This window comes from Populus trichocarpa, chromosome 6, assembly GCF_000002775.5.
Source record: "Populus trichocarpa isolate Nisqually-1 chromosome 6, P.trichocarpa_v4.1, whole genome shotgun sequence".
In the NCBI taxonomy this organism is placed as follows: Eukaryota; Viridiplantae; Streptophyta; class Magnoliopsida; order Malpighiales; family Salicaceae; genus Populus; species Populus trichocarpa.
In genome coordinates, this window is record NC_037290.2 from 5,193,629 (window position 1) to 5,254,576 (window position 60,948).

At 33.0% G+C, this 60,948-nt stretch overlaps 8 protein-coding genes and 2 long non-coding RNA genes across 15 annotated transcripts; 5 read left to right on the plus strand and 5 right to left on the minus strand.

The window, feature by feature from the left end:
- The first annotated feature begins 7,589 nt into the window (after nucleotides 1-7,589).
- Nucleotides 7,590-9,008, plus strand: LOC7485485 (probable xyloglucan endotransglucosylase/hydrolase protein 23). Its single transcript, XM_002308056.4, has 3 exons — nucleotides 7,590-7,988; nucleotides 8,138-8,331; nucleotides 8,446-9,008. Exons 1-3 carry the CDS (start codon nucleotides 7,716-7,718, stop codon nucleotides 8,834-8,836), a joined length of 858 nt encoding a protein of 285 aa, XP_002308092.2. The 5' UTR covers nucleotides 7,590-7,715; the 3' UTR covers nucleotides 8,837-9,008.
- LOC127905511 (uncharacterized) lies at nucleotides 8,499-9,802 on the minus strand. The gene is made up of 2 exons (XR_008059638.1): nucleotides 9,271-9,802; nucleotides 8,499-9,181 (listed from the first exon to the last, which is right to left on the minus strand). It is a non-coding gene; the product is annotated as an uncharacterized LOC127905511 (long non-coding RNA).
- Nucleotides 9,803-13,603: 3,801 nt separating this feature from the next.
- Nucleotides 13,604-15,934, plus strand: LOC7474708 (putative serine/threonine-protein kinase). Its single transcript, XM_024602724.2, has 7 exons — nucleotides 13,604-13,625; nucleotides 13,981-14,202; nucleotides 14,283-14,413; nucleotides 14,538-14,751; nucleotides 14,857-15,088; nucleotides 15,196-15,346; nucleotides 15,449-15,934. The coding sequence occupies exons 1-7, from the start codon at nucleotides 13,604-13,606 to the stop codon at nucleotides 15,770-15,772; spliced, it is 1,296 nt and encodes a 431-aa protein (XP_024458492.2). The 3' UTR covers nucleotides 15,773-15,934.
- Nucleotides 15,935-20,119: 4,185 nt separating this feature from the next.
- On the plus strand, nucleotides 20,120-25,911 carry LOC7474710 (protein trichome birefringence-like 5). 3 transcript variants are annotated; one of them, XR_002982266.2, is made up of 6 exons: nucleotides 20,120-20,855; nucleotides 22,530-22,722; nucleotides 23,259-23,452; nucleotides 24,692-24,850; nucleotides 25,155-25,552; nucleotides 25,674-25,911. XR_002982266.2 is itself a non-coding variant. In XM_002308059.4 (5 exons), the coding sequence occupies exons 1-5, from the start codon at nucleotides 20,230-20,232 to the stop codon at nucleotides 25,468-25,470; spliced, it is 1,488 nt and encodes a 495-aa protein (XP_002308095.2). In that variant the 5' UTR covers nucleotides 20,120-20,229; the 3' UTR covers nucleotides 25,471-25,672. The 3 variants fall into 3 exon arrangements, 1 of the variants encoding a protein (XP_002308095.2); XR_002982267.2 differs by having other exon boundaries at nucleotides 25,734-25,911; XM_002308059.4 differs by lacking the exon at nucleotides 25,674-25,911 and having other exon boundaries at nucleotides 25,155-25,672.
- A 2,031-nt stretch (nucleotides 25,912-27,942) lies between these two features.
- On the minus strand, nucleotides 27,943-29,550 carry LOC7474711 (homeobox-leucine zipper protein HAT9). The gene is made up of 3 exons (XM_002308958.3): nucleotides 29,146-29,550; nucleotides 28,667-28,746; nucleotides 27,943-28,526 (listed from the first exon to the last, which is right to left on the minus strand). The coding sequence occupies exons 1-3, from the start codon at nucleotides 29,485-29,487 to the stop codon at nucleotides 28,304-28,306; spliced, it is 645 nt and encodes a 214-aa protein (XP_002308994.1). The 5' UTR covers nucleotides 29,488-29,550; the 3' UTR covers nucleotides 27,943-28,303.
- Nucleotides 29,551-36,100: 6,550 nt separating this feature from the next.
- On the plus strand, nucleotides 36,101-37,449 carry LOC7485486 (uncharacterized). Its single transcript, XM_024602807.2, has 2 exons — nucleotides 36,101-36,708; nucleotides 37,068-37,449. Exons 1-2 carry the CDS (start codon nucleotides 36,517-36,519, stop codon nucleotides 37,224-37,226), a joined length of 351 nt encoding a protein of 116 aa, XP_024458575.2. The 5' UTR covers nucleotides 36,101-36,516; the 3' UTR covers nucleotides 37,227-37,449.
- A 3,166-nt stretch (nucleotides 37,450-40,615) lies between these two features.
- LOC7474712 (uncharacterized) lies at nucleotides 40,616-41,967 on the minus strand. Its single transcript, XR_002982278.2, has 3 exons — nucleotides 41,557-41,967; nucleotides 41,270-41,470; nucleotides 40,616-40,971 (listed from the first exon to the last, which is right to left on the minus strand). It is a non-coding gene; the product is annotated as an uncharacterized LOC7474712 (long non-coding RNA).
- A 3,816-nt stretch (nucleotides 41,968-45,783) lies between these two features.
- LOC7474713 (uncharacterized) lies at nucleotides 45,784-47,070 on the minus strand. Its single transcript, XM_002308959.4, has 2 exons — nucleotides 46,698-47,070; nucleotides 45,784-46,217 (listed from the first exon to the last, which is right to left on the minus strand). Exons 1-2 carry the CDS (start codon nucleotides 46,885-46,887, stop codon nucleotides 46,096-46,098), a joined length of 312 nt encoding a protein of 103 aa, XP_002308995.3. The 5' UTR covers nucleotides 46,888-47,070; the 3' UTR covers nucleotides 45,784-46,095.
- Nucleotides 47,071-49,241: 2,171 nt separating this feature from the next.
- LOC7485487 (probable serine/threonine-protein kinase PIX13) lies at nucleotides 49,242-52,702 on the plus strand. Of its 2 annotated transcripts, none has more exons than XM_024603587.2 (6): nucleotides 49,242-49,570; nucleotides 49,674-50,035; nucleotides 51,206-51,281; nucleotides 51,380-51,519; nucleotides 51,938-52,061; nucleotides 52,192-52,702. In XM_024603587.2, exons 1-6 carry the CDS (start codon nucleotides 49,372-49,374, stop codon nucleotides 52,521-52,523), a joined length of 1,233 nt encoding a protein of 410 aa, XP_024459355.2. In that variant the 5' UTR covers nucleotides 49,242-49,371; the 3' UTR covers nucleotides 52,524-52,702. The 2 variants fall into 2 exon arrangements, with proteins under 2 accessions (XP_024459355.2, XP_002308098.4); XM_002308062.4 differs by having other exon boundaries at nucleotides 49,243-49,570; nucleotides 51,140-51,281.
- Nucleotides 52,703-55,422: 2,720 nt separating this feature from the next.
- Nucleotides 55,423-59,702, minus strand: LOC7474714 (probable serine/threonine-protein kinase PIX13). 3 transcript variants are annotated; one of them, XR_002982440.2, is made up of 7 exons: nucleotides 59,421-59,702; nucleotides 57,432-57,811; nucleotides 56,920-57,055; nucleotides 56,677-56,816; nucleotides 56,323-56,443; nucleotides 55,787-56,182; nucleotides 55,423-55,599 (listed from the first exon to the last, which is right to left on the minus strand). XR_002982440.2 is itself a non-coding variant. In XM_024603454.2 (6 exons), the coding sequence occupies exons 1-6, from the start codon at nucleotides 59,512-59,514 to the stop codon at nucleotides 55,839-55,841; spliced, it is 1,215 nt and encodes a 404-aa protein (XP_024459222.1). In that variant the 5' UTR covers nucleotides 59,515-59,702; the 3' UTR covers nucleotides 55,583-55,838. The 3 variants fall into 3 exon arrangements, 1 of the variants encoding a protein (XP_024459222.1); XR_002982439.2 differs by having other exon boundaries at nucleotides 55,765-56,182; XM_024603454.2 differs by having other exon boundaries at nucleotides 55,583-56,182.
- Between the last annotated feature and the right edge of the window lie 1,246 nt (nucleotides 59,703-60,948).

A 60,948-nucleotide genomic window follows, 5' to 3' on the forward strand; every position in this document is an offset into this window, starting at 1 on the left:
AAATTTTAGTTGACAGGAAATATATTAAATTGTAATGTGGGGCATTCCCCGTAGCTTTTGCCTTTTAGAGCCATTTAGCTGGGAAAGGTTAATTATAAAGCTGTGGGAATATTACTTTTGTGTTGTGTTGAAGCTGTTGTCAACAGCTTTCAAAAAGAAAGAAAAATGAGTGAATTTCCGGGTTGATCTGGTTGACCCGGGTTAACCCGGGTCAACCCATAAAACCCGAGACCCGACCTCTCGGCCGGGTTAATTCCCGAGTCGGGTTTAATAACTTTGGGTTGAACCCTGGTGACAACATTCCAATATCATTGGAAAGATTTCAATAAAATATGATATCTTTGAAGGTCATTGTTGAAGGCTAGAATTGGCTTCACATGCCGTTTAAAGATTGCAAGCAGCTTACTTGTTGGTTTTTTAGGCTTGTTAATCGATTAGAAAGTTAGAAACCTGGTATTTCAAGCCTTGATATTTCTTGGGTTGTCCAATGATATCCTAACATACATTTCTATGTTTTTTTTCCCCTCAAGAATCATGCATATAAACTTTTCATGCACACAATATTTTTCTATGCAGATCAACATCATTTTTTTTGTCAATGGATATTTTCTCGCATAGTCACTCATCAATTTCTCCTCCAATAATATAACCAACACCATAATCAATTCTTTTTCATAAGAAAATTCAAGGACCTAGGCACCGTGTGGGTAAAAAATGTTAGAAAATAATATAAATCATATCCTGGGATCTCACCTAACAGCTTAAGCTATTGGGTTGAGATGGTTCTTTGACATGGTATTAGAGTTTTGATGACCAAACGGTCACGAGTTCGAATCTCACCATCCCCATTTATTTGATAAAAATTAAGCACAAGGTAATGTGAGCCTGTGCAAGTTTCAAGCCCAAAGGGCTTTCTCTTGAGAGGGTGCGTTGGAGAATAATATAAATCATATCCTGGGACCTCACCTAACAGTTTAAGCTATTAGATTGAGATGATTCTTTGACAAGAAGTTTCAAATCCCGAGGACTAGAAATACAAACTAAAACAATCTCTCTTCAATACACATTCTCTACATGCACTCAATTTTTTTATTTACTAATTTAAATATGAAATGGTTCATCATGTATCAACAAAAGACTTATTTTATAGAGCAGTCACCAACCTAGACCTACAGCTTTGAAAAGAACAGATTTAATATGAAGTTTCTCACATATTCATACACTAAGATTTAGCTGGAAAGAAAATCTTCGAAGAGTGAATTCTGCAGCCATGGAACATCATTCTAGTGACGGGGATTGAGTCCCCCCCCCCCCCCCCCCCCCCCCCCACACACACTCTCCAATATGGCATTTGTTGTCTTAAATCTCGTGGATATATTTGTTTTCCTTTATAATTTAAATTAGATGTGTTTATCTAAATGGAATGACAGGATGCTGTATCATTTCTTTGCTTCTATAATTGAGCTTATTATTAAACAAAAACCTGTCAGTTCATGACACAATTTTTTTTATTACCATGATCCGTTAATTTTCTACTTGAGGATTTCATGTCCTTCTTTCTTACTTTATTTTTGTCCATCACTGATCCTATACAAGTCCCAGTAGAAACCCAAGCTTGGAACTTCATTCGAAAAAAGCCCCTTTTTTCCTATTTGTTATCATTTTTATAGGTATTTTTAAGGGCCCCTTTTCTTGATCTTCTATTCTATTTCCATCTGCTTCTGGAAGTGGATATGCTAAGCGGTGGTGGTGCCTCTCCCACTGCTATTGGTGGGTTCGAATATGGCACAGGAGGAGCTGTTCAGACCACTGCAATTATGCTGCCATTTCACCATGAATAGGGGGAGGTATCTTCCACTGACCCTTCAGCCGAACGAAAAGATATGGTTAGACGGAAATTCCCTACACTTCATAAATTGTGAGGGTTCAAGCCCCTCTATCCTTAAAAAAAGCCCGCTCGACTCCCTCGTAGTTTTTTTTTTTTTTTTTTGAATGGGGCTCATGGCCTTCGAGTTAAGATCACCTGAAAAAAAAACTAATTCTAATATGGTCAGGTTAATTTAATTAAAAAATAATTGAAAAAATAACTTTTTAATTTTTTATTAATTTTTTTATACAGTTAACTTGATTTTATAATTCGGGTTACGGGTTTAGCAGGTTAATCTATATTGACTTGAATATATTTTTTTACTTTCATATTTCAACATTGGATTAATTAGAAATTAGACTTCATAATTTATTTTAATTTGCTTTTTATTTTTTATAGAGTTATCACAATGTCATGACTCGGTTTATAGATTGACAGGTTAATCTGAGTCAATTCAATATAACAAGTTTTAATATTTTAAAAAAATAGCATTCAATATGCATCGTAACGATATTTTAAAAATATATCATCCAATATACATTATATGTTGAATTTATGATTAAAATTTTTTGTTTTTTTAAAAATATGTTATCAATATTTAAATAATCTGTTTTATATTAAAAAAAATTAATTCGACCCGTAATGCATTAGTGGTGCTAACAATTTTGGTATATCTATGGCCTTGTTTCGACGAGTCTAGGTGCCTGGTTAACTTACAATTTATGGGATTCTTAGGACCTGTACTCCCGTCTCAAGACCTTAAATTGTCTTTTAAATTTAAAACATTTTAAATTCTTATGAATTTTTATTTTTATTATTTTAAGTTTTTATTCAAGAAAACCATGTTGTTTATAAAAGAAAGAAATTCATGTCTTCATCAAATAAAAAAAGAAATGCATAAAGAGAATTTTGACTAATAGATACATGTTTTACTCTAAAATTTAAATCAGTGATATTCTTTCAAGAATTGTTTTCAATCACCACAGTCCACAAAGTTAAATAAAAACTGGTTATGAGAATATTTTTCCATCAATAGCACGAACTAAAAGAAAAAAAATAATCTAAATATTTGTAAACACACCACCACCAATATCACCGCTTCTAATTGCATATTAGCAAATTTCAACCGCCCATTTCAATAGGCACCCTAAAAATTTATTTTAGTAACATTTATTATTTTTTTAAGTATTTTTTATTTAAAAATATATTAAATATTTTTTTTATTTTTAATATTAACATATCAAAATTATTAAAATACATTAAAAAAAATATAAAGATAAACACACTGTGGAAAACTCCCTCGAAAAACACTGTTAGGCCGACACAGCTGTTTCGAAAACTCCCTCCAAAAGACTGCTAGGCCTATACAGCTGTTTCAAGTTTGATGTTCGAAGAAAGGTCAGTGTGCCTAAATTGTCCAGACAATTATAATTGCCATTACAACGCTCGAAAGAAGTCAAATTTGCTACAGACTTTTGTGTCTTTGATTTTTATTTCTTGTAGCTCGAGCATCTGGAAGTTGCATTCGATCTGGGATACAATTGATTGCTCGAGTTTGAACAACAGGATCAGAATGGAACATTTTTTTTTAGTGTAAACTAGTTCCATGACCTGCGCGATGCCGCGAGTCAATAGTTTTTACATAAAAAATATCAAAAAAAAGTTAAGATCTAAAAGTATTAGGTCTTTTTGCAAAGTTATACCCAAGAGTCTTGGGTGTGGTTGCAACACCTGACCTAAGAGTAATATTTATAATATTAATAATAACATTAAACTTGCATGACCCAAGTTTAAGTAGGTCTGACTGCAATACCAGACCCAATAGTTTTGGATGTGGGTCTGGCTGTAAGGTCGTGTCATAAAAGTGTGTTAATTAAATAGATTAATTAAAAAGAAAAAAACAAAGAAAAAAACCAAAAGGAATAAAAAAATTAATGAAGAAAAAGAAAAAGAAAACCTGAATTAACTGGGTTAACCCTTCAAACCAGGTTAACCCGTCAAACCTTGGATTCGTGTCGTGAAAGTTTGATAATTAAATAGAAAAAAAAATTGACAGGTTAACACAAAATTAACTGGGCTAACCCGTCAAATCAGGTTAATCCGTCAAACTCGGGATTCGTGTCATAAAAGTTTGATAACTAAATTAAACAAAAAAAATTAATTAAAAAGGAAAAAAACAAACAAAAAGGCATCAATCTTTTCACTGTGGACTCAGTATACAGTCTACAGTTAAAGACATAAAAATAGCAAAAAAGAAAAAAGAAAAAAAACACTAAAAGCATCAATCGATAACTAAATAAAAAAAATTTAATATTGATGAACTAAATTAAATAAAAAAATATTAAATAAAAAGAAACAATAAAAGAAAAAAAAACTTACAAGAAGAAAAAAACTAATGAAGAAAAAGAAAAAAAAATTTAAATTAACTGGGTTAACCCGTTAAACCTGAGATCCGTGTCATGAAAGTCTGATAACTAAATAGAAAAAAATTTAATATGAACAAACTAAATAAAAAAAATTAATTAAAAAAAAAAGCATCAGCCTTTTCACCGTGGACTGCACTGTGCAGTCCACAGTGAAAGGCATAAAAAAAAAAGCAAAAAAAAAAAACAAAAACTAAAAGCTTCAGCCTTTTCACTGTGGACTGCATATAATATTAATAGATGAAATCGGAAGAACAAAACTAATGAGAAAAAAGAAAAAAAATCTGAATCAACCGGGTTAACCCGCCAAATCAGGTTAACATGTCAAACCTGTAATTCGTGTCATGAAAGTGTGATAACTAAATAGAAAAAAAATTTATTATTAATGAAATAAATTAAAAAAAAAGATTAATTAAAAAGGAAAAAGCAAAGAGAAAAAAAAACCTATAGGAAGAAAAAAAACTAATCAAGAAAAAGAAAAACAATCTGAATAAACTGGGTTAACCCGTCAAACCTGGGATCCATGTCATGAAAGTCTGATAATTAAATAGAAAAAATTTAATATTAAGAAAATAAATTAAAAAAAATAATTAAAAAAAAAGACAAAAAAAACTAAAGGCATCAGCTTTTTCACTGTGGACTGTACTGTGCAATCTACAATAAAAGACTTAAAAAGGAAAAGAGAAAAAAAAAAAACAAAGGCACACACCACGGGTTAAATTTTTTTTCTTGCATAAAAAATATCAAAAAATGCTAAGATCTAAGAGTGTTAGGTTTTTCTGAAAGATATGTCCAAAAGCCTTTAGTTTAGTTACAACGCTTGACCCAAGAGTAATATTTATAATATTAATAATAATATTAAACTTACATGACTCAAGTTTAAGTGAGTCTGGCTGCAACACTGGACTCAAGAGCCTTGAATGTGAGTCTGACTGCAAGGTCGTGTCATAAAAGTGTGATAATTAAATAGATTAATTAAAAAAAACAAAGAAAAAAAACTAATGAAGAAAAAGAAAAGAATCTGAATTAACTGGGTTAACCCTTCAAACCAGGTTAACCCGTCAAATCTAGGATTCGCGTCATGAAAGTTTGATAACTAAATATAAAAACAAATTGACGGGTTAACCCGTCAAGCTCGGGATACGTGTCATGAAAGTCTGATAATTAAATAGAAAGAAATTTAACATTAAAAAACTAAACTAAACAAAAAAAATTAATTAAAAATAAAAAATGCAAAAAAAAATTCCGGGCTAACTCGTCAAACTTAAAAAAAGCAAAAAAAAAATTTCGGGTTAACTCGTCAAACCAGGTTAACCCGTCAAACCCGGGATCCGTGTCATGAAAGTTTGATAACTAAAAAAAAAAATAACATTAACAAACTAAATTAAACAAAAAAATTCATTAAAAAAAACACAAAGAAAAAAAGGAAAAAAAAAAAACCCATAAAGGCATAAAAAGCAAAAAAAGAAAAAAAAAGAAAAAAAAATTAAAAAAAAACAGCTTAGTGTTTCACGGTGGACTGCACAGTGAAACACTGAACAGTTTTAGTATATGTTATTAATTAAAAAGAAAAAAAGCAAAAAAAATTCGAGTTAACTCGTCAAATCAGGTTAACCAGTCAAATCCGGGATCCGTGTCATGAAAATCTGATAACTGAATAAAAAAAATTAACATTAACAAACTAAATTAAATATAAAAAAATTCATTAAAAGAAAAAAACACAAAGAAAAAAGCAAAAAAAAAAACCCATAAAGGCATAGAAAAAGAAAAAAAAAGAAAACAAAAAAAATAAAGACAAAAAAAAACAAAAAAAAAAGAAGAAAAAATTAAAAAAAACAAAAAAAAAAAGACTGCTCAGCATCTCACTGTGGACTTATACAGTGAAAAACACTGAACAATTTTAGTTTATTGTTAATTAATTTCCAGAAGGGCATTTTTTCAGCATTAGGTATCATCCTTCCTGACCTGTCCTGGTTGATAAACGCCAGCCTTGCACGAAAGCAGCGTTTGACCAGTGTTAGACTGGCGTTGGCGACAATTATTGAACTTAGGAACTACATTTATCTACCAAGAACTCTTGAATTTTGAATTATTTCTTATTCTTTCCACGTCATCCCAAGTTACATGTATTTTATTCATAATAAAAACATGTTTGTTTTCTAGTTTTTTTATTTATTGTTTTTGTGTTTTCGTATAGTTTTGAATTACTAATTTTAAAAATAATTTTTAAAAATAAAAAATATATTTTTAATTAAAAAAAACACTTTAAAAAACAACCACTACTTGAAATATCAAACACCTCCGGGATAAAAATACTCTATATAATAATACAGGTAGAGAAGTGTTATTGATCATGATTAATCCACTGTAATCAAATAAAATATAATTAAAGGATCACCTTGCCAGCTCATTAATTATCTTATTAACCACGTCCTTGTTAATGTTTTCATGAGTTTACTGCTTCGAGTTTGAAAAGGTATGAACTCGCTATAGCTTCCGCCCGCTATAATATACATTATTATTATTATTATTATTATTATTATTATTATTTACAAGGACGTAAAGGCATGGGACCTTCTCTTTTCTGGGTTGAAATATATGGCATTAAAGCTTGGGGACCTCTAACTACTCGGATAGTACAAAAATTTATAGGAGACAGCTAGCAGGGATTGAACTTTTATCATCGAAAGACAGTTGTTTAATTAAAGGTTAATTTGAATAATTTAATTTGGATAAAATCTTAAATTAAATTATAATAAATATTGATCCAGTAAAATCATGTTGATATAACTAAGTTTTGATAACTTCATTTACTTATTTAAATCTAATCGAGACAATTTAAAGAATTAACAAGATAAAATAAGATCATTTTAACAAGAATAATTAATTAAGGATACTTCATGACACTGTCGTCTATAATTAAGGAAAAAACTAGGTGTTTGCATGGTAATACAGTGAATTCTTTTTTTAAAAGTATTTTTTTAATTAAAAATACATTAAAATAACCATTAAAAACAACAAGCTTTTTAAAAATATTAGTTTAATATCTTTTAAATATAAAATAACTTAAAAGTAACTTTAAAAAATAAAAAAACTATTACAGCCACCGATAAATCACAACCGCGTAGATTAAAAAAAATAAAATAAAAAAAATCTATGTTCCCAAGATATTAATTAGAGGGACGTCATTTCCATTAGCTGTCAGGTCCCCTACCTAAAGCCAAGTCAATTTCGGTAGCACGCCTGCATATTTTCCTAACAACTCTAAAGCATCCATTGTTTTTGCCCAGCTAGCTCGCTACATGCACTTCTAAATTCTAGCAATTCTTTCCACTATATATAGCCTTAACATTTACATGCAAAATCGTTCAACTATTACCTTGTCCTGTCTTTCTTAAGCTTGTCCCTTTTTCCTTCAACAAATCATGACTTTCTCTCCTATGTTTACTTGTTTTACTGTAATAAGTTTTTTATTTATGGCAGCTGCCATGGCTGCTGGTAACTTCAACCAGCAATTTGACACTACATGGGGTGATGGCCGTGCTAAAGTCCTTCAAAATGGCCAACTTCTTACACTCTCTCTTGACAAAACCTCTGGTTCAGGGTTTAAGTCCAAGAACCAATACTTGTTTGGGAAAATCGACATGCAACTAAAGTTGGTACCTGGAAACTCTGCCGGAACTGTCACCGCTTACTATGTGGGTTTTTTTTTTTTTAATCTTTCTTCGTGTGTGTTTGTGTGTGTGTGTGTGTGTTGTTATGAAGAAGACGTTCGAATCTAAGATTTCTTGGAGAGAAGGATAAATTAACTATTGTTAACTTTGTTTCATGTTTGTGGATGGTGCAGCTATCTTCTTTGGGATCAGCGCATGATGAAATAGATTTTGAGTTCCTTGGTAACCTTAGTGGAGACCCTTATATTCTTCACACCAACGTCTTCACTCAAGGAAAAGGAAACAGAGAGCAGCAATTCTATCTTTGGTTCGACCCCACCAAAGATTTCCACACCTATTCCGTTCTTTGGAATCCTCTTAGCATCATGTAAGCCCCCAAAAAACATTTACGAAAAAAAAAAAAAAGTTTTTATTAGTTGGTACAGTGAAATTATAGCTAGATTTATATTTCCTAGCTAACACATCTTCCTGTACTTTTCAGCTTTTCTGTGGATGGGACACCAATTAGAGAGTTCAAGAACATGGAATCAAAGGGCATCCCATACCCAAAGAGCCAACCAATGTGGATATACTCAAGCCTCTGGAATGCAGATGACTGGGCTACAAGAGGAGGTCTTATCAAAACCGATTGGAGCCAAGCACCGTTTACAGCTTCTTACAGGAACTTTAATGCTCAAGCATGCACTTGGACCTCTGGCTCCTCCTCTTGCTCCTCCTCTGGCTCCTCCAGTAACTCTTGGCTATCACAGTCACTGGGTAGCACAGGCCAAGGAAGAATAAAATGGGTGCAAAAGAACTACATGATTTATAACTATTGCACTGACACCAAGCGATTCCCACAAGGACCGCCTCCGGAATGCTCAGTGGCATGAAGCAAAACATAGAGCTTGTCTTAATTACTCTCAACATCGACGCATCATTCTCGTTTTGTAAAATAATAAAAAAAAGATTGTGATGCCTTATATATTCTTTCCTTGAATCTCGACCAATAAAATGTAAAATAGTTATTGCTGTACTGGCAGAATATATATCTTTTTTTAAGCAGATTTTACATGAAACACACACCTCTCTCGCTACACTATAAAAAGAATATTAATAAGAAATAATGCTATGGTACAGCAATAACAACGTTATTCTGCTTCAATTGACACTATAACTCTTAATGAATTGCCACTACATAATGTTGTAAAGTTCCACGAGAAAGACACCCATTAATCCTACATAAAAATAAGATTAAATTTGTCTTATATACTAATTTAAGAAAGAGGAAAGGAAATAAAAGAAATATGTAATAACTATTTCGTACCTAGGCCAGTCCAATTGCTGTCAAAGTAAGTGCGAGGCCTGTTTAATCTCTCTACGCCTAGATCAAGACTCTAGAAGCTTGGAGTGAACAGTTGATGGGCGTCGGCAAGAAGTTGTATAGAATGACGATGATGGTTGAATCTTGATGTCCCAAAAAGTCACACAAAGAGCTCAACCCCACGAAAAAGATTCCATGAATTTCAATCCATTGAAATTCATATGAAAAATAATCATAAAATGCCAAAGACAATCAAGACTTGACAAAGTCGAAAGTTCTCTGGGGATCTTGAAGAACATAGTTTGGTGGAATTATTTAATTTCTTAATAATGAAAGGTTATATCAGTAAATTCATATGGACAGTCTTACAGACATAGCAATCAATAAGTTGACCTTCACATCGGCATTTGCGGTTCTAAGTGTGGATTTATTGAATATTGGTGTTGCAGATTCCCCCAAGCTGATGTGTTGTAGTTCCTGCAAAGACAAGGCCAAAATCGAAGGTTGATTTCTGATCAGCCCCTCAGAAGGTCAAGTCAATTCTCTTTTCCCGTATGAATATCTATGTTTTTATTATTATTCTAGTGTGTGCAGGCATGTTGTCCAATGTACCTTTTATAGACATAATCACTGGCTTTGCGCGTATTGCACACATAGTAGATGCAACCTAGCCAATGCATCAGCCTACACAATTTCCACACTCGGGATCCTTTTGATGCTAGAACTTTTCAGTTTTCCAAGCATTTCCTTAAGCTTCACCAGACAACTCTAACCATAGACATGCATGTGTCTACGAGCTACCAGACTTACTATTTTCAGGCTGAGCCAAACGCTAAGTTTATAGTTTTTTTTTTAAAAAAAAACTTTGAAAAATCTTAGATTTCATAATTATTCTGATGAGACAGAGATGTTTTACTCTGATAAAACATAGATATTTTACTCACTTTTTAAACCCTTTTCTAAAAAAAAGAAAGAAGATAAGCATGATGAAATATTAAAAAGGATTAGAAAATCTCTCAAACAAATTCTCATTTTTTTCTCCACTTCTTATGATATATTTATTCTTAGCATGTTTCTCTAAAAGATGTCATGGAACAATATTTTTGATTTTTTACCCGGATTCTCTTTTCTTAAAGAGTAACCGAAGATAGGGTGATAACCCGGTGATCTTGGGTTCAACCTATATATATAGATTTGACGAGCTACCAAATCCTTCATGCATGAGCTTATCCAAGTACTGAGCCCAAATATACTTGGGTTTGGCGGCCTGCCAGACCCTTATCTTCAGGTTTAGTCAAGCGCTAAGCCTATGATCTTTTTAAACTCTGAATAATCTTAGGCTCTAATATTACTCTAATGAGTTAGAGATATTTTACTTATTTTTTAACATCTTCTTTTAAAAAAAAAAGATAAGCATGTTGGGATATGTAAAAGAGACTGGGGTATCTCTTTAGCATGTCCTTTTTTTTCCCTCACTTCTTGTGGTATATCTATTCTTGGCGCACTTCTCTAAAAAATGATTGCACTTTCTCTTAAACGATATTTATTTAAGTATCGGAGAGTCCCTAAACTTATAATAAGGAACCTTTTGCGGGTATTAATTATTATTCATTAAAAATGATCCATAAGCATAATGTTCATGTCCCTCACACTCAAAACATTTAACATCATGAACATGTTTAGGTTGAGTTTCAAACTTACCTTTGACACTAGTAGGGACATCAACTTTAGCCTTTGGTGGTTTGGCTTTGGAAAGAACAAAGAACCTCGGCCGGAGAGTGCCCTCTCTCCTTAGATTCAACTTCCAAGATGATGAAGAACCCGAATTAAAGCTGGCTGAACATGTCCATTTCTAAGTTGTCTCTCCACCTTCGTAGCCATGTGAACCATGTTCTCTAGCTCCACATAGTGTTGTAAACAACATTGGTAATGTCCCGATTCAACCCATTAAGAAATCTAGTCATGATGGCTTCTCTATCTTCAACAACATTGGCCCGAATTATTGATATCTTCATCTCTTTATGATATTCATCTACTGACTTTATAACCTTAATTTAGACCTTATAGCTTTGGATATAAATCTCTATAATAATGGTTTGGTACAAATCATCTCCTCATTAAGACTTTCATCTCCCTCCAAGTTTGAACGGGTCGCTCCTCATTCCTCCTCCTACTGATTACAATCTGATCCTACCAAATCAATACATACTCCGTAAACTCAATGAGGACCAATTTCACATTCTTTTGTTCAGAATAGCTATGACAATAAAAAAATCCAATCTACTTTTTTCTCTCACTTCAAATAAGCTTTGAGATTGTTTTTACCTTAGAAGTTAGGAATTTTCAGTTTAATGGAGTCCAAGTCCCCGTCCACATCTTCATAATTCCCCATGCCATGGAAATTCACATTCCTCTTAGCCCTATTCAGTCCAAACCTGATTGGCCAACAGATGCAAAATCATAGTCATCTTCACCTGCATCTGTATTTTCGTTAACAAACTTTTCAGAATCAGATTTGACATTCTATATGGCCCTACGACCATATTTCCTCGACTATCAACCCTACTATTTTGTTGCTTTATTTAATTCACCTCATCTTTCAGCCTTGTATGTCCTAAACAAGAACTCGAGTTATTGGCCTATGACTCGTAATTGGAAAGCGACGTCAACGTTTTGTGTCACTGATTCATTGTTTTCAGATATTATTTGAATCTGTAACAATAAATATATCTATTTTTCACCTCGTACAAACTCTAAAATTAATGATTTTCTTAAAGTTTTCCATGATAAAATTAAAGGCTTATCCGTACAATTTTTATATTCTAAAACTTCAAACCACTATTCTTTAGTACCATAAGTAAGTTTGTATACGACAAGTTCTATTTTTTGATAACAAGAAATCTTATTCAAATAAAAATAAGCCTCAACTCTAACAACCAATTAATGAATCTCTTCTTCAAAAGATTAACATCAAAGAAAGGAATTACATCAAAATTAAGAACACATGTATAAAGAAAACTTTGATAAATTTTGAAAAGTCTTTCTTTTTTCACTTATCTCTTTTTTTTAAAATAGACTATAAGAGGCAGTGTGAAAATAAAAAAAGTATTGTAATTAGTAAAATTCTAGTAAAATTGAAATTCATAATCTAAATAAAAAGAATAAAATACAACAAGTAAAATTAATAAAATTTTGAATTTAAGCATGAAAATGAAAACAATTGGTAAACCAACTTCCTCTATATAATTAAGCTTTCAGAGTTATCTAACAAAAATTCAGCCGGAACCAACATTCATATAAAAACTATACCAATTTTTATCGTATTAATTGAACTCTTAACAATAAAGAAAATAATATAATAAAAATAATTATGTGTTTTTCAATCCGAACGACATTACCCGATAGCAGTGAGTTTCTACATCTATGATGAACGATGTTTTCTCCTGATCTTCTTTATTTATTTGCTGGTATTCTAAGAATGCATCAAAAAAACTCAAGCAATCCTCAATTTCATTCCTGACCAGGGGTTCGATCTCAACCCCTACCTTCAGAAATCTCTCTGGGCTCTCGCTATTCACCAGCCAGTTGATCAACTATCCTCCTTTTCTGGCATCAAGTGTATTGATTGACGCTGGTTTTCCTTTTAGAGTTCTATTAGGCAACAGCGTCTGGCTGCCTCCTGATCATTCCTCGTTTTTCCTATCCCTTTTTTAGTGGAGAGATTCATCAATTGATGGTATGTTGAAGACTTTTCTATTACGAAATAGTCTATCATGACGGTGCTCTGCCGTGGGAATTCTCTTATTGTCGTTGGCAGTGTAATCCGTATCGACGTTGTAATGCTAGGCACATATGAATTTCGGGTGGACTATCGTTAGAAGATTACCGTGTTTAATATCTTCACGTCCAGATTTGCTTATCAGGGGATGTTATCAGAATATAATTTCTTGTGAATACAAGTTGATGGATTCTAAAATTTGATTGATGGTGGATTTAATTTTGGTTTGCAAAAGCTAACATATACCCTTCACTGAAAATAATAATAGCAGTAATAAGTAAACCGTCGGCTGAGTTGCCAAAGTCATAGATATGCCTGCCATTGCACTAACAGTAATAAAGACGTTGAGAGGAATGTTCACTATGTTAACATTTGGATCTTTCTCGTTGTCCCCAAAGTTTCATTTTACACAAGACAGTTTCCTTTGTCCCATTTTCCCTTCCTCCGATTCTTCTTATGTTACCTTTGGAACTTTCAAGCTTACTAAACAAAAGAAAAGGAAAAAAGAACAAGAAAATTATTGTTCTTCTTTCTGCATTGAATTCTCGACGGTTATGAATGGCACGCCGAGCAGTAGAAGGTAAGTTCTTTGCTAATTATATTTCTCTTGTCTTCTGTGTTATGATCACGTTTAGGCAACTAAGGAAGCCTATAAGGTCTTATTGGGGTGCGTTGAGCACGATGTGTCTCGTCAGAAGTTTAGGGTAGCTTACCTACCTTCTAATAATGAAATGCAGTGACCTAAAAAGTTTGGAAGAGTAGACATGAATTGCTATTGACATAATTTGGATGTAGGGAAGACTTGTTTTTGTTTTTTGGCAACAAAATATGGATTAGAGCAGCTGAGTTAAGTGGTCATTTCAATGGATTTTTTTGTTCTTGATAAATATTCCTGTGACATGTATGTAGTATGTGTTTTGACCATAAATTTTCAGATAGAAGTAGGCCTTCTAATCCATTATCGAATGCAGTGACTCCTCCAGCACCCAACGCGCTACATGGACAGAGCCCCTCATCAGGGAATTCTTCAACCTTGTTATTTGTCATTGGAGGGATGACTGTGCTCATAATATTGTTGACCCTGGTATTGTACTTCTGGAAATTCAACAAGCCAGAAAAATTGAAGAAATTCCTGAAGAAAAATAGAAGTCTGACAGGTCATAGAATTTCTGATTACTGTTTATTATTACTAAGTTAATACAAGTACTAATTTTTCATAATTTGCATCTAATTACAGAAACCAACGATTTCTGGAGTGGCAATCTTCAAACAATAAACTATTTCGACTTTCAGACATTGAAGAAAGCAACTAAGGATTTTCATCCTGCTAATCTTCTTGGAAGAGGTGGATTCGGGCCTGTCTATCGGGTACAGTTTGTTAACCAAAATGTCTTTTCTGGCAAGTCAGTGTCAGAGTCTGAATTTCATAAGCAAGACTTTAGTTCATGTTCTGGTACTTGCAGCTTTTATGATTCATCCTCTTGTTTCATAGGGGAAGTTGCATGATGGTAGACTGGTTGCGGTAAAAAAATTGTCTCTTGACAAATCTCAGCAAGGAGAATCAGAATTTCTTTCGGAGGTGAAGATGATTACGAGCATCCAACAGAAGAACTTGGTTCGACTTCTAGGATGCTGCTCAGATGGTCCACAAAGGTTACTTGTGTATGAATACATGAAGAATAGAAGCTTGGACCTCATAGTACACGGTACCGTCTCATGACTCTCATCTTACATTTGATTATGAAACAAGATGATAATTTTTAAACCTTCCAGTGAACTTTAAAATGTTCTTCTATTGTCCTCTGCTGCAGGAAATAGTGATAAATTCCTGGACTGGAACACCAGATTCCAAATAATTTTAGGCATTGCTCGAGGACTGCAATATCTACATGAGGATTCACACCTCAGAATTGTTCACAGAGATATCAAAGCAAGCAACATTCTTCTTGACGATAAGTTCCAGCCTAGGATTAGTGATTTTGGGCTGGCTAGGTTCTTCCCTGAAGATCAAGCATATCTCAGCACTGCATTCGCCGGAACTTTGTAAGTATTCTACAAATATAGGAGTCCAAATGAAAGAAAGCACCCTAGGAGCCATTGATTGGCTTTCAACATATTCTCTTCTTAACTTTCCACTCTCTCCTGTTCAGAGGCTATACAGCTCCTGAGTATGCCATCAAAGGAGAATTGTCCGAAAAAGCAGACATATATAGCTTTGGAGTGCTTGTGCTTGAAATTATCAGCAGCAGGAAAAACACAGATCTTAGTTTACCATCAGAAATGCAATACCTTCCTGAATATGTACATGCCATTACCTTTCCACAATATCCCTTCTCTTCTGAACATTTTAATATTTTCATTCAGACCTTTTTCTATTGACTTCAATAATATTTATTTTCTCAGGCATGGAAATTATATGAGAGGTCAAGAGTGATGGATCTGGTAGATCCGAAATTGCTAGAACATGGAATTGTGGAGAAAGATGTCTTGCAAGTAATCCACGTAGCTTTCTTATGCCTTCAGCCTCTTGCTAACCTGAGACCTCCCATGTCAAGAATTGTTGCCCAGTTAACATGCAAAGTTGAAATGGTTGGAACACCTATGAGGCCAGTTTTCTTGCAAAGAAGCCGTAAAAAGGATGACAACCTCTCTTGGGATACCATATCTGAGGCTTTTCTTTCTCCTCTGTGGACCGAGTCCCCTTCGTTGCCTGGGCCACAAAATTGAGGTTGATTTAATTGGAGAATGAAAAGATAGAATCATTAAATATAGCTCTTTTGTAATGTAATTTCTGATGAAAATTTAACTTGAAATATAGGTCTGTGTAGAAAAGCAGCATATATAGCATGGTAGCTGCACTAGGAAGATTTTATCTGCATTGAACAATAGATGCAGCCATGGTAGACTTTGTCACTATAATTCCTCCTGGTACTAATTAGGGTTTTTTTTTTTTGTTTAATCACAAGGTCTTTTCTCTTCTTTGGGAGGATTCAACAACCTGTTACACGCTTTCTTACAAGAGCCATGAATTTGTCAAACATGAGTAAACTTCTTCAAGATCACTACAATAGAATCATATTTTACTGTTATCCTGCTTTATTTCTTTGAATTTATTAATGAATGCAAGCTACATTAGGTGCTTGTTTAGGCTTCTGATAAGCTAGGAAATTGGCAGATGATGAAATTTGGTCATGGTGGTCCGTAAGGAGTGCTTCTGGGCACAGTGGAGCTGGCTTCTTACATTGTTATCAATTTTTTGTAAAGATAACTAACAGAATTAATGGTGCAGGGCTGAAAATTGAAATTATAGGGCTCAAATTAGTCCCAGATGTGGAATGCCTGCGTTTACCATTTGTTGTAGAGGGAATGAAGTGATATATTTGAATTGGCTGTTCTAGAATTTATAATAGTCATAGTTGTAGAACCGACCCAGTCAATTATTTTTATTAAAACTTCCAAAGTTTTTCTTACAAGACATTGACCTTATCGGGTTTGGACAAGCCAAATTGGATCCTTAAAAATTCAGACACGAAATATCCGATCCAATTGAAAGTCTAGATCCCTCGTCAACCAATAGTCCAGATTTATATCATATGATAATTGAGAATAGTGAGAGACAGCTGAAGAAGTCAAAACAGGTGGTGAAAAAACCAACTCTTGGCAAGCTCGAATGTTATTGTTCCAAAGTGCAGTGTTCATTACTCAGAGCAGTGTTTAGGTCTGCAGAGCTTCTCAGCTCCCTAGCATTTAGCTGATAGCTAGGCTTTGCTTTTAATTTGAACTGTTGTTTGATAGGGTAGGCCTTGTTTCATTGTATTTACTCTGAGCACTTTGCCCTCTGCCGCAGGGTTTGTCACTTCCTTTTGGAGTTTTGCCTTGCTCCTCTTCTTTTTCTGCGTGCAACAAAACTAACTCTTAGCCATTTGCTTTTCTCTGGAATTTTCCAGCCAGGTTTATGAATGGTGTTATTGAGATGTTCTATGGAGGGTTATTATCAACTTTTTCTGGTAAAGAATACCAATAAAAAAAATATAAATGTACTAGAAACGATTTAACTACAGAGAGATTTAATTTTGATGTAATGTTATTGTGGGGATAAGCCGGAAATTGTATATGAGACAATGATTGTTTGAAATATCTTTTAAAATGTAAAAACAAATAAGGTTTTTTTTATATATAAAAATTCAGCTCACAATAATTTTAACCAAATATATATTTTTTAAAAATTACAATTAAAAATATTTTTCTTTAATCTTATTTTTCTAAAACAGCAGAAAAAGTTAACACAAGGCCTAATACACACCCTGTGATGAAACAGTAATCACCATTAAATTCTTTTCACCCCACAAGAAAATAATTATAGAAAAAAAAATAGTAGCATTTAAGTTCATGCTGACAAATATTTAATGCTCTTTTCCTAATCAGTAAACATATCTAATAAATAAAGGCAACGAATCAAAACAGAAGAACTTGTTTTCCTTTGGACCACACCTCAGAAATATATATTTGCCAAAAATTGCTCCCCGTTTATATTATTCTTTACCTAATTTATACTTGCAAAATGGCAAAATACACTCAGAAACTGATAGGGTTGCTTTCACTGATTCCAACTTCAAACCAGTCCAGAACTATGCAAACAGTTATTCATAATAAATTCCATTACCTACTCCTTGCTGTCAAATATTAAATGGTAAATAAGATTAATTAATTGATTTTTTCGTAGTTAGTAATTACTTCAACTGGTGGAGAGTGTTATGTATTAAGAAGGAGAATGACACCATTTATATATGTTGTATATATGATTGGTATTCTCATGCAGTTAATCAAAGAAAGAAAGAAATAGAAATTATCCTGGATTCATAGAATTGGCTGCTAAAAAATCCACTACTCTTTCATATTTCTTGCTGTGACTAAGATTTTGGACAAAGTATGATCACAGATATAACATTGATCAAGAAGCAGGACACCATTTACATAACTGAGCTTCGGAGATTGAACTAAGCAAACTAAAAAAAAATACAAAAAGGAAGGAGGAGGAAGGAAGGAAGGAAGAAAACGATGAAGGATTTGCTAGACAAAATCTGTACTTAATTTCCACTGCAACAAATTGATCAAGCATTGAGCAATTAGTTGAAAATCTTTGGAAGACTGAATCTTCACGCCCTCTATTTCTACTTGTTGTGTAAGGGATTTGGACCTGTAGGAACAACTCTCATTTCATCCAAAGTAAGATTCTTGTTCTTGATGGAGTTAGAGATCGATTTGTTGACAGCTTCAAGTGATGATGATGACACATGTGATGAAGTTTTCCTATTATTGGCATCATCAATAGGAAAAAGAAAAGCTGATTTTGGCACTGCATCAGACCCAGTACTTGCAAAAATCATAAGGCACGATGCCATAACAAGAACAACTAATAATCTCATTGCACCAATGAAGAAAACTTTGGATCAAATTGACCCTGAAAAGAACAAGAGGTTTAATTTATACTTGAAAAGTAACCGGAGAGGGATTTCAGTGGTAAAAGGAATGGAGATACTGCTGAGAGCAACAGATCAAAAGAATGGCCGAGCTGCTTAATTGTAGAAGGAGAGGAAGTGAGCGGTGATGATATATAAAAGTGACATGAACTATGTATAAAACCTCGGATTTAAAGGTAAAGAAAAGCTTTGACATATCAACATCTCTTTGACCTGAACCTTCACCAAACCTTATTAATTGCTTTCAGTTCCAATGGAGCTAAGACATACTTGGGAAGTGTAAAAGGAAGAATTTTTTTTTCTTTCAAAAAACCAAAACAGAAAGACTTCAAGGTAGAAAGATCTGTTCTTATATAACTACCTCTCCAAAACCCTCAAGAGTCCACTGAGTTTTAAGATTTCTCTGGTCCTTTTCTTCTTTTCCATGTAGATTTTACTCGTGCTCTCAATGGCCATGCAAGGTTAAAGAAAGAAAAGCTGACAATATATCGAGAAAAAAGGAAAAATATTAATGGATTGTTTTGACTAGACCATGCATATGGTTGTGTTTTCCTGTTGTCTTGTGAAGCAAGTCGATTCCTGCTTGGTTGGGTGCAGGTGCTTGATTGAATAAATGATGAAAACTAGATAGCTAGCTAGGTGGGTTTTTAGTTAGACAAACTGCTGCTAGCTAGTTTGCTGAGGCTCCTGCCGGAATGACGACAAGAACAGTTGAGGCTTCATTAATTCCGGCCTTCTGCATTAAACACACTTTATACTTTTTTATTTATTTGTTTTTTATAACGAGAAACTCAGGTTAAAAAAAATCCCGGATGAAGATATAGCCATCTTGATGTGTTGTTTGTTGGAATTGAACTCACGAATCTGGCTAATGACCCAATTTTAGGCTAATAAACTTTCCTTACCCTTCAGATTTTAGAAAGCTTTTCATTTACTTTTTCTTTTTTCTTTGCTACTCTTACAAAATTAAATTAGTAACAAAAAAAATAAATAGAGGTTTTAGTGTACCATATCTCTTAGAAATGTTTTACAGTACGGCCAAAATGTTATTTATTTAAAATTTAATATTTTAATTTTTTTTGATATATCAATATCAAAATTAAAAAAATTATTTAAATATATTTTTAAATAAAAACCATTTTAAAACACACAAATTAAATGTTACCTACGAGTGATTTAAATGTTGAGAATTTTAGAGCGTGTCGCCCACAAGTAGAAGATAAATATTTCAATAATTATTACTACAAACAAACGAGAGTTAGAACCCAACACTACTAACAGAGTGTCAATTGAGAAATTGTAAATATATTTGTGTCATGAGAAATGATTTCTATTGAGAAAATAAAAAGAAAGATATTCGGGGTAGTTTTGGTATTTAGAATGTCAACAAATCTCTATAGTACATCTGATATGAGGCAACAACCTTTTTTAAAAACTCTTATCAATCTCTCGTATGAATAACTTTTTTTTTTTTAATATATTTTTAATTGAATTTAAACTATTAAAAAAATATTATTTTAATATATTTTTTATCAATTTAAAAATAATTGCAATTCTAAAAAAAAAAGTTTTTATTCTCATTGTCCAACTCCGAAGCTACAGCTACAGCTCCCTCCTTTTTTTTGTTTTGTTTTTTTAACCTCTGTTGACGAAAACAGCAAAACATAAACAAAAGAACATGATCCCCAAATCCGCCAAAAAAACATGGCAAATTCCTCTTCTTTCAACCACCGTTACACTGTAATAACCTCATTATTCCTCGTCTCTTTCCTCTTAACAATTTTCCTCTTCAACAAACGAGCTCTTGAGCCCACTCTTTATTTCTACAGAGATTTCTTTCCACAAACAACGACTGCCTCCCACATTTCCTTGCCTAATTTCACCCTTCCCGACTCAGAAGAACCGGTTGACTCAGTGATTCACCAACCCATTTCTCAAAATGAGACAATTGAGTCCAAAACCGGTGATGATTCGAGAAATATGGAGGTGTCTACTGAAAATGAGGATGACCCAGATGGGGGTGTGGACTCTGGTGAGGATTTGATTTATAACTCAACAAATGTGGAGGTGTCTAGTGAAAATAAGAAAGACCCAGATGTGGATTTGGAGTCTGGTGGGGATTTGAGTGGCAATGGTGGTGATAAATTGATGGAGAGCTTGAAAAGTTGTGATCTTTATAGGGGTACTTGGGTGAAAGATGAAGAGTATCCGATTTATAAAGCGGGTTCTTGTCCTTATGTTGATGAGGCTTTTGATTGCCAAGGTAATGGAAGGAAAGATTCCGATTATCTTAAATGGCGTTGGAAGCCTAATGATTGTGATCTTCCAAGGTTTGTGCTGTTTTTTTGGCTTAATTTTTTTTTGTGTGTGTGTATATATATTGCTAGTGCATAATGTAATTGCATGTCAATGAGTTTGGAGATATTGCAAGAATTAGGCCTGGAATACTTTGTGATATGTATTTATTGAAAGGAAGATTGCTAGTTGTTTTTTGTGCAGTCAACTCTTCTTTTACAGTCTTTGGGCCTTATTTGTCTTTCCAAATGTTTCTCATGTCTGCTTCCCCAACCTTGGTGGCTTGCTATAAGATGATCTTGCTACATCCTAGGTTACTCCAGCGTGTATGGAATGTTGAATACTAAAATCTATGTGTGTGAAGTGGAGATTCACTATCAAGGTGCTTGTTTTTTCTCTTCTTCCTTTTGATGCATTCTATAACGTGAAATTTTAGAAGCAAGAGCACCTTCTTCTTCTTCTTTTCTTTTTTCTTTTTTTTTCCCCCAATCTATCATGTATTTCCACCATTGAAGCAGAACTATACCAAGGTTCATGAAACGATCTGTAAAGTCGTGAATGTGTATATGAATGAAACTGTAGTCCAATACCTTAGAAACAGGGCAAGACATTTTGATGTGAGAGATAAGATCAGAAACAAATATTTGTTGACTCATCCATTAATGTGTTATTGATCGCTCATTTGGATAGACTATTCATTGCCACTAAGAAAATCCTTGCTTCTCCTCTTATATGACATTTCTTTTTACACTATTTAAGCAACAGTTTCAAAGTGATTTTTGCCTTGATGGAGACATATTAACTACAGTGATATGAATTTATGCTGAGCCTCAATACTTTTCAATTACTTTACATATTTATCAGAAACAATGTTGTCAAAAGGCACTTAGGCACTCTAGGCGAGGCGAGGTGAGGCCGCAAATTAGCCTTAATGCTATGAATTTCAATGAAACGCTGCCTAGGCGAGCGCCTTGTGAGTGGGTGCAAGGCGTTAAAGCTAGCACCTGCATGAAGTAATTCTTTTTCTATTGGGTTTTACTTTTTTTTCTTAACTTATTTATGTTTTGACCTATTTTTCCATTTTTTAATTTACAATAAGAAACAACTTGGGGGTATTTTTATAAAAAAACAAAGATAAGGGTACAAAACGAATTAAAAAAAATCATTTAATTGGGAAACAAAAACAGACAAGGAAGGACACCTTAGAAGAGAAACACCAGCCACACTCTCTTTTTTCAACAGTGGGAGTCCGAGAACAACACAAGTACAAGAGAGAAAGCATGGATGAAGATGTTTTTGAAGATTAATGAATAATGATATGATGATATTTAAGTTTGCTTTTTAATCTATTTGGCTACTTATTACTTTAAATTATCTTCTTTTTTAAGGATGAAAAATACAACTTTATATGACTATGTTATGTTATGGTATTTTATATTTTCTTTTGATTTTATAATGATCTAATCTTAATTGGGAAGGTAAATATTTTAGATTTATATTGTATTATATAATATTATACATTTTGTTTTTTAATTTATAGCATATCACCTTGGTTCCTTCGGGCAAGCGCATAGGCATGCACCTAGCGCCAAGTGCCTAGTGCCTAGCTCCTTGAGCATTTTATAGGCTTGGCGTCTTTTAGCGCCTTTTGCCTTTGACAACACTGATCAGAAATGCATTTCTTTTCTGCATTCACTCTTCACTCGTAGGTTTAATGCAACAGACTTCTTGACAAGATTGAGAGGTAAGAGGCTCATGCTGGTTGGAGACTCCATGAACCGAAATCAGTTTGAATCAATGTTGTGTCTCCTTCGTGAAGGCCTGCCTGATAAGAGCAAAATGTTTGAGATCCATGGCCGCAGAATAACGAAGGGAAGAGGCTACTATGTCTTCAAATTTGTGGTAATTACAGATTTTATATGGTTATGCTGCTTCTATAAAGGCCAGAAGACAGCATTAGCCAATATTATAGTAGTTAAACTGAGTGAAGATAGAGGATCAGAAAAGGAGCAAAAAATTGCAAAAAAGTAGTCAATGCATTCTTTCTTGAGCACTGACTTGTTACAGATGAGTGGTAATAGGTCTTCATGGCTGCAATGATACCTTGGCTTTATTGGGAATCATCCATTTCTTCAAGAAAATAATTTGAATGCGCTTGTACTGTGAAATAAATCTGCTATACTTCCATAAAAATTATCTTTACAATTTTTTTCTCATTTGTTTCTGGTTCAAAAAAATTATGGGTTTTGTAACTGGAAGTAGCTCTAATGCAGTAGTGCTACTCGTGAATTCTCTCTCATTTTGGAATCCACAAGTTTCCTTCTGAATATACAACAATCTACTTAGATGGACTTAGTTGTAAATATGGTATATCAACAATGTTTATTCTTCCAAAGAAAAAAGAAGAGGGTTGATGATTTTAATAATTGCTTGGGCAGGATTTCAAGTGTACTGTGGAATTTGTGAGGTCACATTTCCTTGTAAAGGAAGGGGTGCGGATAAATGCACAAGGAAGCTCAAACCCAACTCTATCTATAGATGTAATTGACAAGACAGCAGGCCGATGGAAGAGGGCTGACATCCTGGTTTTTAATACTGGGCACTGGTGGACTCATGGAAAGACAGCTCGTGGGTATGTTTGAATTGCTGTTTTTGTTATATTTTAAATTGTAGTTCCACGTAATTTCTGCCTTTGTTATTATATCACTAAAACAGGATGGTATTTTTCAATGTTTATATTATTTCTCGGGTAAACTTTATTTTTGCCTCTATGAAATTATCAATGTTCCAATTTTATTCCTATAGTATAAAAAATTCTCATTATTACCCCTTAGTTTTCAAAAGGCTCTAATTTTACCCCTAACCATTAAATAACCTACTTTTTTGAATTTGGTTGGGTGCTTTTTTTTAAAATATTTGTAAGTGTTTTTTGTGAAATGTTATAACATTTATGAGAATTTGATAGGAAATAATTAGAGAAAAATAAGGAAAACTAAAATAAAGTAGGAAAAATGTGAGATTTTTATTAGTTATTTAATAGCAGAGGGAAAAATCAGAACTTCGTCAAAATTATAGGAGTGAGATTGGGGCATTTTAAACTATAGGGGTAAAAGTGGAACATTGATAAAACTACAAGTGCAAAAATGTAGTTTACTGTTACTTGTCTCTGCACGTTTTGGTTCAGTAGCTAGGTTACATGACAATGTTAACCCTCCCTCTTCCATGATCCTTGCCATTGATGTTGAGGAAGATTTTTTTTTTCTTAGCAAAGATGTGAGTGGTGTTTAACTCTGGACAATAGGGACACGCTTTATAAATTAAGCTAGTTGGCACACACTCTTCTGTTTCTATTTTGAGAGCTACTTCAGTCTCTTTTTTGCCCTTTTCTATTAATAGTAACCAAAAAAGAAGAAGAAGAAAGATTAGTATTGAACAAGAAGAAATGGTGAGATTTGAGTAGGAATCCCTTTTTACTAGCCATTTCTAAGACAAAAAAAATTAGTCCCTTCCGGTAAAGATTCTAAACCCTGCATATTGCAGGAAAACCCCTTTTGTGAACCTTATCTTTTATCCAGTATTGAACAAGAAGAAACGGTGATATTTGAGTAGGAATCCCTTTTTATTAGCCATTTCTAAGACAAAAAAAAATTAGTCCCTTCTGGCAAAGATTCTAAACCCTGCATATTGCAGGAAAATCCCTTTTGTGAACCTTATCTTGCATCCAGATTCTTTAGTTGGTTTATAGACGGGTGTAAATGTGTGTTTGAAATCATACTGGTAAATGGTTCGATTCAGAAGTTGATGTCCTTGTTTATTTTGTCTATCGAAATGTTTGTATTCCCTTGTAATATAGTACTGCTTAATTGTGCAGGAAAAATTACTATAAAGAAGGTGACTATCTCTATCCAAAGTTTGATGCAGTTGAGGCTTACAGAAGGGCTCTAAGGACCTGGGGAAAGTGGATTGACAAAAATGTGAATCCAAAAAAGCAGTTGGTATTCTATCGTGGATACTCCTCAGCCCATTTCAGGTACATTTTTGCTTCCATTTTCTTCTAACCGTTCTTTCATCCCTAGACCTAGGTTATATTAGAAATAGTATGGAGGAGAGTATATTTTGTTCATGTTTGCCTTCTTTCAGATTTACAAAATGCAGAAAATTCATTTTATTTAATACCTCGAGTCTGTTAATTTATAGCAGTAGCATGGATCAGCTCTGTCACTCTTTCCATATTTGGAAACTTTTCTTGTGAAAAGCAAATATTTTGTTGAAATAGATATAACTACTGCAATTATTAATTATTTATTTTTCTACATTAATTATATAATAAGCAGAGGTGGAGATTGGGATTCAGGAGGGACATGCAACGGGGAGACTGAACCAGTTTTGAGGGGGTCAATTCTCAACAACTATCCTGTCAAAATGAAGATAGTGGAGGAGGTAATCCAGGAAATGAAGAATCCAGTTACACTGTTAAATGTCACTAGTTTGACCAATTTTCGAAAGGATGGGCATCCTTCAATCTTTGGCAAGAACGTAACTGCTGGGATAAAGGTCTCATCAAGGCGCCAAGACTGCAGCCATTGGTGTCTTCCAGGTGTCCCTGATGCATGGAATGAGCTCATATATGCAACCCTGGTTCAACATTGACTTTCCAAGAGTTAAAACAACAATCTTCCCTCCTCATTTTCAACGGGGAAAGAAAAAATATTTATAATTTTACTTTCACAAGGTATGGAGAATTCCAAGTTTTGTATTGTTCAAGACTTGCAATGTGAACTCTGACTTTGCAAGTCATGGAATTTTTTTTTCTTACAACCATTTCTGAATCTATGATATATATATTTATGTAGGAGAAATGTGTGCTGATGATTGGTGAGGTTACTATTTCTGATCTTACCTTTTCAACGCAGGGGGTTGTTTCTGGGTTGCTTCTGTGGTAGGTCTTTTTCCAAGAAGATTACATAAAGTAATGCCTTAGCTTAAAGCTGTAAGCAACCATCAAACTCCACCTCTTGGCTTGGACCATAAAACATGGGTCCATCGTATAATCTTAATCTAATTTCAGCAAACTTGGTCAATCTGCCAAAATTATTTTTACAACTTTTCAATTCTTTGCCCACAAGAAAAGTTAAGCAGATAAGCAATGAAAATGATTGTTGTGATTTTGGGTTAAGATTGGACTGGGTTCATCCAATGATCATCACTGACTAAATGGCAAAAAATTTGAAAAGTATGAAATGCTTCCTAGAAACGTTGACATGCCACTCCTTTTCTAATCAGAAAATAGACTCTTTTGTAGGGTATTGAAATAGCGGTTGTTTTTTAAAGTATTTTTTTATTTAAAAATATATTAAAATAATATGTTTTTTAATTTTTAAAATTTATTTTTGATATTAGCGTATCAAAACAATCTGAAAATAAAAAAAAAATTAAATATATAAATATATTATAAAAATATTTTTAAAACACAAAAATAAACTTGATTTTTATATGATTGTAGATAATGATCATGCCGGTGCGAGTTGTGTTCATTGTAACTTAGACTTTTTTTTTTTTCACTTTTCATGCTATTACCATGATTTGATTTATATATGGTATTTTCTTTTGAATCTTTTCTCTTTAGCCAAACCGATGGAATTCCTCTTGCACGAGTCCATTTTTTTTTATATATATATACTTCTTTTGTCAATCTAATAAGGGTGGAGAATCTAAACAAAGGGCATATATTATTATTATCATAATGTTTTTGGTCCATCAATAAACTTACTTCGAAGACTTGGCTTCTATAATTTTACAACTTGACTTGATAGAAAATTAATTGAATAGGTTTATCATAAGGTTGGCGTTATGGTGCCAACTATATATATATTAATGACATAGCAGCTCATTAAGCAATCTTTATTATGATAAAGCAAAATTAAATGCTAAAGTCAAACTTCATAATTATGTGAGTGAGTGGATTTCTTTTTTCATGCTGCTCGTTTTATTTATAACTAATTAAGAATCAATCCCAACGGTGAGCAAATTAAAACACTGTTGTAGTTTCGCTTGGCCAGTTACTCTGCCTTGTTAAGTATATAATTAAAACCAGAAATATACATGAAGCTAACTAAGTTGTTGTTTGATAGAGGGAGTCTTCCTTCACATTCCTTCAACTTCAACAACTAAATTAATCACTACTTATTCCAATATATATATATATATATATATATTGACTTGCAAATCCTTCAACACTTCCGTACTTTTTTTTAAAACCTTTTTGTTTGAGATTTAACTGAAATTATTTTTTAGATTAACGTGGGTGTTTGGATTAGTTTACGTATATTTTGACTAATTTTACGGGTCCTGAAGTTAACGGTCATGTAAGTATCCAATGGCCCTGAGATTTGTGAGACTCGAATCGGTGACCTCTAATAAGCAAATATAGAACCTGACCAATTGAGTTACACCTCTCAAATTAACTGAGAAAAACTTTGCTTGATATATATATATTCTCTGTAATTTCCACTAAATATTTTGGAATTTAGAATTATATATATATATATAATTCATTTCTTTTTAAATGAAGCTTCTATATATCAATTCTCCTCTCATCATTTCATTAAATATACACGTCGATCTTTTTATTTATTGTAGCACATGCATAAACGAATAGATAAGCCATTCGATATTACTTGTTATATTAATTTGTAGTTTCTCAAATAAAGCTTACACTAAAACTTTAACTTAGTCGACAAAAATTAAAGAGATATATATATCGATGAAAACAACAAAAATCAAGGTCCATCATTCCCACCCCATCATTGCACAAACGGTCATGATTGCCCTAACCTCTTTGTACGTCAACACGCTTCATATTATATCTGTTTGTTTTTTAAATATATATTTTTATTAACCTTAATTAAAATCAATTTTTTTATAATTAAATCCTAAACAAAACATCCACATTTAAATTAAAACATTCATATAAAAATCATTTTCGGATGTACAAAGTGATGATAATGTAAAGAATAAGCATTAATTCTTACTAAAACAAGGTTTTATTGTATATATATATATATATATATATGAAAATGAGAGATCATAGAGAGAGAGAGAGAGAGAGAGTAAGAAAAGTAGTTGGTCAAAATGAACCCATGTAGAAGGATATCGAATGACATTCCCATAGAATTCCACTAAAATTCCACAAACAAATTGTTAATTTATTCTACCACGAGCTCTCTTTTCTATTCGGTACAAGACTTGGGGCACACCCTCGGATCCCCTGTTGAATTATTCATCACTTCAAATTATTTGGTATTTTATAGTCTGACTAATAATAATAATAATAATTATTGATTTACATAAAGCTATAAACCTACTAGAATCATTAATTTTGTACTACCATGATCGATAGCCGCTTTACAATTAATTAAAATTATTGCTTGCTTGCTTGCTAGCTAGCTAGCTAGCTCGCTCTTATGGACCATGTCAAAAACGGCTACATTTTGTTCTGATCAGTTGTGGTGCTTTCCTCACATGAAGGACACTTTGTAATTGTACCCAAATCCTTTGCAAGCTGAGAGTGCGACGACGACGACCGTCCAGTTTTTTGTGACCTTAATTCTTGCAATTCTCTCTTCAATCTTCTATTCTCATTGCTCAAACTTTCACAACATTTCTTCAAGAGTTCACAGTCTGCCTCTGTTTGCTTCAGCTTGGTCCTGCATGCACGTTAATTGTTTTTATTTTTTATTTTTATCACTATTATTACTGTAGAGAAGAAACCGAATACCCAAAAAGAAACCAATGAAAAAATGACAACAAGGATTTAAATGAACAAACTGAGTTATGGAGTTTTTACCTTGCCCTCCTGTTTTGAAACCAGACTTCAACTTGTCTCGGCTTTAAATTCAATTGCTCAGCGAGTGCATGCTTCTTAGCCTGCATGCATGAGGTGAAATCCTTTATTTAGTCACTGGATAAATAAATTAAAGACAAGAGATCAGGGGGGGGGGGGGGGGGGGGGAGACAAATAAATTGAAATTAAACTAATGTTTTTGATAACTGAATCAAGGATTTATATAGCAAATTATAAATAAAAGCATAAGCAAAAAAGGTCATGCCGGGAGAGGTTTATTTGTAACTCTAAAAAATATTAAAGTTTCCAGGCAAAATTAAATATTATAATTTACAAGTACTAACAATAATGATATTAAAAAAACTTGAGTATAATTTGATTTTCTGATATCTAATCAAAGATCAGGAGTGATAGTCAGCAGCACAAACTGCTGGCAAGGAAGGGAAAAAATGAAATATATAAAGAGCAGCAAAAAAGGGTACCGGATTAAGAGTGGGATGCCTTCGAAAGCTCTCCTCAAGGTAGCTTGATTGGTCTTTTGTAAGCCTGAGTTTCTTTCTACCAGTACCATACATGCAGCTATTATCAATGGAATGATCACTTCTCTTATTTCCATAATCCTCATCTTCTTCAGACTTGAAGCATGTCCCCTCTGCCTTGCCATGATGATCTATATTCATGGAATCGTCTTGATCAGGGCAGAGTGTAAATGAGAGGTCTAGACGTACCACAGGCTTCTCCTTCTGTTTCTGCGGCCATGGCGCATAGTTTTCACCTCCTAGTCCAAGCCCAAGTCTTGTGTTACAGTACCCTTCTTCTTCCATGTTTGAGAGAGAGAGAGAGAGAGAGGGGGGAAAAGAGAAAGAGAAGATGATGAATATAATTGGCGAATGGAGAGAAGGGGTTAGGAGGTGACTTTATACAAGAATATTCAAGTCTTTGGATATAATTTAGGAATATATAAATGATTTTAAATAATTGTTTTGTGAATAACTACAGTGCTAATGACAACTAAACATGGTGATAGAGTGTCCTAATGGGTGCTTTAGAGCCATGCATGACCCTTTTGAGGGAAACCAAAACTTCCTTCATTCCTTCCATATCATGTTTGACCTCGCCATTAATTTCCACAGGGTTTTAATTAATTAATAATTAATTTTAGACTTTGATTGATTTGAGTCTACTCACCCCCGGACCGTATATTTCCAAACAATTTCCCTGCGTATGAAAACAAAAGAAGTCTTTGTTTTGAATTTGGGGTCAATTGTCTACGCATATGCAAACATATTAGTAACTTCCCACCTTAATTTCTTCAATAATATCAAGAGTGATGTTATTAATTTCTTTGCTTTATATATATATATATATAGAAATCTTAATATTTTTCTAAAAATTCTTATTATCATAATAATATTTTTTCTTACTATATATCATCCAGGTTTCTCATGATATATACTATACTAAATATATTATATTTGATAAAGCATAATTTATATATGGATTATATATATAGAAAATAATTTATAAATAAAAGATAAGATCTTCTTGTGATAAAATCTAATCTATATATTTGTATATGACCTATAAATTTTCTAGTTATGATTTCAATTCACCAAGCTATATAGTACAAAGAATATCGGGAAAATATTAGTTTTATATTATTATATTTATTGACGGAAGGTATTTTATATATAAGCTAATTATATCTGTTATATAAATATAAGAATAGAGATATTTGTAATATAGTTTTAAATTGAGAAATTAAATTATCAATTCGTAAGTCATCGAATCAACATCATATATTGATTATGTTCTATCCTCTTTCTAATAAAATAATAATAAAGTTATTATTTGTTTCTTCTCAAAGGGTAGGTCAGATCATCAACGATGTAGAGGTTCCATTAGAAACTTGATTCAACCTAAGTGGATGGGTCATGGGGTAAGCTAACCCACAGGGTTGGACTCCATTTGACAGCTAAAGTCGTGCTTTTATCACTTCCTGGGATATATTTTCTTCCCTCTATGTCTCAGCTATTGTGATAATTAAAACACCATTTTTTCAAATACTTGGTGCTTGACTAACTCTTTTCAGTTGAATTTTGGGTTTTTGTTTCTTTATTATTATCCTAAATGCGAGGAATTCACTTTATCCCCTCTAAATTATTCAAACAAAGACTCTGATCATAATTCTTCAAACAAATTTGTTTGTGTAGAATTTGTGCTATATGTACGTATTCAAACTGTACTATCATAGATTAATTCATAGCCTAGTGATTATTCCATTGTTGACGACAGTTAATTATAGCTCTTTTTAGAAAAAGGCTATACATAAAAAAAAATATTAAACAAATGTTACTAACACAAATAGTATTTAATAAAATAATATTAATCATAATAGCAAGTAAGCAACTTTTATAATATTAGGTGATTTCTTATGTATCACTTTTTATGTATAACTCAAAATGAATACAGACTTCATTTATGAACTTAGTTTTTCTTACCAGACAAGTCTTCTTTTAGAATAGAGAGAATCCTCTAATATTGGAGTTGATAAGTATGTAATGTATAGGAAAGATAAAAGAATAAAAACATAATGCATAAGGGTTGAATGAATTATTGCGAAGTTCTTAAATGAAATTAAATGACTTTAATAATTATCCGTTAATCCAAGGTATTTATAAGCCTAAGCTTATCTCAAGAAAAGTGGTGTTGCAGGTCTCTTGTTATGCTTGGAGTTGCAAAAATCTCATGATAAGTTATTGGTTGTGATACTATTGATATAGAAGTTGGTGCTCACCATTAATTGTTTTATTTTGTTATGTTATTAGTGGAGGATTTGGTTATTGAAGGTGTTTTTTGAGGTGATTTATGGATAGAAAATAATCATTGACGAGAATTGAGTTTTCTCTACTTTGTAAATGGTGTGCAAAAACATTCTGATTTCTAAGAATTAAATAAAAAAAATTACTCTGACTATATTGTAATTTAGTTATTTTTCCACTTTACCTCTATTTTTTTAAAAAAAAAATTACAGTTTATATCTTAAGATGAAAGAGACAAAATTACACTTTCATTTTTTTTTTGGTACAATAAAAGAATTAGAGTCTTGGATGGAAGTAAACATAGGATGGCAATCAGTCGTGTTATTTCAGGCTATCTATATACCTGCATCTAACCTGACATATCTTTTTTTAATAATACAGTCCAAACAGAGATTTGCTAAAATTTAATTTTTTACTTAAAATTAGTGTTTTATGTTTCTAAATTATTTTGATGTACTGATATCAAAAATGAATTTTAAAAAATAAAAATATATATTATTTTGATATATTTTTTTAACAAAAAAACACATTTAAAAGTAACTAAACCACATTTACAAACATCTTTATAATCATATTAATCATCCCTATTTTTCCCGCATTCAGTTTATATAGTTGAATTGAATAAAAAGTCTTCTTCACTGGTTTGTACCCACTGAATATATACTGACCTGACTCATCTTTCTTTTATATTAGAAAAACATTTCTCTTATTAAATTTTTTGTAGCAACTTACAAAATCACTTCCTGGAAAAAAATTATACAAAGAATTTGACTTACTCAATAATATTGTTTTTCTATTTAAAATACTAATAAAACATGTGATCTAAAGTATATATACAATTATGCTATTAAACATACTAATGACATGTACTAATTAGTAAATTATTAATGATTAATATAATTACATGTAATCATTCAAGATCCTTTTTATTTTTAAAAATCAGGTATATAATGTTAAATTATGTGTTTAATATTTATTGAATTTATTTATATTATATATTTTTCTTAAAACAATACATCAAATATCTAATTTATATCATTTGCTACTTTGTAACGTACTTGATAAAAAAATAATAGATAATAATAAGGGATACTAACATACTAATTTTACATATTCTTAATTACTAATTAGTAATAATTAATGAATTAATTATTATTATTATTAACAAAATAAAGAAAAAGATTTTTTTTGTTATATATAAAGTAAAATATATGTAAAAAGTAAAAATTATATAGGGTCCGTTTGTTTACGCGGCTGCGGCTGCGTTTTAATTAAAACGCAGCTTGCAGCCGTTTGGTTAAAGAAAAAACATAATACACTGTTCATGGGTCCCACTGGTTTTCTGCGTTTGAAACACAGTTAAAGAGAAGCAGGAATTCGTTGCTTTTCTTCAACTGTTGATGTTAATTGCACTGTTCAATGAACAATGCAATTAACATGAACAGTACACTGTTCACTTGCAGCACTGCGTGAACTCTTTTTTTTTTTTTTTAGTATAGTAATTTTTTTAACATTTAAAAAAAAAAAATTAGTTTAGAGTGAATTTTATACCTGATAATATTTTATCTAATTTTATTACATGCTAGAAAAATTATGAAAATTGTAGTTCTTGTCGGATGTATTTCGTACGTAATGGAATTGTAGATGGTTTCATGAAATAATAAAAAATATTTTATATAAAGTATGATTTATTTCATGATGTAATAGCAATAGTTAAATCCACAATATTTAAATTTAAAATCATCAATATTAATATATATATTTTTAAAATTATTTTATAACCTCAATTTCAAAAGCATTCTTAACCAAACACATTAAACTACTTTTTTTCAACCTCAATTTCAACCACAGTTTTAACCAAACACCTATTTTTTCAAACCAACCTCAATTAAAAGTACTTTTATAAAACAACTTTTTTCAAACCACAATCACAACAGCTGCCGCAATACCAAATACACACATAGTTAGACTTTTTTTACTAGGGTTATAAATAAATAAAAATTAATAAATAGATAAAATATAAGGTTAGGGTATAAGTTAGATGATGAGATAAGTGAACCATGCATCCTTCTTCATATTTGAATCAAATCAAGTGAAAACCCACCTCAATTGGGATGGTTGATGTTGAGAAATTAATGGGTTGTATGAAATTAACACTATTCATACACTAAACTAGCCAAGGTTTTTTCTCCACTGTTTTCTTTTTATATGAACAGTGAAGTGGCTACTCTTTTTTTTTCCTTCAATTTTTTTTCTATATCCTAATTAGATAACATTAAGTTTGAAAATGTGGTAGAAATAAAAAATTAAAAAATAGAGGACTAAAATGTATAACATAGAGAATACACATGATATGACATTAAGTTTGAAATTGTGGTAGAAATGAAAAATTAAAAAATAAAGGACTAAAATGTATAACATAGAGAATACACATGGCTACTCTCAAACTCGCGATAATTTTTATTTTAGTCTAAAAAAATTTATTTTTTTTATTTTTCTATCCTTGGATTTGAGAAAGAAAAGAGAAAGTCATCAGGAAATGGTGGAAAAGAGAGAAAGTTGTCGGTTGTCACGATTCTAGCAACCAAAGTGGTCAAGCTTGAGGTCAAACAGTTTTATTTGATGAGAGAAGTTTGATGGTGGTTGTTTTTTGTTTTCATCTTGTTGTGAAAAATAGATCAGTGAAAAAACAAAACAAATATCTTTTCTTCTTATTAACATTTCCATATTTTCTGATTTTTTAAATAAAGAACAAAACAAATTGAAAATGAACATAAAATGACTTAAGAAATAATCATGAATAAATTTAAAAGCATAGGGGCTAATTATTTATTTTTTAAAACTAAAAAGACTATTTAATTTGTTTTATTAAAGTAAAGGGTGTAATATATACTTTACTCAACGTGTGATAAATGAGACCAGGTCTCTCATATTCAAGGAGACGATTGATTTTTGGTTTATATACACAAACACACGAACCAATGGCGGATCTTGAACAAGATTTTAGAAAAAAATAAGAATATGACTAAAATTACTTTGTCAAGCTTCTGTTACCGCACAATTCTATTTATATCAACTTTGGACATTAAATTTAATTCCTTCAAAACTAATATGTTTGTTATGTATCTATATATATATACACATAGAGAGACTTTTAGCTTTAAAAAGAAAGAGAAAGAAAGGAAATCAAGTATCCAAGTGCAAGGAAATTTTGAGAAACAAGGACTAAATTGAATAGTTTTAAAAAGTACAAAGACTTAAATGCATATATTATTGGCAAAAATTGAAAACCTAGGGGAGGCTACTGCCCTCCTGTTTCTGAGAGGATCCACCACTGACAGAAACACACACAGTGAGGTAACAATCATTAGGCTAAAGATCTATTGCTCCATACGTGAAGAGTTCTAAAATCTAACATATTTAGGGATAAAATTATTGTATTAAATAATTAGTTAATTTTTTTAGTTTAAGTAATTTAATCTATATTTCTAGTCTAGATATCGGGTGGCTTGATATGAAAAATTCAGGTAGTTGATAGTAGCAGGCGATATCTGGCAAGCCAAACTGGTTGGTAGCTATGGTAGTAATAGGTGGAATCTGGTAAGTCAAAATAAATAGGACCTACAAAAGATCTTCTTTGATAGATATAGGAACTTTCTGATAGTAAAGTCAGTAACTTTATAGAGAGAGAAAATGCAATGATATTTTAGATAAATAGACTCTGAAAATATATATGTTGAAAATATTAAGAATGAAATGATTGTCAATCTTTGGCTTGAAGGATTCATAGTGTATTTATAACACATAAGTCTTATTCTTTTGTGGAGAGGAGAGGTTAAAGCATAATTTCACCCTTGTGATATTTTGAGTTGTATTCTACTCAAAATAATACGTATTAGAGTAATATAAAATATTAAATGACCCGTATAAGATCTCAGAAAAATTCTTGACAAGTATTGAGCTCGAGATGCATGCTCATAGGGGTGCTAGGATGCACACCTAGCACCCCCAATAAATTAGGTACTGGCACGCCTAACACCCTAATTAAATGGGTTCAAGTGTTATGCCTGGATCTAATAATGGGTGCTGACGTGCCCCAATACTCAAAATATTTGGATCCAGTTATAACCCTTGAGTCCAATAAAAGATGTTGAGTGCACCAGCACCCCTAACTCTTACTGAGTGTGGCATGCCCAGCAAGGTGTCATGCCTAGTAAGCAAGGATGGGTGTAACAACACGTCTAATATGAGCTTGGGCAATCATGCTCGAGCCCATGTATTTTAGTAGCAATTGGGCTAGGGCATGGTAGCTCGGGTTTAAAAGGAATGTTTTTTTAGCTTTTTAGGTGATTGTTTGAGCTTGGTTGAAGGGTTTTTTAGATTAATTTTATTTGTATCCATCACTAGTAAGATCAATTTTGTAGGTTAATTGTTGTTTTTTCCCTTTATTTTTTTAATGGTTAAAATCTTAATGACAAGCAAATATTAGCAAAAGTTGTTTCCTGGAGGCAGAAAGAAAAATACAGCAAATTCATGATTCATGTTGATATGCCTTGTAAAGATGGTGTGTAGGAGAGAGAATAGCAAATACAGCAAAAGGATGATGACATAACCAAATCGAGTCCTTACTGGTGAGGACAAAACACGGATCAATGGTTCAAACACACTTGGTTTTGTTTGACATTGAACACACTCATGAAAGGAATTCCTTGCTTTACCAGCCTTCAAAAAAAAAAAAACACCATGATTCCACTGTCAAATCCTACAAGGGAAAATGGTGTAAATTTGGGCAATAATAGCATCGAGGAGAGTCTGCAAAGTTAGTCCTGGCATGGTCTATGGTATTTTTCAATCTCACAAGCAACAGAATCACAGGCATGGGCTCAAACATGTCCCCCCTGCCCCTCTACCAATAATTGACTCTCTCTCTATCTCTAGGCATTGCCTTCAGTGCTCTTCTGTGTATATTTATTTGCTCTTCCACAGCTTTCTTTCATCCTGGAGAGAGCGCAAAAGTCCTCAGCAAGAATAATGAAACTTTTGCATCTTCTCTTGTTGGCGATGCTTACAACTGCTTTTTATTTCTTTTCCCAGAACATCTGTTCTACTTCTTCCCCTTCCATGTTTTTCCTCACAGGAAGGAGATCCATGAGAGAACAGAGATCCATGAGGGAACAGAGGATGTCATCGGTCACCCTCAGAGATGAGCATGAGAATACCAAGGTAGGATCTGAAGCTTGATTGAATTTCCCTTTTTGTTTCGAAATACAACATTGCAGAAATCTTCTTCTGATTGCACACGTTGCCATCATTAGCTCTGTATATGTGCCAAACTTGTGTCCGTATGTTCTCTAGGTATTCAAACTTCACCATGTTGTGCCTAACAGTAGTGTCCACGTTCTGATCATTAGCTTGAGTGTGCCTGGAAGCAACAAAGCTAACGGTTTGGTGATAGAAATACCTTGTCCGTCCAACTTTACATGGAGATCTTGAACAATCACAATAGCTTTAGACACTTGTTTTTCTCCGTTCCATTTCTAAATTGATATTCCAAGTAACAATTACGGATGTGCGAATTGCAGGTTCTTGATGAAAAGACTGAGCAAGCAACAATCAAGGAAGATTCTAGGCAACTGGCGTATCCAAGCAGCACTGATAATTTAGATGATCTTGTTTACCACGTTGATTACCATGGCGTGACAACTCATCCAACTCCAACTCCAAAGCATCCCAAACCCTAAAATATCTTTCTTTAAGATCTCAGATGAAGAAATGCTGCATACATGTACTTCATTTTTAATCAACTAGTTAACGATGTATTAATTACACCAATACAATTAGGATGAATATATGTTTCTGCTGGCAGTATATGAGCGGTATTTGTGTTTTCTCAAGGTTTCACTAATCAAATTGTACTTGTAGCATATAAACAGACTATAAAAGTGACAGATATTACTTTGTCAACAGGCTTTACTGATCAAATTATACCTGTGATTTGTTTTAACAAATGCAATAAACCAATTCCTGGTATGGGCTGCCCTCCGAATCTGATAGGGCAGAACACTTTTGGGAAAAAAACATGATAATCTAAATCTAATTTGGAGGAAAGAGATACATTACAAAGTAGCGCGCGCATTCCATTCATATATGGCTTTCTTGTACTTCTCGAGTAGTAGTTTGTAGCTATCAATCACATCCTCGAATAACACTTCATCACAGAACTTAGATTTAACTTGAGCACATGAAGGAAATAAATTTTGAAATTCGTAGAAAGCTAAATTCCAATCATGTTCTTGAATGGTTTCTGTCTCCTAATAGAGAAGCCTGAGCCACCTCATCCGATGAAAAGGAACCTTGTTCGTTTCAATAGCTACTTCCACACTACTGAATACTTCCAAGAACCTCGATGCCTTATCAATTTGATCAATAATATTGTTGAATGTGGTTTTCTGGTCCAAATTACGCCAATAATTGGCTTCCAAAGGCAAAAATGAGCACCAACTAAGGAAGCTTCCCGCAAGGTAGAATCAGAAGCCCCAATTAATTCAATCATTACATGCAACAGAGTCACAGGCATCAGATCCAGAATTCCAGACAATGGCTCAACTGAAGCACGATGCAGCTGTTTTTGGGTCTGATACCAGCAATGGAGTGCTACATGTGCAAAGCCCTCCCACCTGCGATTAAGTGAAATACAGCAAAGGACACATGAGAAATGGTCTTCAAGATAGCCATAAATCTTAATTTCATCAAAGATTCCAATTTTGATAAGATTCCATAATCATGTCCTTTCATGCCATTTTGGAAACATGGAACATAAAATTTAGTCAATTAGAACATTCATAATATAAAAACTACGCAAGAGCTTGAAATTCCATGATTCAATTCATCTAAACTGCACTGAAGCAACGCCAAATAGAATATTCATCCTAGATTTTGATGAGTTTGGCATGCCATAAACATTTCATTAGTGAACAGCATCAGGCAGGAATATTACCGCATAAAAGACCACCAGATTTTATCTGTCCTCGTTTCAGTTTTTCTTTGAGCAGTAAAAAATATAACACAATCTAAACATTAATAAGAAATTTTAACCACATATATAGTTTTGACACAATTTAGTCATTCAAAATGTTCTTCTTGTACATCAGTTTCAAACATTATCATTTAGATAATCCTTTGGCACAAGCCTTACTGTGCGCCTTATATATATTTTAAAGACATGTCCATGAGTTAGCTTTTCCAGAGACATTAGCCCAAAACTATGTCTCTGTCTCAGAGACAAAATGTCTTCATTAAATAATTTTGTCAATAGCATGGGCCAGTCCACATGGGCTGCTGAGTTTCCAGCTTTGTGAACAACATCAATTGAATCAGTCAAAAAACTTTTCAATCTAGACTAAAGAGATCCATATGATGAGAAATGGCATTGATAAAATCTTAGGTACATCAACTACCGCAAACACAAAAAGGAAACTTTTTTGGTGATTATTAATTCAAAGAATTTATTGGAGAAAAAAGTGACTAAGATTGCAAGGTATTTTCCTTAGAAGACAATAACTAGAAAATCAAAGCAAAAGGGCCTCCTAACCTGAGAAAAATAAACCTCCTAAATACCTCTGAAGCAATAGACCTTAAAAGAGAATAAAAGGTGAAAAAACAATCATATTGCAAATAACTGCCTTGATAAGGACTGGTTCTTTAAATTCAGCTACCCAAAGATTTCCGTATCACTGCAAATATAGTGCACTTCAATAGACTCCTTATCCTTAAACAACTAGTACTCCCTTCTCCCAAAACCAACAGGATTCATGATAACTCCTAATGAAGCCATATTTCTTGAGTGCATTGGCCATTCACGGGCCATCACAGAAGTTAACCTAGAATCCAACCCATACATTGAATGCCCCTACAAAGTAATTAATTATTCTGTTTGAGGAAACGGATATTAGCTAGCTCCAACGGATCAATGGCCCTTGGCAGATATTGTCAGTCAAAGGTAACTGCCGGGGGACATGTAGGTGAGGATACACTTGGATATTATCAACCGATAAAATCAGTAGTTCATTGACTGGTCATACGTGTATCTGTCTTCTAGGGGAGAGGTGCAAGGGATTAATGCCATCCTGCTGTGAGCAAGTGCATGCGTAATAAACCCCACCCCATTAATTTCATAAATCAACCAAATTAGAGATTAGAGACGAAAAACAAATTTGCTAAGCAAACATAATTTTTCAACATGTAAGACCAAACAAATCTGTTGCAGAGAAAAGTAAAGGATGAACTTTTACTTGCTCAAAAGGAGGTTCCACCTCAATACCAAATGTGACGTAAGGAAAATCTGGCTAAATCACTAGACCCACCGTCATGTGTACATGCCTCGTGAGGAAAGCCTCTTGGAATATACAAAATGTCACCTTCCCTCAACAGGAACTTTCTATATCCAGCCAAAGAATTTTCTTCCACAAAACATTGTTCTCTATCAAGAGGATCATACAAGCGAGGTAACTGCAAATTTGGTTGTTAATAGATTGTCCATTGCTTGGTTCCAAAGAGTTGGCATACAAACACACAGTGGTCATCACAGTGACGATCCCATCCCTGAGAATTAGGTGGTGTCAAGTATATACTTGTAAGCATTTGCAAGAGCTGCAATACTTGTAAGCCAAAACTCAGAGCTATTGTATAGCCCTCTTTAAATGCTTCTTCACATTTCATAATATCCATAGCATTGAAAGCATGTTTCCTAAAGCAGGATGGATCAAATTTCTTTTGAAAGAAATGCACCTCTTTCTTTGAAGGGTGCTCTGTTCTTAGTACTCATATGTCCTGCTGGTTGATTATAGGACAACCCAATTCACTTCTCACCTCCTCCAGGAAACTTAAGATGTTCAGTTCATCTGAAGCAATAGGTACACATGAAACAAAACTTTGAAGCACGGATGAAACAAAGGTAGGAGATGCTTCTTTCAGTTTAGAGATTGTGCAACTGAACTAAAAATGTCATCTTCCTCAATTAAGGACCCTGAAAGCCTTCTTACATGAGAAGGAGAGGTTCCCAGTGATGTAACATGAAATTTTCAAAACTTAGCTCACTTCAATCAAAGATCTTTCTTTCAACTAACACAGATGGCAAAGGAATCACAAATTCACTGGTATTAATAGAAAAGCTAAAAATACTTTCTGCCAGATTGTTAACTGTAACATTGCTCAAATTTAAATCCCTCTCTTGAAAGGACATCCAAGCATTGCCAAGTAACATCTGATTGTGCACTTTTTCCCACAAACTTTTCATAGAATCCAAGAATTTTTCAGACAGCTTCGATGGGATCTTTCCAATTGCTCAATGTTGCAAGCATTAATTAAAGTAATAGAAGTGTGAAGAAGTGACACTGAATGTCCATCTTCTTTAAAAGCTATCCTGGCACAGGCAATACTACTCCCATCTTCATTATATAAAGAAACCAATATCGAAGATGCAGGAACCTGAAGAAATCCAAAACTAATGGATGTTAAGTCAATATACAAATGGAAACATTTACATTTTCAGCACTACTTAAAATCACAAAAACAATAAAGTCCGAAGCCCTTTTTTTTAGAAATATAAAACCTTTTAAGCAAATTAATAGATATACCATTTTCTTTCCATCATAAATGGAAATTGGGATACTTTAAATCAATCAAGAAAACCAAATTTCATATGAAACCAAACCCTTTGAAAAGAATGAAGACCATAGTTAAAAATAATCACACAAGCCTTTCTAAAGCTGAGAACTTCAATAACCTTTGTCTTCCAATCAAAGTAGTGGACAAATCCAAAAGGGCATCACAAGCAGCCACTGAAAGTTTCCTTTTTCTAATCACTAACATCAAGATCAAACCTTTCACTGTCCCCACATCCAAAGCAACCAGTTCATTCATTTCCATTGACACCAGCTAAGCCAACCCAACAATATCCGCACTTCGACACGCAATTGCTGCACACCTGAAACAATTATTTCCAAGAATCAGCAACGCCCACCAACTGCTCGATAAAATGCGCCAAATTAAAAGGAGAGAGGAAATAATTACTTGGAGTTCATGAGGATAGGAAACAAAGAGAGGACTGAAATGGGAAATGTTAGGTTGTTTGAAAGGAGAGAGTGGTGTGATTTGGTTAAGAGTTTATTGATTAAGATTTCGAAATTATTACTGGGTGTGTTGTTTTGAGTGTTGGAGGGTTGCGTTGTTGCAGCTAGTAAGAGAGGGAATATGGTGGTAGTGCTGTTAAGGGAGAGAAGCGGAAGCGGAAGCGGTTATTGGTTTTCTCGTTTTTCTTTTGCGGGCTCTCTTCTTGCTGTTTTCTTGGTGCTGCTCCATTTTCATCTTTCAGTTGCTACAGAAGCAACTTCTCTTATTAGTTCTCTGTTTGTTGCGTGTTTGGTGGTTTCGAGCTTGGAGGTGTAAGAACTAGTGAAGAGAGAAGTCTTAAGAATGAAAGGGAGTAAATTATAAATTAATATCAATAACTAATTATTTACTGCCTAAATTTTAAATTTATTTGTAACATAATCGTTTCCGTCCATTTCATTCTTTTAATTTATTTATTTTTCAGAAATAGAAAAAAAGAAAAAAAAAGAAATAATGTGGAAACATTAATGGAAAAAAAAAAGGTAGTTTTTCTACAATAAAATTATATAAAATTAAACATAATTAGCTTTTTCTAACAGTATATTAGCTTTTTCGAAGATCCATTACCGGAGTTTCAACAGGAAGCCAACGCTCCTTAACACTTAGCGTCCATGATGATGAACACGATGAGAAGCCTAAACTAGTTTCTATTACACGGCTTGTATACGTCAACAAGCCCGAGCTGCCAATTTTGTTGTTTCGAAGCGTTGCTTCAGTTATACTAGGTATGGTTACCCCTATTCTTGGCCTTTTACTATCGAAAGCCATTACTATGTACCAAGAACCTCCAGAGGAGATGCGAAAAGATTCCAAGTTCTGGGCAATCGTGTGTGTGGGAATCGGTTTGATTACCTTTGTAGCCCTTTCATTGAGAAGTTACCTTTTTGGGATTGCCGGGGCTAAGTTGATTGAACGAATTCGTTCGATGACAATATTTGAAAAAGTTGCATGCCAAGAAATTAGCTGGTTTGATGATCTTGCAAATTCGAGGTGCGTTCAAGAAATTCCCAGGCTCTACTTTCATTTTACAACTTTGAAATATTTTTATTTTTATTTTTAAATTAAGAAACAATGTTAATACTCAAAAGGTGAATGCTTTTGCATTTGCAGTGGTGCGGTTGGTGCAAGGTTATCAACCGATGCTTCAACAGTTAGGAGTCTTGTTGGAGATCATTGAGAATATATCATCAATCGTGACAGCCTTGATAGAAGCATTTGCAGCAAATTGGATGTTATCCTTGATAATTATTGCTATATCTCCCTTGTTTTCAATCCAAGGGTGTATTCTGGTAAAGTTTGCGCAGGGATTCAGAAAGCTTTTGGCTGCGTGGTAGCTTCCATGTTTTATTGTCACTGCAGATATCAGCTGTTTAATAAATGATAAACCATTATTTACTGTTAATGGGACCTATCAAATTTTGTGGACGCGTCTGTGTTCCATTGAAAGCAGCTCCAAGCTGCTTTACCTGTATCTGCATTGTAACCAGTGAAGTTTTTTTCAAATTGTGTCTCAATGAACAGTGCAATTCACTTGCACTGTTCACTCAAAACAATGAACAGTGCACTTCACTTGCTTTTTTTTTTCTTTTATGTTTATTTTTAGTAATATTTTTTTAAAAAAAACTAGTTTAGAGTGAATTAAATTCACTCGCATTTTAATATCAAATCAATTTTATTTCTAATAATATTTTATTGGACGCTCAAAAAATTATGAAAACTGTAGTTTTTGTCGGGTGAATTTTGTACATAATGGAATTGTAGATGGTTTAATGGAATAATAAAAAATATTTTATATAAAGTATTATTTATTTCATGATATAATAGCAATAGTTAAATCTACAATATTTAAATTAAAAATCATCAATATTAATATTAATATTAATATTAATATATATATATTTAAAATTATTTTATAATCACAATTTCAAAAGCATTTTTAACCAAACATATTAAATTATTTTTTGTTCAACCTTAATTTCAACCATATTTTTAACCAAACACCTATTTTTTCAATCCAACCTCAACTAAAAATATTTTTTATAAAACAACTTTTTTCAAATCACAACCAACACAACATATACCGGAATACCAAATACACTATCAGTGCTGATGCAGAGGTAGGTCTTGTCCCATATCTTTTGTAATCTCACAAACAATGGATATGTTTTGGGTAAACCAGTGATGATGTAAAACCATATAGGTGATGTATGAAGAAGCTAGTCAAGTAGCTAACGATGCAGTTGGTAGCATTAGTACTGTCGCATCCTAAATAAACCCTTCCACGAGCCCAAGTTAGCAAATAAATGTTCAAAAACCACCCTAAAACTAATAAAATCTTTCCGAGAGCCTATATCTATCATCTTTGGCAAGATAGACAATACCGTACTAGAATCCATCTCCTCAAATAAAAACATAAATATTGATTTTCTTTTTGTCAAAATCAACATCAACCAAGTTTTTTAGGATAGAAAATCTAGAAATTAAAAATATTAAGGACTAAACTAAACTTTTCATGTGATCTTTTAAATTGCCACCTATTTTCTCTAGCCTTTGACCCTCTATCTTTCAATCTTGTCTTTTCATAACATAACAAAAGTAATTGATCATCAATTTAGCCATAAAGAAATTCATACGATGAGGAAAAAAAAGTTTGATTACCAAAACAGCAAATAAAAAATTACTTTAACCATCCGAAGTAAATTGTGAGAGGGGTTATAGTTACGCCTTTTACAGTGATTTAGGCATGCGTTTTATAATAATTACGAAGTCAAGTGTCTTCTGCAAAGCATGTGGGGGACTGCTGCAATGAGCATCAATTGGTGTACATGTCAAGTTCATGAACATCATTGATGACACAACGAATTGCGCTTTGCCCTTTTGCGTTGAAGGTAAAATCAATGTTTTTCGTAAGCTTCTAAATATTTTCCGAGTCAAGTCACAACCAAAGTAAATCCATACTACCATGGCTTTCGGGCAGCCCCGCAAATGATAATTGGGGAACTACCTGCATGCTATCATCGCCAAATTTTATGGTCACAGAAAAACACAGCGTAAGTAGCAATACTTGTCATGGTGCAAATGCCACCAACCAACACTTTGATGTACATTGTGGTTAGGCAGGTTAAAATCCTGCCCGCTGCTAGAGTAGTTTTCAAATGCTTGCCGAAACCAGTGCAAGTTAAAGGAAAGAGGCGAAAAATATTTCTCATTAACGAAACAACCAGTATAAGCATTGATTGCAGCAGCTGTAATGGAATAATACCCACCTGCGGTTGTGGAGATTTGACCATCATTTACCATCCGAGGAGCATAACTTAGGATACAAGCATTCCCAGTTAGAAAAAGTAACAGAATAACATGAAATAGAGGACCATGTCATTCCTGGGAATCTCAAATAACACCCAACCGTTTACAGGTTTAAGGATAAAACACTAGAGTGCCACCAGAACTCAAAACCTATTACAGAATAAAGAGTCACAACAACTCCAAACTTGATTTTTGGACCTTACAAGTTCCACCTGTAGACGAAAATGAAGTGAGACATTGATAGTACGATTACAGCTTTGCGGAATCTGAAGAAATCCCACCTAGACCTTCCCAATTCTATCAAGATTTGAAAGACAACCAAGTTATGCCACCAAGTCCTAGTAAGTTACGAAATGGATATCATACACAGATATGATTTGCTTAGCCTAATACTAGCAAAACATAGAACTTTTCTAGATGAGACTCCCACGTTTAAACACCGACAAACAGCTAGTCTGCATCATTACTTTGTGCTTTCGATGTTCCTCTCCTCTTTCAAACATAAGAAATATAGAAAGCTTCCATTACGACATTGAGGACCCCCCTTGCATTTAAATACTAAAAACTGACACAAGGCAAAAACCAAGACATCTTAAGAAAAAAGATTCACAACGTCAAGTAAAACACTGGGTTTTCTACCATAAATTTTCTAAATGTAACACTGATTTCATTATGCACCATCCTCCGAGACTATATAACCTTCATAATAAAACTTTCATCCAACGTCATATCTCAAACAAAAAAGGTACCATGTTAACAAATTGCGGAGACGTAAATAAGTCCATGCTAAATGAGATCTGAGCATCATGAAAAACAAGAGAATGATCGCTCAAGCCAAAACTATTAGATAATACGTATTTGCCAATTTGGTGTACAAGGCTTAATAAGATTCAAGCCTCATGAAATACATGGAAACTAAAGATTGTGATCACTATATTACATCCTTAATAGACGTGAAAAAACAACCCGTTACATCAAATAACAAATCAATTGTTTAGAAAACTACCACCTAATACACATAATTATTAAAAAAGAAAACATGAGAAGGCACATCAAAGAAGAAGCACAACTCGAGAAAGATATGTACAAGCGTGGAGGACAAGATTCCAACTTTTTGATCTTGCTTATCATCAATTAAACAGGCGGTATGTTGGAGAAAGAGAAGCCCGTGTATCCTTTATATGCAAAATATGCAATCCTTGTATAATAAAACCCTGGTATAAACAGCACCACTCCCAATATTGCAAAGAAAAGCCCTGATTCGATCACGAAAATTCAATTCAAATCGCATCTCGGTCACATTATTTTTTTAAGAAAAATAAACTTTAACACATTACAGCCATTAAAAAACCCATCTTTTCTTTCTTTTGTTTTTAAAACTATCAAAATCAAACAACAAACCCCAAGATTTAATATCTTCAAAGAACCTATTTTAAAAACTGAATAGCTAAATCAGGGATCTTTTAATTCTGCTAAAAATTAACAGGGTTTTTTTAATTTTGCATTTACCCCTTCAGCTAAATAAATAAAAATCACAAAACCCCCTTAAAAAAACCAGAAATCAGGAATCTTATAAATTGAGGTAAAAATCAAAATGGAATTTTAATTTTGCATTCAATTCTAACTTACTCCAATAAAAAAGCACAAAACTTTAACTTCAAACATCTAAAAACAGAAAAGGAAAAAAAAAGAGAGGCAAAAACTATAAAAAAACAAAAGAAAGAAATTGAAATTACCATGAGCTCTATCACCACCAACACTGTTGTAAGTCATGAAAATGCCCAAAACAATACCAGCGACACCAAAAACAAGAAGAGAAATAGCAAGAGCAATCTCTTTAATAGGAGGCTTATTATTGACTGCATACGATGTCTCCACCATTAAATCTTCATCAGTTATTGAGAATGCATGATCCACATACGCCATCTTCGATGATTCTTATGTTGTTCAGGTCGATATTGTGATTTGGGTTTTCGTTTTCAAGGCTGGTTTGTTTGATTTGGTTTGGTTTTTCTTGGGGTTTATAAGTCGAAAAGATGGAGACTTTTCGAAGGTAAAAGATAGGGAAGAGAACTTTTCTGTTCTCATCTTATGCAAGTAAATTCTCCCCAAGGGACGCCACGTGTGTGTGTGTGTATTTTGGATTTCTATAATAAAGTAACTATTTTGCCTCCACATATATAAAAAAAAAAAGTAGCCTTGGATTGAGGGGTGTAATTATCTTTTCATAGAGATTTAGTTTTCATTGTTGGTTTTTATTTGTCAGATTAGGCATTTCAAACAAAAAAAAATAAACATATTTTGATTATTTTGTATTTGGCTGCACAATATAATTATTGTCAAACCCTTGTGGCCAAAATTATTTAGGCTATCATGGAAGGGTTTCTTCGTAAATTCATTTTTAATATATAAATATAATATAATTACTTTCATGCACTTATGTCCAAAAGTTTATAGGCTTCCATCCAAGGGCTTTTTGGAACTTTTATCTTGGTTTTTGCGTTAGAACAATGTGAATAAGAGTTAGTTTGGTTTTGTTGGAGGAATAAAATTAAAAAAAAAATGTCAAACGTCTTGGAAAAAAGCACTTGCACGTTTAAACGTCTTGGAAAAAAAAAATGTCACATTTAAATAGCGCATGACATTTTGAAGTCATGTGGTTGCTTATATGATGGTCACTGGAGACTTATATGGTCATTAACTTTAGGGCCCGTGGAATTAATCGAAGTACATGCAAGCTGGCCCGGAAAAAAAAAATATTTAAACAAAACCTTCCCAAGAATTTTAGAGATTACTTAGCTTAATATTCAAGTGCAACCTCCAACATGTTTCTAGAACTAAAAGACAAAAAGTTTCAAAAAAATCTGGACTGATATTTCAACATATTTATTACACTTATATTTTCATCAATTTGTATAAAAAAAATTATTTGTAGGTCATTTCCTTATTCTTATTATTGTTATACATCATTATCAAATAGAAAGGGAAAGAAAGTGAAAGGAGTGTGTATGTGTAGAGAGAGAGGGGGGGGGGTTAAATATTTTTTTTTTACTTAAAAAAAAGAATATGTAGACATTTACTATGTGTTTTTGTATATAAAAAAGTTATAAGTGAGATTCAAAAATTTAATGCATATATCTAATTAAATAAATTAAAAATTATTTATGCAAAAACAATTATAAAGCTTGACCCATACCCAGCCGAAGTTAACCAGTCAAAATCGTGACCTGAATCATATATTCAATTAGGGTTCAATGATTTTTTTTAATTTTTTAAATCTAAAATATACACCTGTAAAATTAAGAACCAATCAAATATCAAGGCGATTAAGAAAAAAAATCAAATCAAGCAAATTTCATTGCACAATTAATAATCAACCAAATCTTAAGTGATGAAACTAAAAAAAAAAAACAAGAAATTTTTCTTAAAAAATATCAAATTGTAATGGATAAAAATGCAGAAAAAAAAGAGAAAAAAAAGGCTTAGTTTCTCAAGCTTGAATGACCTAGAGCTCTTTGGTCTCTAGAAAAGCCTAGGTGTGCGAGCATGGAACAATCCACATGTCTGGGCTTTTTTAAAGGTTTGCCTTGCCTGCCCTGCTCAGATTTCAGCGATCTCTGGTCGTTGAAAAATCAGGTTGATTTTTTCAGACAAAAAAAAATTCATTTTCAACCCAAAAAAACACCCTAAACATGCATTTTGTAAAACATATTCATAGCATTTAACAATCCACAATCAACTCGAAACCAAACTTTTTTTCGGGTTCAAATCTACCACTTCAAGCAAGCTTAAGGGAAGAAAAAAAACGCATTGGATAAACTCTCTTTGACAAAAAGAACTCATTGACAATGACATCACCTGTTTTTATGGCTAGAATCAGTTTTAATCGTGATTTTTTTTCTCTACCACCTTAATCCAGCTACTTTCTCTTTCATCTCTCAAACTATGAACAAAAGGATAAAGAAAGTAAAGTTTGGGATCAAAATGAAATTTCATAAATTTTTAGGAATTAAAAGTTTACAATTTACAAAGTTAGAGGATCAAAGTATGTTTATGCCCAAGCTTAGAAAAACCATCTTTTTTTTCATGTTTTTCTGTTTAATCATTTATCTTTGAATCTTTTTATTCCTTAATAAATATATTTTAATAGGTCATCAATTTGAGCTCATAAAAATGTGATTAGAAAAAAAGAAAGAAAAGGGACTAAAAAATAAATCACTATGTCAATCTATAAAACAGTGGCGTGGGACCCCGCGCCTTTTAGCTTATTTCTTACCATCTTATGCACTAGGGGCCTGGGAGACATTTCGTCGGCGCTTGAGAATGAAGTTATCTAAGTCAATGAATCTCTCTCGCTCAATTTTCCGGAGACATTGTGATTATTGATACGAGAAAGATAGACTTCTTTTCATGGGAATTTGCTGCAGTTGCATTTCTTGTAATCCAGCCGCAGGCCCAGATCCTGCAACTGCCCCAGCTACAGCTCCTGCAACTGCCCCAGCTACAGATCCTGCAACAGTCCCAGCTGCAACTCCAGTTCCAGAACTAGCCCTGGATCCATTCCCTGACCCAGACATAGTTCCTACCTCTCCTGGAAATCTCACTGAAGGTTGGTTTCTGAATGTTGACCATAACCTTATTCTTGCTCGTTTTCAATGTCATTATGTTGCAGGGCCTCAGTTTTACCATTTTGTATAACTTGGACTGATCAGGTGATGTATCTTCGATGGCTAACAATGTCTCCGGCAACAGCTGGTTCTCTATAGCCACCACCAATGTCACAACATGGATGTCTCAAGCAAAGGGAACTATTCGGGGTAAATTTGTCCCCGAGGAAGTTGAATTCTCAGCTTTTCAAGATAAAATTGTGTCAGAGTTAAGAGTTTTCACGTTTAAACAATTGAAGGAAGCAACCTTCAATTTTAGAAGTGATATGTTGCTGGGAAAGGGAGGGTTTGGCAGTGTCTACAAGGGTTTGCTCAACCAAAAGCTGCCGATTGAGGGTATTAGGAATCTTCGCATTGCTGTCAAGAAATTGGATTCAAACAGCAAGCAAGGACTTCGACAGTGGCAGGTAATTCTCCATTATATTTTATTTTATTATCTATTTATTTATTTTGAATAATATTTATACCTTATCAATCTAAAATTTTTTAAAAAATTTAAAGTGAGATGATTCTTAATATATAGAATTAGAACTTTATTCATCAAGCTATAATAAATTTAAATTTCATTATCATATTCTACTTGATAAAATTAAATATAAAGTAGTGATGAGATTAAAAGATTTTTACTTGAAATATATATTAGAAAATAATTAATATAAATTATATATTAATTTAAATTTTTAAATTAAAATATATTTTTTAAATTATATTAGAATCAATCTTTGCACGAGGGCATGTTAGATATGAAGTACCTTAAAAGCTCATGGACAATTCTCATCTCTTAACGTATTTTTTAAGATTAGTCAGGCCTTATGGGCTAGAATTTCTATTTTGTACCCCAAATTAATTTTTACAACTTAAAAATTTAATTAAAATATAATTTATATTATTTTTAATATAATTTTAAAAATTAAAAAATTTTAAATTTAAAACATGCATAGACTCATACTACATTATATTATTAATTTTATAAAATAAAATAGAAGTGATGAGATTTGAATTCATAATTATTTAGTCAATAAAACTCTAATATTATTCTTATCTCAACCTAAAAGTTTAAGTTTTTTAAATTAAAATAATTTTTTTATAGTTACAAATGAAAGCTTATAACTCATTGAATTCAAGTAATGACTAGACACTTATATATACGATGAATGAAATTGTAAAAATTAGGTTAAAAAAGTTCTCTAATCTAGCCCCATCCATCTAAAATAAAATAAAATAAACTAGTATTTGCAGAAAACTCTTTCATCTTTGTTAGAGTAACTTAATCAACAATGAAAGAGGTGGATATCCTTTTATTAATTTCTGGTACGATTATACGCGTTGGTATATTCAATTATTCTTACACTTGCATGTTTGGTTTTGACGTCTGGTTATTTAGCCTCTTATTTTAACTTAAAATTTGCTAGCTTTCGGTTGCATTATACTTACCTATAGATAATTCTCTTATTGTTTCCTGTAAGGGTAATTAATTATTGTTTACAACCTGTGGAAATTTATTGGTACAGACGGAGGTCGGTTTCTTAGCAAGGGTTTCTCATCCTAACATTGTAGAGCTGCTAGGATACTGTCAGGCTGAAGGAGATAAAGAGTTGCTTATTGTCTATGAATTCATGGAGAAAGGCAGTTTAAATTACCATTTGTTTGGGAGTAAGAACCTGCAGTCTGCATTGTTGAGAATCTAATTATTGAAGAGATTCATTATGCAGTAATTAATTCCATAGATTAAAAACCTCTGTGCTGTGCAGAGCGCTCAGACCGGGTACTTCCTTGGGAAACAAGGGTAGAGATTGCTACAGGAATGGCTCAAGCCTTGTCTTATTTGCATACAATGGAGAGGCCAGTAATTTTCAGAGACTTCAAGACCTCAAATATTTTGCTTAATGAGGTAAAGTTCTGTGTAGTTTCTGAATTTCCAACTGTAAACAGATAAAAATTACCTTATTATATCTTTGAACATTGCCTTCTCTTTTAAGTTTTTCTGCAAATTATAATCCAACCTCTCATTGATGGCAGAAGGAGATCACACTAGTGCTAAATACTAATTCAATAATTAATGCAAAAACTAGCATTATGTTACCAAACAAATTGTCATCGTCTAAGAAAATAAATATCAAAACATGAAAAGAAGACAAAAAAAAATGAAGATAGAAATTGAAATGATATCCAACAGGTCTCGTAGTTCACTTACTTTTTTTTTTTTTAATCTATAGTTATATTTTAAAGCAATCAAAAGACCAAACAAAAAATTTAAACTGAAAAGACACCCCTAAGATTATTCCTAACATCAAAGTTTCTGTATGCAGTCCTATATTCCAAAGTTGTCAGATTTTGGCTTAGCAAAATGGGGACCCAATGATGGCAGTCAATATGTAACAGGAAATGTTTTGGGCACTCGTGGTTATGTTGGTCCTGAATACAAGACTGGAGGTGATTGATTTCTTGCACCTTTTAAGCTTTGTATGTCTTGATGGTTCAATGATGTTTTGCTTCAAAGAGATCACAAAATCTGTGCTTACTTCACTTCAAAGCCATGACATTTAGTTTGTTGATTGGTCAGGAAGACTGTATGTGAAGAGCGATGTGTACAGTTTCGGAGTAGTTTTGGTCGAGATGCTGACAGGATTACGGGCAATTGATAAAAATCGCCCACCTGAGAAACAAAATCTGCGGGAATGGACTTTGCCAATTCTATCAGATAGAACAAAGTTGAGACATATAATGGATCCCAGGTTGCAGGGGAAGTATGCAACCAAACAAGCTCCAGAAGTGGCTAAGCTTGCTCTGAGATGCCTTAACCCAGTTCCTATGTTCCGGCCATCAATGAAGGAAGTTGCCGATACATTAGAAGGATTAAACCTCCATACCTCACATCAGAACAAAGACATTTAAAATATTTCTGCTTGCTTTATTATTAGATGTCTTCATATAAGGATTAAACCTCCGTTGCATTTTTTTTTTCCCCTTTAGCTCTGCAATTGTCAAATCAAAATCCCATTTAGGATGCTTGCATAAAGTTATTTTTTCATGTGTGATCTATTACTTGATAAATGGATATTTATTTATTTTCATCCGGTTGATTGAGAAAAAATACAGATTAAATGAACGCATTCTGTGACAGGAATCTGTCGTGTGAAGAGAAATCATCAGAAGATAAACAGGGAACAATTACAGTGAATCCACTAACAAATTATCAGTTTTTAATGCAAAATAATGTAGAGAAAAGAAGAGATAATAGTTAATACAGGTGAGCGAGTGATAAGTACGTTGATGATGATGATGATTTTTTAAAAAAAGCCCTTTACCTAGTCCACATTTATGTGATCATTGGTTCAAGATACAATTCTTTTAATGGGGACTTGCTGTCGTGTTTAGTCAAATCCAACCCTAGCACAAGCCATTGCTGCTGCAACTGCCCCATCTCCAGCTTCAGCACTAACCCTGGATCCATTCCCTGAACCAGACCCTGCTCCTCTCCTGGACAACTCATCGAAGGTCCGTTTCTAACCATTAACATCATTCCGCTCATTTTCATTGAATATTGATTTGCCTTGATCTTGATGAAAACATTATTTGAACTTAAAATGCTCTGTTTTTTCTTTAAAAAAAAACTATGAACTCCTGTTTCTAGAGAACATAAAAAAAAAAACTTGATTCGAAGATTCTCGGAATCGTTTACAAAAAAATGGATTATTTGAAGATCGTAATCAGAGGAGAATAAGAAGATCAGATTATTTATGAATATAATTTGATTTAATTTGTTGCCATAGTCTCACTATATAAACATAGACATATCTAATAATTTAACATTACTGATTAATATAATTCTCTTTTTTTTTTTTTTCTTGGTATGAGAGCGTCATCGATCATTGTAGGTTAATTGCTTTCATCATTGTTGGCCTTTTGTATTTTCTAACCAGCCTTTTATAGGTTTTTATTATGTGGTGTTTTTCAACCACATTTCTACATAAATCTTTGGCCATGAGCCGTTTTCAATCAAGTTTCAGCGAACCCTCCGAGCTTCATATAATTTTTAATTAAAATTTATTATAGCTTTCAATATGCCCTCTTGGCTTAGATTATTTTTCAACTAAATATCTTATGATTTTAGGCTTTTGTTATTTTTCAGTTTTATTTTTGTATTTCTAGGATTAAAGCAACATAAACACATAAAAAAGGAGTAAATTAGGTATATAAGGTCAAACTATAAATTAAAAAATTTTACCCAATAAAATGCAATTCTAAATACTCAATAAAATATGAAAGCAATAAACAATATAAATACAATAATTAAAGAGTTAAGAGAGATTGCACCAAGATTTATAGAGGTTCGGCCTCCTCTCCTTAAACTTTCGTTCAAGAGTTTTATTATCACACACCTGTCTTTCTTAACGGATAAGATCAAACCGTTATATGATCTTTTTGCGGGTGCAAAATCAAACACAATCATTTTGCGGGTGCAAAATCAAACACAATCATTTTGCAGGCTTAGGATCATACTGTTATCCCTAATCTTTTTACAGGCTCAAGACTAGAAAACCTTTCATCAATACTTATTAAAGGACAAATATTAAATCACTCACAATTTTGTCTCTATAAGATTTTTTTAAGTGTTTAAAGTGTTACTTACACTTTCCACAATATACTTTCTTAGTAGAGTTAATTGAAATAACAATTAAACTTTTTATGAGTATTTTATCAATGCACACCTAAACTTGTTTTTGGATGATTGTTTTGGGAAGTAAAAGGCTATTTATAGGCTTAAGAAAAAAACTAGTCGCTAGACATAATTTTCTACTCATTTGCAAAATCAGTTAAACCTTTTTATAATCAGTCATATTGTTTTTGAATTTTGAAGAACCCCAAGAGTTTCTGGAATTTTTTAAGAAACGGACTAGCTATTTTGAAAAATGATCAAATCGCTTTCTCAAAATGGTTAGACTGTTTTAGTTATTCCTTGTTGTTTCCAAAACAATGAGATCATTTTGGCTAATGTCCAGATTTTGTGCTATTTGTGTTTTGGTTTTTTCTTTAGTTTTTTTAGGTTTGTTTAGGTTGTGTGGGTATTATAAAATATTTTAAATAAATCGTGTTTTTTGACAAAACCCTAGTATAAAGTCTTGATAAACGAAGTCGATAACTGTTATGTTTACAAGTTCTTCGTTCTTGATCTTCGCAAATTCTTTCCTTACTTATTTAATGATTTCTTGAATGATATAAATCTATCTAAATCATCGTAAAAATATGCGCAACACTTAATAAATATGTGTGCGCGGGCGCGTATTGTGTTTTTCTCAATAATTAAAACAAATTTAATACATGTGGCATATAATCTTGTCACATGTAGCATATTAATATATTTTTTATTAAATCATTTAAGTATTATAATATAGCATTTAAAAGCTTTATGAAATATATTACAAGTAATCAATATAATATGTATATATTAAAATTATATCAAATTAATGTATTTTATTCAATATCTATATTATCATCAAAAACATATAATTAAATTATTTTCGTAGCAATAAGAACAGCAATTTTCACCGACATTTATTCAGCTTTGAAAAATTTTATGGAGGAATTGTAATCTATATTTTACCTTTGATGTTGCTGGGTTGCTTGTTATCCAATGTTGGTTTTTTTTTTAATAATGTCCGTGCTGTGCTGTGAAAAGAGGGTTTGTTATTGTCTACAAGGGCTAGCTCACAGAGAGTACCAGGAAAATACGCATTGCTGTCAAAAGATTGGATTCAAATGGCAAGCAAGGACACAGACAGTGGCAGGTTAATTAGCAAACTTTCTGCTGATTATACTTTTTGTAGTTAAGTTAGAGAACCACTAATTACCCTTTTCCGAAGTATAGACAGGCTTCCAATAATTACAGATTCTTCGCTAAAAATACTCTTATCAAACGGCAGGGGTTGAGAGAAATAATTGTACCCCATTGCTAAAGACAAATGAACAACTGCGTTAACACCAAAAAATATATATCAGTGCGCATGGTAGGGATGTGCCCTTAATACTAGACAAGCACTCCCAACTCTCTGCTACAGAGAGTCACATAAACTCAAAACATTTCATGAGAACTAATTACATGAATTCTTGTGTGAATTATATGAAGAAAGTATACCTGTATACCAGCGATCTCTCACCTGTGTTTGACATTTGATGGAGAATAAAACTAAAATCCCACTAACTGCTGTGTTAACCAGAAAGAATTTTACGCTCTCCCAGTCTCATATGGATGGCATCAATCTGTTCAAGTGTCTCAGCAATTTCTGTCATTGATGGTCGGAAGCGGGTATCAATTTGAAGACATTTAATAGCAAGGTGAGCTATTTGAGAAGCCTCTCCGGGAGGATATTTTCCTTCCAACCGGGAGTCCATTATTTTTCTCAACTTTCTTCTATTTTTCAGATAAGGCTTCACCCAGTCAACGAGTATCTGTTTCCCACTGGGACGTTTCATGTCAACTGCTCGTAAGCCAGTTAGCATCTCGACCACTAGAACTCCGAACCCGTACACATCACTCTTTACATGCAAATTTCCTAACCAACCAGCATGCTATCAATTAGAGTATGAAATCAAGTTCATGACAAAAGTTTTTAAATCAGTCATGATCAAAGTTCTTCAAAACTAGCTTAAATAATCCAACATCAATGTCGAGTTCAGAAGGAATAATAAGCACCTGTCGCAAGATATTGAGGATCAATATAACCCTTCGTGCCTGTGATTCTTGTATTGACATGTGAATCAATCAAGGGACCCCAAAACGACAAGCCAAAGTCTGCTAGCTTCGCGTTATAGAACTAAAATAAAGAAGTTGGAAGGAAATGAGTCGTCTTGAATATTTCAACAAACACTTTCTCAAAGAAAACTTTTTGTTGCATTCTCCCATAACTATTTTCAGTGGAACCGGCAAGAACTAAAGGCTGGAGCTAAAGGAATGTTATCGGTTCAATCATTAGTGGAGTCTTGAAATAACATTCATTGTTTATATGTTTAAGGGTGGTTAGAATGTACAAGCTTCATATGAACTTACCTCATCAAGTAGTATATTCGAGGACTTGAAATCTCTGTAAATCACTGGCTTCTCCAATGTGTGCAAGTAAGCCAGACCTCGTGCAGCATCTATCGCAATCTTCAGCCTTATGTCCCATGAAAGTGGTGGAACAGAGCGCTCTGCGAACATGGAAAACAAGTAGGAAATGAAGATTTAGATGTGCATAATAATTCCAGTTCTGCAAAATGCTAAAATTTCCAAGCAGTGGTAAATGTCTATTACTTCCATAGAGATGGAAATCTAAGCTTCCTTTTTTCATGAACTCATAGACAAGGACGCAATCTCCACCTTCCAAACAATATCCCAATAGCTTTACTAGGTTCGGATGAGAATGCAATCCTAAGAAATACACCTCTGCCTGCACCAACACATGGACAAGTAATTAAGCAAACAGCTTATAATGCCTAGAAGAAAGAACTAGCCCCCAGAACTCTCGTAACCACCTCAAAAGACAACTTGGCATAACATATGATATCTCAAATATCATGGAATTTTCAGTTCACTTATGTGAAGTTAACAGACAGAATTTTTAGAAACATAACTTGAGTTAGTCCCAAGTCATTTTACATATTTACAGGGGATAAGTATTAAAAAGGAGCTTTGAACTAACATTCCTCTTCCAAAAGAGATCTTGAAAGGCTGAGCAAAGAAAGAATTTAGTTATCTTTAAACACAACAAAGAACAGTACGACTGTATGAAAGATAGTGAATACAACATTTGAAAATCCATATACCTTCCACTCGTTAAATCCTTGTGTGCTGTAAGAACCCAATTTCTTGACAGCAACGGCTGTCTTCTTTATACCCTTTGGAGGCAACTTCTCCTTAAGCCAACCTTTATAGACGTTGCCAAAACCTCCTGTTCCCACCAGCAAATCGGATCTAAAATTATATGTTGCAGCTCTTAGTTGTGCCAATGTGAAAACTCTCAAGTTGGTAGCGCTTTGCCCATTTGGTAAAGTCCCATCGCCACTTCCAGTTGCATCTGAGAATTGGCTGCTCTCAGGGACATTTTTACCCCAAATAGCTGTGAAGCTGCTACTTGGTTGAGATATCCAAGTTGTAATGCTGGTGCTTATCATAGATACCCATCTGTTGTCAAAGTCATCGCCACCTACAAAAGATGTATTACCATGCATAAGCATACGAAACTCATATAATCAGAAAATCGCAACCAATATTTTCCAAATTTGAAACAATAAAAAGTGAAGCGCCAACTAGTCCCCAATGATTTGGCCATTTTTGCACTCAGATAGTAGAGTTCTATTTTTTCCTTTTCTTTTTCTTTCTGCCACTTAAGCAACTAGAGTTGCATTCCATTAGTAATACTCTTAACTCCATTAAATATGTCCTGAGATTGCGTTTAGCAACACAATGAAGAGTTCAAAACACTGTGAGCAACCTTATAAAATATTGCCAAAGGCTAAAAAAGATGCCACCTTTGCATTGCTTCAAGGGTTGGACACAATTAGCAATGACAGTGGGGTCTTTCATATTTTAACGTAGTTTGATAGAATTTTTTGAAAAATAACATAGGTTAAAAAATTATTAGGAAACTAGTATAATTTTAACACAACCGCTACTAAGAATAAAAGTTGGTTGTTTCAAAAGTTATTTTTCATTTAAATTAATTAACAGGTATAAAAGTTAACCTAAAATTTTATAAAAATTCAATCGTTAATAAATGACATTCAAGATCTAATAGCCAAGAAAAAAAAAGGAGATAAGGTGATGTGGCGGAAGAGAGAAATGGAGAAGAAAAAAAAAGATAGAAAAAATGGGTCGCCGTGAACACACCGAGACTCCAATTTTTACACACCTAGTATTGTTAAAAAGATCTCGATGAGATGATTTTAACAACACTTTAAAAGATCACCAAACAAGTTCATAATTAACCTCGAACAAAACCCCTAACTAATTATAACTCGTTTGGTGGTTTTCTAAGGTGTTGTTAGAAACATCTCGTTAATATTTTTATAAAGATACCGAGTGTATCGGAAACAGAGTTGTAATTAATCCCGAACAAAACCCTGACGAGATGTTAGAATCAAACAAGTTATTACAACACTTTGAAATACCACCAAACAAGTTCATAATTAACCTCGAACAAGATCCCTAACAAATTACAACTTGTTTGGTGTTCTTTCAAGGTATTATTAAAATTATCTCGTTGAGATTTTTTTAAAAATATCAAATATATCAGAAATAAAGCCTTAATGTGTCTCTAATGACTTTTATTTCTTTTCCTTTTCATCTTTACTATTTCTTTATTATATTATGTCATCTTATCTCCTTTCTTTTTCTTGATTATGAAATTATATTTTGAACACGGCTAAATAACAACTATTGCCTATAATTATTGTGTACAAAAATAATATTTAAAAATATAGTTATGTTCAAAATATATTATTTTTCAAATTATATCATTCTCCATAGTATTATTTTATGAAACTTTGTTATTTTAAAAATAAAAAATTATTCCAAAAGGCAATAACAGCAGTAAAAGAGTGAAGGGGCACCGACAAGAAAGACTTGATCACAGCCACAAACATGAGATAAGCAAACGATACGTTATAAATTAAACCAAAACTGAGGATTCTATCAAACCAAGTCAGATTACAGAAGTGCAAGAGCAAGAGCAAGAGCAAACGAAACCAAATTCGAAACATTCAATGAATAATAAAATTAATGTAAGAAAAAGTTGAAAATGATTGTGCTGGTACCTGCACTGACATGGTCATTGGTGCTTGGTGCTGGGTCTTGAAATCTTAGGGTTGTTGCTGGTTTATGAGCTAAACTGCTGCAACAAATGCCCATTAATTAACCGTTGCTGTAATCTGTCTCTCCTTTCCCTTCTTGTTGTAATATACTGCAAAGAGTAAGCAAGTAATGACCTTAGATTTTTCTGCCGTGTGAGAGAGAGAGAGAGAGAGACAAGATAAGGGGGAAAGCCATCTTTTTGGACTCGGACTTTGAACATGGAAAAGTGGAGCTTGAGTGTCATGAGTCGTCATCAGGTGGCAATGCAGTATTGTTTTTATTTCGTCCTTCTATTTTTTATAAATAGTTCCGGTACTGTTTTTTGTTATTCAATTCATCACCATCTCTCATGATCGTCAAGAATGATAACAAAGTGGTGTGATACTGTTAATGGTTGCGATTATTTCAGAGATCGACATGACAGTGGTGTTTGTTTCTGTGCATTGATGATTTGTTCATTACAGCTTAAAATGGATCTAAGATTTATAACTGATTAAGAACTTGGTTAATTAAGTAATGAGTTCAAAATAAAGGAGTAGATATAATAAATAGTATTTTAAAGATAATGGTTTCTAGAAATAGATGAGAGGATGCTTCATACTCCCTTTAACAGTACAGTTTAATTTACATGTTTTGCTGCAGAGAGCATGTTGCATGCGCTCTCATGTTCTTTATTATATGGTTGCAGTTTCTTCTCTTTTTCTTTTTTACGTGTTCTTTATTCTTGTGCGTTTAATGCCATGGATAATTTTATTTATGTATATATGATGTGGTTTTTGGGTATTTATTCAGTATTTAAATTAATACTTTCTTCAAATTAAATTTGGTTCAATTTCATTTTTCTTATAATTTATTCAAAAATCTACATAAATAATGCAAACAACCTCACCTCGACGCATGGACATATTTACTAGTACTGACTAGATTAAGGATATTTTTTCAGCCGACACAAGCCCATCACTGAATCTGGTCATGGGCTTAGAGAATTTGTAATGGATTATGAAAACATGTCTGATCCAGTCAAAAACTAGAAAAGAAGTATACATAAAGCAACATTGTTAAGCCTACGCTAGACCAAGTCCATGATTGGCCCACCTCATCAACCAATCCGAGTTAATGTGGAGGATTAGATATACAAGACTTTTAAACAAAACCTATCAAATTTGATAAATACTAGTGATGGAACAAGATTTTATCAGTATTTTTAATGTATTTTTATCAAAAAATATTGGATCAAGAAAAATATATGAGTATAATTTTTCTAAATTTTTTAGTGTGTTGAGCTGGCATGCGTCGGCACAAATACACCTCAGTAGAGACGCGTTAGGTTTAGTCAAAGCCAGATTCAAAATCTGATTGGGTTTGGCTAGCACTAGACCCTGTCATATATGGTTGGGCTTGGCAGTGTGCCAAGCTCCAGACACACTGGGTCTAGCAGGTGATGTCAAGCTAGCGGGATGGGCCAAACGAGTGTTTTCTAAAAGTGTCGAG

What these genes read in the sequence shown, in the direction of transcription:
- LOC7474710 (XM_002308059.4), top strand. Translation starts at nt 20,230, where the DNA reads ATGGCAAATTCCTCTTCTTTCAACCACCGTTACACTGTAATAACCTCA. An exon ending in AATGATTGTGATCTTCCAAG is followed by an intron (nt 20,856 to 22,529) that starts GTTTGTGCTGTT and finishes CTTCACTCGTAG; the next exon opens with GTTTAATGCAACAGACTTCT. An exon ending in ACTATGTCTTCAAATTTGTG is followed by an intron (nt 22,723 to 23,258) that starts GTAATTACAGAT and finishes TTGCTTGGGCAG; the next exon opens with GATTTCAAGTGTACTGTGGA.
- LOC7485486 (XM_024602807.2), top strand. Translation starts at nt 36,517, where the DNA reads ATGAAACTTTTGCATCTTCTCTTGTTGGCGATGCTTACAACTGCTTTT. An exon ending in ATGAGCATGAGAATACCAAG is followed by an intron (nt 36,709 to 37,067) that starts GTAGGATCTGAA and finishes TGCGAATTGCAG; the next exon opens with GTTCTTGATGAAAAGACTGA.
- LOC7485487 (XM_002308062.4), top strand. Translation starts at nt 49,372, where the DNA reads ATGGGAATTTGCTGCAGTTGCATTTCTTGTAATCCAGCCGCAGGCCCA. An exon ending in AAATTACCATTTGTTTGGGA is followed by an intron (nt 51,282 to 51,379) that starts GTAAGAACCTGC and finishes TGTGCTGTGCAG; the next exon opens with AGCGCTCAGACCGGGTACTT. An exon ending in CAAATATTTTGCTTAATGAG is followed by an intron (nt 51,520 to 51,937) that starts GTAAAGTTCTGT and finishes TTCTGTATGCAG; the next exon opens with TCCTATATTCCAAAGTTGTC.
- LOC7474713 (XM_002308959.4), bottom strand. Translation starts at nt 46,887, where the DNA reads ATGGCGTATGTGGATCATGCATTCTCAATAACTGATGAAGATTTAATG. An exon ending in TGGTGGTGATAGAGCTCATG is followed by an intron (nt 46,218 to 46,697) that starts GTAATTTCAATT and finishes TGATCGAATCAG; the next exon opens with GGCTTTTCTTTGCAATATTG.
- LOC7485485 (XM_002308056.4), top strand. Translation starts at nt 7,716, where the DNA reads ATGACTTTCTCTCCTATGTTTACTTGTTTTACTGTAATAAGTTTTTTA. An exon ending in GAACTGTCACCGCTTACTAT is followed by an intron (nt 7,989 to 8,137) that starts GTGGGTTTTTTT and finishes TGGATGGTGCAG; the next exon opens with CTATCTTCTTTGGGATCAGC. An exon ending in TGGAATCCTCTTAGCATCAT is followed by an intron (nt 8,332 to 8,445) that starts GTAAGCCCCCAA and finishes TGTACTTTTCAG; the next exon opens with CTTTTCTGTGGATGGGACAC.
- LOC7474711 (XM_002308958.3), bottom strand. Translation starts at nt 29,487, where the DNA reads ATGGAAGAAGAAGGGTACTGTAACACAAGACTTGGGCTTGGACTAGGA. An exon ending in GGCATCCCACTCTTAATCCG is followed by an intron (nt 28,747 to 29,145) that starts GTACCCTTTTTT and finishes TCATGCATGCAG; the next exon opens with GCTAAGAAGCATGCACTCGC. An exon ending in TTTCAAAACAGGAGGGCAAG is followed by an intron (nt 28,527 to 28,666) that starts GTAAAAACTCCA and finishes ACGTGCATGCAG; the next exon opens with GACCAAGCTGAAGCAAACAG.
- LOC7474708 (XM_024602724.2), top strand. Translation starts at nt 13,604, where the DNA reads ATGGCACGCCGAGCAGTAGAAG. An exon ending in GATTCGGGCCTGTCTATCGG is followed by an intron (nt 14,414 to 14,537) that starts GTACAGTTTGTT and finishes CTTGTTTCATAG; the next exon opens with GGGAAGTTGCATGATGGTAG. An exon ending in CTTGGACCTCATAGTACACG is followed by an intron (nt 14,752 to 14,856) that starts GTACCGTCTCAT and finishes CCTCTGCTGCAG; the next exon opens with GAAATAGTGATAAATTCCTG.
- LOC7474714 (XM_024603454.2), bottom strand. Translation starts at nt 59,514, where the DNA reads ATGGGCATTTGTTGCAGCAGTTTAGCTCATAAACCAGCAACAACCCTA. An exon ending in AAGGATTTAACGAGTGGAAG is followed by an intron (nt 57,056 to 57,431) that starts GTATATGGATTT and finishes GTGTTGGTGCAG; the next exon opens with GCAGAGGTGTATTTCTTAGG. An exon ending in TCCTCAATATCTTGCGACAG is followed by an intron (nt 56,183 to 56,322) that starts GTGCTTATTATT and finishes CTGGTTGGTTAG; the next exon opens with GAAATTTGCATGTAAAGAGT.